This window comes from Hyaena hyaena, unplaced genomic scaffold (assembly GCF_003009895.1).
Source record: "Hyaena hyaena isolate Hyena2069 unplaced genomic scaffold, ASM300989v1 scaffold_357, whole genome shotgun sequence".
NCBI lineage: Eukaryota > Metazoa > Chordata > Mammalia > Carnivora > Hyaenidae > Hyaena > Hyaena hyaena.
Window position 1 is genome coordinate 17,635 of NW_024080990.1, and position 72,089 is coordinate 89,723.

Below are 72,089 nucleotides of genomic sequence, written 5' to 3' on the forward strand. Positions count from 1 at the left end.
GTTTTTCTGGTTAATAGGTTCCTAAGTGAACATCAGAGGAAAATTAGGCAATGGTCACTTACACAACATCTTCTATGTCTGTTATTGTGGTTATAACTGAAAATGGCTCTTCAATTATAATAAATGTCTTTGAGCAAATTAGCTTGGATGGGGAAGAATCATTGCTTTTTCAGCACTGGGACTTCCTCAAAGCATCTTCCTGGCCATTATATTTATAAGGTAGCCTACCCTATCTTCTCAGTGACTCTTTATTCCTTTACTATGCTTTACTGTCTTCATAGTATTTGTCTGAAGTTCTGTATATGTATTGTTTCCTTGCTCATTATCTGTCTCCCTCACCATAATATAAGCTCCATGAAATTAGAGATAGCCTTTGTTTTCTTTATCATAGTGTACCTAGTGCTTAGAATAGTGCTGGGCACAAGGTTGGAACTCTGAAATGCATTCAGTGGTATTTCAGACACAAGTACTTAATTCTAGAACTTAAATGAAGAATAAGTATTTTAGGTCTCTAGGATAAACAGGGAAGATAAGAAGTCAGGAAGAAGAGAAGATGAAAAGAGAGATAATTCGTAATTTGCCTTTCCCTCATGTTTCTTGACTTAAAGATTGAGAAAGTACCAACTCTGGGCCATGGAGTGTAGACAGCCTCTGATCAATCTAGATGCCTTAGAGAAATCTGCATGACGGGTCAGGACAGGCTGGAGTTGCTCTTTATTTCAGGTGAGACTACTGAGTATCAAATATACCCATTAACTCATTTCCATCTCATCTTCTTTCCTCTCCTGCTCACCGCTTCCAAGCAAAAATACTGAGAACTACTGTCTACTCTCAGAAAACTGGACACTCACAGTTCTGCTACCATAATTAACATATCCATTATCTATCCATATTCTTTGATTACATACAAAATAGTGAGGACTTCCAAAGTGAACAAGACACAGTTTTAAATTCCACATGGACTTATCATTAATGGCTTAGCAAATCTCTCCCTGGAATTGTGATTGGTGAGTCTGTGCTTACTGTCCTCAGTGGAGGGTAATGTCCCTATTAGGATCCCCTGGTCTGTAGCTTTGTTCCTTTGCTATGGGGCATCAGTGGGAAAGGGGGAGATCTAGGCATTGAATCCGTTTACTGAAAATAAGACAACTGAAGAATTGTGTTTCAAAAATTATTACTTTCTTGAAATTATTAATAAAATTATTCTGCAAAGCATTTTATTGAGCTCTGTGTCTCCCATTTATTTAGAGCTAGTTTATCTACTGTGAGGGGTCAGTCTGTTCATTAGTCAGATTGAAGACCTACTATGTGCTAGGCACTGGGGAAGCAATGATGAGGTAGTTATCACCTTTGTCCTCAAGAAGCTCACAGCCCAGTGGAAGTGAAAAACCATGACCACAAAATAATGTGAAAAACACAGAAGTATGTATAAGGCCCAGAAGCTCAGAAAATGAGTGGTTAACTCTCCGAAAAATGAATGGAATCAAGAGCATGGGAAGGAGATGCAAACCAGTGATCACTACCTTTGAGAAGAGTAGCTACTTAAATCTCTTCCGAGTCTTGAGTTCACTGAGATGTGAGGGATGTAGGCACCACTCTGGCAGGAGAGGTGGTAGGGCCAGTTGGTACTGGGGAGCTTGTGAGTTGGTTCCAAGTTTAGTCCTGTATCCAAGTGTTGAGGTTGTGGAGGCCACATTACTTTAGCGATAAGAGTTTGTTGGGAGATGAGTCTAGCCTATGTTTTTCACAAAAGTCAATCTATTCCATTTGAAGAAATATCCCTTAGCCTGACACTCTGACTGGTTAGATGTTAAAAGTGTTGTTTCTTTGCAAAATGGTAATGATGAAACGTTGCTGTTTTAATGCCATTATTTGGCAGAGATACACCTGGGATTAGGACCAAAGATCTGAAAAAGAGGTCAACGTAAAAAGCAACAGGAGTCAGGAGCTCCTGGCAAAGTGAAAAGGTAGAGATGCAGAGGACAGAGGGCAGTGGCCAAAGGAACAGTTCTTTCCATCTATGTTCCAGCAGGGAGACAGGTGGTGAGAAGAAAAGAAGGGCTGGAGAACCTGTGATCAGGGGGAGGGAGGGGTACACCTTCTCACCTTTGCCCTTTACAAGCTTTACTAAGGAGCTACTTCTTTGAGTTCTTCCACTTGCTGGTGTTCATAGGAGTGCTATGAGAATTCAATAGTGACTATCCATATGATAATTGCTTAGCAGGGTGTAGAAACACAGGAGATGTTCCAAAAACATTAACTACTGCTGCTGCTGCTACTGCTACTACTACTGTTACTAGTAAGTAGTCCTATTATTACTAAGCCACCACTAACAAGCCCAAAGCAGGACCTGCATCAATCAGCTTTGGAGCAAGAGGGGAAGTAGGCCCTGAGTGTTGGGGGGATGGAAGAGTCCTAGGAAGCTATGGGTTTTGCATCAGAGGAGGAAGATCAACCCCAGTATAAAAGCAAAGAGGGACAGGGAGACCTGTAGCTGCTCAGCTGAGGGTGCAGATACATCATGCTTGAGTTAGTCAAGGGGGAAGAAAAGCAAACAAAAAGCAGATACTATAGGAAAATCAATGGAAAGATTAAAGTAAGTAACTAGAATGATATAAAAAAATTAATGTACAAACTTATATCACAAGATTATGAACAGAATCTGTATGTCAAACAATCTTATGTTTAACTGTGACTCCCCCCCTTGAGATGAAAATGTCATTGATAGTTCTTGAAGGTTCAGCACACCTTGGATTTAAATTAAATGTATAGATCAAGGAGGTTGTTTCCTGCTTTCTCTTCTAGGGTTTTGATGGTTTCCTGTTTCACATTTAGGTCCATTATCCATTTTGAGTTTATTTTGGTGTGAGAAAATGATCTAGTTTCATGCTTCTGCATGTTGCTGTCCAGTTCTCCCAGCACCATCTGTTAAAGAGGCTATCTTTTTTCCATTGGATACTCTTTCTCGCTTTGTCAAAGATTAGTTGGCCATACATTTGTGGATCCAATTCTGAGTTCTCTATTCTATTCCATTGGTCCATGTGTCTGCTTTTGTGCCAATACCATACTGTCTTGATGATGACAGTAGAGGCTAAAGTCTGGGATGGTGATGCCTCCCGTTTTGTTTTTCTTCTTCAATATTGTTTTGGCTATTCGGGGTCTTTTGTGATTCCATACAAATTTTAGGATAGTTTGTTCAAGTTTTGAGAAGAATGCTGGTGCAGTTTTGATTGGGATTGCATTGAATGTGTAAATTGCTTTCGGTAGTAATGATATTTTAACAATATTTATTCTTCCGACCTATGAGCCTCGAATGTTTTTCCATTTCTTTGTGTCTCAATTTCCTTCATAAGTTTTCTATAGTTTTCATCATACAGATCTCCTATATCTTTGGTTAGGTTTATTCCTAGGTATTTTATGTTTTTTTGTACAATTGTGAATGGGATTAGTTTCTTGATTTCTCTTTCTGTTGCTTCATTATTGGTGTATAAAAATGCAATTGATTTCTGTACATTGATTTTGACCCTGCAACTTTGCTGAATTCATGTTATATGGAAACCAACTTGGTAATAAACTATTTAAGAAAAAATAAATTAAATGTATAGATCTCTTTCTTCAATCTGGATTAACCAGATTTTTGGCATTTTAAACTGGCTTCTTCATCTTTTGGTTTAAAAATGATAACACAAAGATACTAGTAATTATCAGTAATGTGTAATATTCTTGCTATCTTAATTTGGTTTAAGAAGAGAGAGTGGAGAAAGTGATGAGTCTTGCATTAAAGAAGAAGGTGGATAAGATAGGCTGGGGCTGATTATGTATCCATGATCCCAGAATTCTAGAATCCAATAAATCATTCACTTACTTATCAAACATGGGGTGAGCACTGGGAAATACAGGTAACAATGAGTCTCAAAGGCCCTGGCTGTAAACAGTTTATGTTCTGGTGAATAACGAAACATGAAAAAACAATTACAATATGATGTGGGAACAGAGGCTCAAGAACCTAGGAAAAAAAAATGCCTGACCTGCATTGGGTGGTCATTGAAGACTTCCAGAGGAATAACAAAGGCTGAATCACCTGAACAGAATTTTCAGAGTAGATTTAGAGGTTGAGGATTATAGGGATGGATGGGGAAGGATTTTTAGGTTAGAAAGTTGTCTTAAGTGAACATGTACCTATTCAGAGACTAGGTAGTTCAGTCAGTGTGGTTGAACACAGGGGCAAATGCAGAAGATGTGGCTAGATCACAAGTGGATTTTGATGCCTCAATAACAAATTTGGATTTATCCTATAGGTGGGGAAGCACTTTGATCAGATGACATTTTAGAAAGATACTCTAGTACTGATGTGAAGACTGGATTGAAGGTTTGAGGCTAAAAATGGGGACTCAAGGCAGGAGGCTACTTTGTGGTATAGGTAGGAGTCATGGGGCTTATGCTGAGGCAGTAAAAGTGGAACAGAGAAGAGGGTGAGGGAGAGGGGAGTGGGTGAGGAGATGTGTTGTGGGTGATGATGGTGGGTGCTGGGGATGGTGAAGAAAATCATTAATTATGTTCTGAATTCTTTTAGGCACTAGGTAGATGGGGATACCAGTCACCAATTTAGAGGATCTAAGACAGGTAAGAGTGATGGACATTCTTTGAATTGTAGTCCATTCTCTGAATAAAGATCAGCAAAAGGATTGGGTAAAAAGTTTGCCCCATGCTTCACAATTTCTCATCTCCCAGACTTTGTGCATTGGAAATGCCATCCCTCATGCTTCTGCAAACCCAAGAGCTGTATGTTCCTCTAGTTGCAACACAAATTCCAATGTTCTCAGAAAGCCTTCTCAGATTCTTCACCAGCCAAAAGTAATCTATTCAAAAAAAAAAAAAGTAATCTATTCAGTGGTTCATTAATATAGCTTTTTTCTTCTGAGAAGCAATGCAGGGTCATTTTAAGAATGTGGGTTCTGAGCCAGACTGTGTGGGTTTAATTTTGCCTCTACCACATCTGAGTTGTGTGATCTAATCACTCTCTGCAACCAATTTTTTTCATCTGTAAAAAGGAATAGTAATACCTACATTGCAAGCTTACTTGAGTATTAGATGAGTTCGCTTAGATAAAACAATTCAAACAGTGCCATGCACATACTAAGTGTTCAATAAATGCTGGCTGTTATTGTCATACTTCTGGTACTAAACTCTTCCTAAACTTATTTATTTACTTATGTAAATGTCTCTGGTAAAACTGTTAACTCTTTAAGGTAGAAGTTATTTTTTTTAAATTTCTTTCAGCAACAATCACAATGCCTAACACAAGAGATATTTATTGATCCATTCACCTATTCTGACTACAGATCTATTTTGACTTGAGTTTTCTTGTTTAGGATAAGCCATACCTTTCAATGTATTTTTTCCTGGGATTAAAGCATCAGACTAGTGTTTTAAACAATTTGAGAGTTTATAGTTGATGGCTAAAACATGTTGTCATTCATAATTATGGTTTCCTTGCTGCTGAATATTTGGTCAGTAATGCAACCACCAATTATTTCATTTTTCTAGTAGGGAACATGATCTTCTTTATGATAGTTCCCAGGAATGGTAAAAACTGAGGACTATTTGTGCCTTTCCAAAGAATATTAACATGCATTATCTCAGATCTCATAATTTCTTAGTTTTTCTACCTATCTCACTGGTGCAAAGAAAGACTTAATATACAATTGCCAACCCACATAATAATTGTGTTGTTTAACAATTCTAGACCACATTTTTCTAATTTATTTATTTATTTATTTATTTTTTAAATTTTTTTTTAATGTTTTATTTATTTCTAGGAGAGAGAGAGACAGCGTGAGCAGGAGAGGGTCAGAGAGAGAGGGAATCACAGACTCTGAAACAGGCTCCAGGCTCTGGGCTGGCAGTCAGCACAGAGCCCGACGCGGGGCTCGAATCCACGAACCGCGAGATCATGACCTAAGTGAAAGTCGGACGCTTAACCGACTAAGCCACCCAGGCGCCCCCACATTTTTCTAATTTAATAGTGTGTGTGTGTGTGTGTATATATATATATATATATATATATATATATATATATGAGTCTACATATCTATACATATATATATACAGATAGATATATATATATCTGAGTCTATATATCTGGCTTGTTATTTTCTTTTTTTGTAGTGTCCTTGCCTGGCTGCAGTTTGAGGGTATTGATAGTTCTATAAATGAGTTTGGAAGTGCTCCTTCTTATTCATTGTTTTGGAAGAGTCTGAGAAGGATTGGTAATAATTCTTCTTTCAGTGTATTGTAGAATTTGCCAGTGAAGTCATGTGGTCCTGGGCTTTTATTTTTGGAGAAAATTTTCAGTATTGATTCAATATCTTTGCTTAATATTGATCTGTTCAAATTTTCTATTACTTCATGCATCAGTTTTGATTAAGTTGTATATTTCTAGGCACTTATCTATTTCTTCTAAGTTCTCTAATTTTTTTGGTATATAATTGTCCATAATAGTCTCTTTTGATTCTTGTATTTCAGGGGTATTAGTTGTAATGTTTCCTCTTGTATCCTCTTTTGCTTATAATTTTATTAATTTGAGTCAACTCTCTCTTTTTTATTAGTGTAGCTAACGATCTGTCAATGTTGTTTCTTTTCAGAAAAGTAACTCTTATTTTCGTTGATTTTTCTATTGCCTTACTAGTTTCTATTTCAATTATTTCTGCTTTAATCTTTATTTCTGTTCTCCTACTAATCCAACATTAGTATTAGCTTTGTATGTTCTTCATTTCCTGGAGGTAAGGTTAGGTTGTTTATTCGAGATAGTTTCTTCTTTCTTAATGTAGGTGTTAATTACTATAAATTTCCCTCTTAGAACTGCCATGGTGCATCCCATAAGTTTAGGAATGGTGTGCTTCCATTTTTGTGTGTCTCAAGATATGTATGTTTTATTTCCCTTTGATTTCTTCTTAGACCCATTAGTTGTTCAGTGAGTGATGTTTAATTTCTACATATATATGAATTTTCTAATTTTCTTCTTGTTATTTACTCCCAGTTTCATGCCATTGTGGTCAGTAAAGGTATTTGGAAAAAAAAAGAAAAGATACTTGATATGATTTCAATATTCTTAAATTGGTTGAGACTTGTTTTATGACCTATCATATGATTTCTCCCAGAGAATGATTCATGTGTGCTTGAACAAAATGTATATTCTTCTTCTCTTGGACAGAATGTTCTGTGTATATTTGTTAGGTCCATTTAGCCTAAAGTATAGTGCAGATCAATTATTTATTTTTTTATTAAAAAAAATTTTTTTACATTTATTTATTTTTGAGAGACAGGGAGAGATAGAGCACAAGTGGGGGAGGGGCAGAGAGAGAAGGAGAATCTGAAGTAGGCTCCAGGCTCTGAGCTGTCAGCACAGAGCCCGATGCAGGGCTTGAACTCAAAAACCATGAGCTCATGACCTGAGCTAAAGTCAGATGCTTAACCGACTGAGCCACCCAGGCACTCCCAGGTCCATTATTTTCTTACTGGTTTTCTGTCTGAGTAATCTATCTATCCATGTTGAGAGTGGAGTATTGAAGTTCCCTACTATTAGTGTATTCCTATTTTTGCCTACAGATCTGTAAATAATTGTTTAATATATTTAGATGTTTCTCTACTAGATGTATTTATTTTTAAATTGTTATATCTTCTTAATGAATTGGACCCTTTATTATTATATAATGACCTTCTTTGTCTCTTGTTACAGCTTTTCACTTGAAGTCTGTTTTGTCTGACGTAAGTAAAGCTTTCTTTTGGTTTCCATTGCACTGAATATTTTTTTCCATCCATTCACTTTCAGTCTATGTGTGTTGTTTGAGTGAGTCTCTTGTAGGCAGCATATAGTTGGGTCTTGGATTTTTTGGTTTGTTTAAATCCATTCAGCTACTCTATGTCTTTTAATTGGAGAATGTGAGCATTTACATTTGTTTATTTAAGAAAATAATGTTTATTTATATTTGAGAGAGAGAGAGAGAGAGAGAGAGAATAGGGTAGGGGCAGAGAGACAGAGACAGAATCTGAAGCAGGCTCCAGGCTCTGAGCAGGGCTCAAACTTGCCATGAAATCATGACCTATGCTGAAGTCAGGTGCCCAATCCACTGAGCCATCCTGGCACCCCTGAGCATTTATCTTTAAAATAATTATTGATAGATAAAGATTTACTACTGTCATTTTGCTAACTGCCTTCTGATTGTTTCGTAGTTCCTTTCTTTCACTCTTGCTGTCTTTCTTTGTCAATAAATGATTTTTTTGTAGTAGTATTCTTTGGTTCTTTTTTCTTTATACTTTCTATTATGCTTACTTACTTTGTGATTACCATGTTGTTTTCATCATACATCTTATAGTTATGACACTATTTTAAGCTGAAAGCTTAGCTTCAATTGCATAAAAAAACTTATACAGATTTACTTGTCACTACCCTACTTTATGTTGTTGATGTTATAATTTACATCTTTTTATACTATATATTTATTAACAAAACTTGTAGTTATAGTTACCACTTTTCTTTTTTAATCCGTATTTTAGCACTCAAAGTGGTTTATCCATTACCATTACAGTATCAGAATATTAGAAAGTCTTTATCTTCATTTCTGGAGGACAACTTTGCCATGTAAAGTATTTCTGATTGGCAGATATTTTTCTTTGAATACTTTAAGTATATTGTCCCAACCTCTCCTGGCCTGTAAGATTTCTGGTGAGAAATCTGCTGATGACATTACTGGGATTCACTCATATGTGATGAGTGTTTTGTTGTTGTTGTTGTTGTTTTTGTTGTTGCTACTTTCAAAATTCTCTCTTTGTCTAGTGCACCTGAGTGACTCATCATCTGACTTTGGCTCATGATCTCATGGTCTGTGAATTCAAGCCCCACATCAGGTTCTCTGCTGTCAGTGTAGAGCCTGCTTCAGATCCTCTGTCCCCCTCTTTCTGCCCCTTCCCTGCTTGTTCTTTCTTTCTCAAAAATAAACATTTTTTAAAAATTCTATCTTTGTCTTTTGAGAGTTTTGTTGTTGTTGTTTAAATAATGTATCTCAGTAAGGATCTTTGGGGATCTTTGAGTTTCAAGTACCTCGATGGGTCTAAATGTCTCTTAACTCCCCTGCCATTTTGGGTTTTCAGATATGCTTTTTTTGTTATTATTATTTTCTAGCTTCTCTTCCTTTATCATGCTGTAACAGCCACCAAGGTATGCCAGCCAAGAACTACAGTCTCAAGTCCCCATCCAGGCCCCTGTAGCTGTGTCTGATTGTATGGCTGCATGAAGTCAGGCAGCTGAATATAGCTGTAGAGGCACCAACTTTCCTCTAAGGGTCTGAGAAAGACTACCCAATAGCAGGGAAAACTGAGGCTTTAGTCTACATGCAGGAGGCCTTGAAGAGCATTCAAAAACATGAAGACCAGCAGAAAAGTATATGATGCTTGTTAAATTGGGAGCAGTTCAAATGATCTGTCTAGTTATGGCTAGCTTCTCTGGATTTTAGAGAGCTTCCTTTCCATGGTCTCATTTTCTGCAGAAGCAGCTTTACTGGAGATAAACCTCTGAAGGTAGGCTGAGGAAATGATTTCCATGCATTCTTCAGAGACTCCTTTCTATACTTTCTACAGCTGCCATATTTACCTATGAGGTAGAAAATATTTTCTACACATTCTTAATAGAAATCTGTGTGAAGAGAGGGTAAACAGTTTCTAATCTTCGATTTATTTACTTGAGTAATTTTAGTCTATTGATCTTAGGGTGTCTCTTTTAATGCCCTTTCTCTTTTGCTTTTTGCTTTGTCCTTGACTATCTGAGGGGATAGCCAAGGTCACTAAATAAATGATTTCCAGGTAAATGAATTGTTATGTCTCTGGAGCTGCTATTGAAGTAATTTTTGCCAGTGTTTTTCTAGGAATATACACCAAGTTTTTAAGTTTTTATTTTAAAAACATCTTTGGTTTCTTTAAAAGTAAATATTACTTAACACTATCGACACCTTCTTTTTTATCTTCACTTTCTTTGGAGTCTTTAACAACAGAGGTTAGTGACACTGATACAATTTTTTAAAATACTCTGAAAGGTAGCTCACCACAGTGAGTAAATTATGTTTATCTTAGTAAAATACACTTTAAATTTCCTCTTCTTTCCCTTTTTCCTTATTCCTTCTATTTTCCCTCTATTAGCACTTAGGTTCATTAGACTCAACTTCTTCTATCCCTTTCCTTCATCTAGTATTTAGTTAGCACTTAATATATTCTATGTTCTCCCTATAAGAACTTACCTTCTAGTAGGAAGGGCAAAATGTACACAAATTCCATAATGAACCATTACATGTGATTAAATGCTACAGGAGTTACAAATTGTGTCACACTTTGATGTAGGAGAGACAATTCTGATTGAGTGATCACAATAGAAATTAATGTCTTATAGATCAAGTTGCTAAAAAGCACAGTTGGGAAATATCAGAATTGAGGATGGTCTAGGTTGGAAAGGTAGGGTGAAGGCAAAACCTGGAGGGCCTTGAAGATCAGACTAAGAACTGGATACTATCATCACATCCATTCTGTGCTTAGGATGAACCTGATATTGTGCCAGGAGATGGCTAGCATTGGGAATCAGCCACTGAGTTAACTAGATTTGAATGGGGAAAGGGCAGAATGTGGACTAAAGCCTGAGCAGAGCAGTAGGTCCTATCTCTTTTTTGATCAGTCAGCCTCTAACTGCATGACCCAGTGGGTAGAATAGCCTGTGAGAATGTAGGTACAGTTAATCAAGGCCACACTGGCAGTGGGGAGGCTAGAGCAGAGATTCCGGTGGGTCCAGAGAACCTCAGAAGTCAGCCATATCTTTCTACCTTTTGACTTTTTTCCTTTTTATTTCCTCTATGTTCACTGTCAATTTTGTTTCTCTCCTGTCCTTCCTTCTCTCATCCTTTCCTCCACTCTTCTTTTTAATTTTCCACATAGCATTTTGTTCAGTCCTCTTTCCTTTTCAGTCACTCTCTGTGCAACATGAAAACCCTTTCTTCTCTATGTCTGCATGTTCCCTTTGACCAGCTCTGTCCCAGGTACTTTTTTCCATTTTCCTCTGGCCCCTGAAATGGGAAGGCATTTCCCACTATTAGGTAGATGTATGCCTGCAGTTCTGGGGATCCTTCTGAAGTGCCTTCCCATCTCCTCAAAATCCTGCTCTAAAATTTCTGTTCACAGCCTCAGCCTCATTCTTGGTTTTAGTGGCCACTATTAGCATTCAGGTTTGGTTAATATCTTCACCGTACAAATTGTGAAATGCTCTTGGAGTGTGCCCACTGGTTTCTACAGATTTTGCTAAATTGTTCTTGCTATTCTCCATTTACAATAAATGCAGCCAGTGATAATATCAGTCTGATTAACTCCAAAAAGCAGTGATTCTCTACTGTGTAACTTTGCTACCACAGGACATTTGGCACTATATGGAGAGAATTTTGATTGTTACAATTGGGCATGTGGGATACTGACATCTAATGGGTAGAAGTCAAAGATTCTGTGAAACATCCTACAAGAGAGTCCTCCCCACTCCTGCCAAAAGAATGATCTAGCTCAATATGTCAAGATTACTGAGAATGAGGGGTGCCTGTGTGGCTCAGTTAAATGTCCAACTCTTGCTATTGGCTCAGGTCACAATCTCACAGTTCAAAAGACTGAGGCTTGCATTGGGCTCTGCACTGACAGCACAAAGCATGCTTTGGATTCTCTCTCTCTCTTTCCCCCTCCCCCCTGTGCCTTCCCTGCTTGTTCTCTCTCTCAAAAATAAATAAACATTAAAAAAATTAAAAAAAGATTACTGAGATTGAGGAAACCCTGATCCGAAGCTATCTACCTGGAAGCTTGCAGCTAGGTTGAATATGGGGAAAATAACAGGATTAATCAAAACCAAACTAAATTGCAATCAGTTAATAAAACAATGGGGGCATCTTGAGACGGCAAATAGTTAATGCTCCTACTTTAATAACAAAAATAATTCTGTGTACTCTCTCTGCCTACTGATTTTTACTTATAAAATTATATTCATTAACTCCCCTGACTCCTCCCAACATCCCTGAGTTCGGTAAGGAAGGCATTTTGAATATAAAGAAACTGAGGCATAGAGAATAATATGATTACCCTTAGGACCCCCAGTCAAACACAGATTTATGTATTTTTATCCAAGGCAAAAGAACACAGGACTGTTCATACAGCTTAACTGGAGCTATAATGGCAGAAAATAAGGGCAGGAACCAAAGCTGCTGTCACAAAGAAAGGACTCTCCCAGTTCTCTATTTGGTATTTAAAAATAGGAGAGAAAATGGCATAGCTTGAATCTGAGATAATGCTTGCCACTTTGTGAATGCTCTTACAGTGCATCGCCTTCGAAACAAATTGGCCCTCGTCTACAAAGGTTTCTTTTTTGTACTCTCACAAACTCATTTTTAATGGCTTGTGTGGCATCAGTTGTGCCCCTGAGCTGTAATGAAGCACTCTGCAAGTCACCACACGCAAGTCAGAAATGAATCTCATGGAGAGGAAAAATGCTGGAACGTTAATAGGTTTTAATCCAAGGTAAGCAAACCTATTGAGCCACTACCATGTGCTTTTGAAATCTAAATGTCATGAAATTTTCAGCACTTTTCTCTTGCCTGCAAATCAGTTCTGGTCCAGAGACAGCCAAGTAGGGATCAGAAGGGAAAAATCTCAAATGTGCATAACTGCCCAGGAGCACACCTTGAGTTTACAAGCACCGTTCAGGCAAAACAAAGAAATAATTGATGGAGCACAAGGGAAACTGGCTTCGTAGGGCAGGCATTTGAAAAGCCCGTAAGTGCAACAACAGACATCTTGCAATATATTTGATTCTATCTTCAATATCTTGGGTGGAGAAGGGGTGTTGAAATCTGAGAGTCTCTATTATATGGGTTTTCCCCTTCGGTTTTTATTTAAGTGAAAAAGCAGTGTTTGTATATTGCACTTTATTGCACTGATACTAGCCAATTTACTAAGATTTAATTGCTAAACATGTTATTTTAAACTTCATTTTGCACAGTATCGTGGCAGCTTTTGATGTTTAACCATTCAAAAAACAACAATCTCTGAATATTAAAGGTAAACAAATTGGTTTTACACTGGTGAGATTTTTCTGTGTATGTGGGAGTCTGGAGGTATATTTTGAATTTTCTTCCTCTAGCTGGTGGGTGACCATGAAATACAGAGACAGATTCAAGGCCTCACCTGCAGGATCTTTGGGGGCCATGGCTGCCGGTCCCACCTTTCATCATGCTTCGCAATGCTTGGTGTGTTAATTGCTGTAGTAACTATGAGGATGTTCCTCTTCTTTCTAATGAAATGGAAAATGTGTACCTAGTCAGAGTGCATCAGAATCAATTAACCTAAATTAGACAAATGTGGAGGCCCCACAAAAGAAATTTTAAAATTTATCCATCTTTTCAAGTTTGTATTTAAACATCTTTGCAAAGCTTACTGTAACAAGACATAGTTCTGATGGCTTTATTACTTTACTTAATCCTATTTTATTTTATTTATTATATATTTTTATTTATTTCTAGGAGAGAGAGAGAGAGCGTGAGCAGGGAAGGGTCAGAGAGAGAGGGAGATACTGACTCTGAAACAGGCTCCAGGCTCTGAGCTGGCAGTCAGCACAGAGCCCGACGCGGGGCTCGAATCCATGAACCGCAAGATCATGACCTAAGCGAAAGTCAGACACTTAAATGACTAAGCCACCCAGGTGCCCCTACTTAATCCTATTTTAAATGACGAAACTGAGGCACAGTGAGGTTAAGTAATTTGCCCAAGGTCACACAGTTCACAGAGGGCATAAGTAGAGTTTGAATTCAGACTATTTCTAGAGTCTTTGCATACTCCTAACCATCTATTCTACTTCTCAGAGCAAGTAGCATGAATGTTTAATAGCAAATTACAGAAATTTTAGAGCTCCTTTGCTGCATTTTCTTATTATATAGCATTATGAATAATTTGTAGCTACTCATAGAAAAAGCCCGGTGGGTCAGAAAAATTTAGGTCCTACTCAAAAGTGTAATCCATTACTCCCTATGGATGCCCCCTTCTCCAGATTTGGAAACAAAACTACAAATGAGTCTTGAACCTCAGCCAAAAGTTCTGCTGTCCTGGGACACGGGATAGGGAGAGTCAGGATAGGGAATAAAATAAAGCTGAATGTGTCCTTCTTAAGACTTACCATATTATAAACTTGGGGGAGTCACCAGTCATCCCAATGACCGATTCCCATTTGTGGCCTTGGAAAGCAGAAGAAATAGGAGGAGGGTATGATGTGGAAGGTTGAGATTCTCACACTTTAATGGGCTTATGAATCTCCCCCAGAGAAATTACTGAAATGCAGATTTTTTTTTTTTTTGTAGGTCATGGATGTGTCCAAATACTCTGAATTTCCATTATACATCTAGGGATGTATATGGTCCATGGACCATATTTTGAGACAAGGATCTAGAATCAACCAGTAGCATCACCATCACCTGGAAACTTGTTAGAAATGCAGGTTCTTTGGCTCTATTCCAGGCCCACTGAATCAGAATTTATATTTTGACAAAATCTCCAGTTGATTTATATGTACTTTAATTGAGAAATCTAGGCCAGGGTACTCTTCAAATGATGTAGATAGACATAAATCATTAAACACACCTGCAAGTGAATTAGTTACGGTGGGAAGGAAGACAGAGATAATATAAAGTTATCACTATGACTTCCATTCAAGTATTTCTTTTTTTTTTGTATATTACCCTCCATAATGTGGGTGGGCCTATTCCAATCAGTTGAAGGTCTTAATAGAACCATTCAAGTATTTCAAATATCTTGTTTCTTTGTGATCACTTCAATAGCTAAAAAAGTCCTTGGAATGCTCCATTCAAAGCTTTTTGCAAAACTTTGTAGAACCTTTCATTTAAGAGGTGTTATTCAACTCAAGTTGTTTCTACTTTAGAATCAGGCTATAATAACCCAAACAACTTGAAAATTTTGAATCCAGAAGAATTATAGGAAACTTACCCATCAAAGTTTCCATTTCTAGATGGTGGAATCCTAAGTTCTGAGTCACCTGCAGAATGTGCTAAGGTACTGTCAGCCTGGATTGGGGATGACCGCCACCTTGCCCCATCCAGAGAAGCCTGCGGGCTTGCACTGAACACTGACCCTTCTCATACCAATGCCCAGGCCCAAGGGCCAAGGAAGGCAACCTCTTCTCTCCCTGGCCTGTTATGGGGCAGGTTTGGGGAGGGACACCTTAAGTTGCCTGGGGCGCTAGTGGTCAGGGAACAGTGGGGACTGAGAACCCATCCCTGGGAGACAGTGGGGTGGCCAGAGGTGGGACCATGCCAAGGCTTCGATATCCCAAGCACTCCAGGGTCCCATTGAATTTCATTTACAAAACACAAAATTCGAAGGCCAAATATAAGAATTTCAAGCCAGTGACTGCAGAGCATTAAACACCAAATGCGAGAACCCTTCTAAGCACAGAGTCCTGTGTACCCGCACTGGCTAAATACCCATGAAACCAGTCCTGACTCTGGAAATTATCTGGTATTTTTGTGTTTGGGGAATATATTCAGACTTGTTTGCACTGGGTCTATCTGAAAGGCTAAATAATGTTTATGTTAATATTGTTAATCAGATAGTTTAATGCAGTGGTCCTCCAAGCATGGGCCTGCTCCAGCAGCATCAGCATCACCTAAGACTGTGTTAGAAATGCAAATTCCCGGGGCGCCTGGGTGGCTTAGTCAGTTAAGCGTCCGACTTTCGCTTAGGTCGTGATCTCCCAGTTCGTGGGTTCGAGCCCCGCGTTGGGCTCTGTGCTGACTGCCAGCTCAGAGCCTGGAGCCTATTTCAGAGCCTGTGTCTCCCTCTCTCTCTGACCCTTCCCTGCTCACGCTGTCTCTCTCTCTCTCCTAGAAATAAATAAAAATATTAAAAAAAAAAAAGAAATGCAAATTCTCAGGCTCAGCTTCAAAGTATGGAAATAGAATCTCTAGGGGTGGGGCCCACCAATGTGTGGTTTTAACAAGCCCTCATGGTGATTCTAATGCAAGCAGAAGTTTGATCTAATGGGAGGAACTTGACGGAGGAACTTGACGGAGGAACAAGGGGGAGAAGAAGGGCGGAAATGGTGGGGGAAAGGGAGAGAGGCAAACCATGAGAGACTCTTGAATGCTGACAAAAACTGAGGACTGATGGATGTGGGGGGGGAAGGGGGGGATGGGCATGGAGGAGGACACTTGTGGGGATGAGCACTGAGTGTTATGTGGAAACTAATTTGACAATAAACTATTTGTAAAAAAAAAATAAAAATAAAAAATAAAAATATAAATATAAATATGCTGTAAAAAAAAAAGTTTGATCTAATGGTTCTGATCTAATAGTTCTGAAGCTTTCTGCGGAAGAAGAATATTTTTTTTTATCATAAATTGTTGTTGCAGAATTCTCAACAATTATTTGGAGGTGGTAGTGGCAATGAATTGGGGGTCATGTGGGTATTTCCTACTCTTGCATGTTTTCTTCTATTAGGAAAGATCTGTTGGAGTGGCTGAGGGTTGCAGGGCTCCTAGTAGCTCTTCGGAGGTGGCAGGAGGGCTTCTGTAACTGAAGTACAGGGGAGCACGGGGAAGAGAGACAAGCACTAGCAAGGCTTTGCATTGTGCTTCAGTCCCAGAGACAGCAATTCAAACTCCAGCGTTCCCTCTAACCGACCAGTAAGACCTTGGAAGGATTATTTACCTTCTCTGAGCTCAGGGATCTTCAGCCATAAAACAGATATGATAATAATAGTGATACCCACTCCCTGGGGTTCTTGTGAGGTGTGCGTGAGCTAATGAGTAAAAGTCCTTATTACAGTGCCGGGCACATAGTTAGCACTCAACAGATAGTAGGTATTATTCAGGGAATAAAATTATTGAATAGTGATCTAATCATGATGCAGTTATGTATTTTCATTTTGATTTGATTGGTAGTGCTGATGATTAGATACAAATCGAAACGTTCTATGTCCATAAAGGTCAATGGAATATATATACATACATGACCTAAAACAATTCTGTTATCAGACTCTTGTTTCCTTATTTGAGGGTTTCCAGGATTCCACCTGTCCCATCAGACGGTTAAATTTTCTTTTTTCCTGAAGGACTAGCAGCTCAGTTTTCCCCTAGCATTATCTTACTTTTGTGCTGCGCATACATTATTAGATCATAGGCTTTCTTCCTCTTAGCACCCGTATATTTTCTAAATCAATGATTTGCAAAGCAAAAGGGATTCCCTTAGGTAAATATTTGCTAGGCAGGTCCATCTTGCCCTGCTTTCTGAGCAGGGGCAAAGACTTCCTTTAAGCCTTATGTTGAAGAGGACGGTGGTATATTGATTTGCTGCCTGATACTTGCTCCATCATCACATAAGTTATAGGGAGAGTAGCATTATCCCTGCTCAGATTTATGTGGGCCTTACTTTGTGTTTAGGTCTGAAAACCAACTCCAGGCTAATTGTATTCTTGAATAATAAATGAAGATCAAGGTCTGCTTGGCTCTGAATACAAGCCTACCTGAGTGTGAGTTAAATATCAAGTTCAACAGACTTTTTTTTTTTTCAAACAAACACTGCTTTTAGATTAAAAGCCAAACCAAAAAAAAAAAAAAAATCAACAAAATAATAAGCCAAATCCCAAATGATTCAACAGTAAAAGAGTACTCTCTTTAGGGACTTTGGGTCCTAGGTGGCATGTATCTGGATGCCTTTAGTGTTGCAAGACGTTTAATGCTAAGGGCTGAAAACATTGTTCCCCAGCTCTCCCTGGTATCGATTTCCCTCACACTGATTTAGTGTGGAGCCTTTTGGCATCTCTCTACCACTTCTAGCAGCTGAGCTTTGGCCCCAGAGGGCTTTATTTAATGAAAACTTGGGGCTTATTCTGTGAGAAAGTTGCCCTAGGAACTGAAGTTGTAGACATCCCAATAGAGAAAACATGAAGACAAGGTCATATGCTGATTCTGTCCACAGGATGGGATGATGATATGAAGCCTCCACTAAAGTATTTGTTTTAAAGAGAAGAGGGAGCTACAGCCTTCAGATGACTGTTGAAAGTTAACAGAAGCTCTTGTTACTGAAACATAAAGTGCTTATATAAAATATGTACAAAAGTTGCACTGGGAGAGGCAATCAGAGGGAGGGGAGCCACATATTAGAGAACACTGACCATGTATTAGAGCCTGGTTACAAACAGTAATGGCCTTTGGGGAGAGTAGTTAAACAGGAACATTTTTTAATGCTCACTTTTTATTTTAGAACAATGTTACATTTAAAGAAACACCTCGATGATAGTACAGAGTTCCTATATGCCCCTTACCCAGTTCCTCTATTTAGTAACATCTTACATTACTATGATACATTTGTTACAATTAACAAACCAAGTATTGAAATATTATTATGCTTTATTCAGATTTCCTTTGTTTTTACCTAATGCCTTTTTTCTGTTCCAGGATCTCATTCCTATTACATTAGTCATCTTGTCTCCTAAGGCTCCTCTGGGCTGTGATAGTTTCCCAAACTTTCCTTGTTTTGAAAGCCTTGACAATTTTCAGGTGTCTTGGTCCAGTATTTTATAATGCCCCTCAGTTGGGGATGTGGGATATTTCTCATGATTTTCTCATGATTAGACTGGATTAGGTATTGTTTTGGGACGAGGATCACAGAAGTGAAGTGCCATTTTCATCACATCATTTCAAGGGCACATACTATGCATATGACTTACCACTGTTCATGTAACAGGAACATTCTTAATGGAAACTATGATTGAACTGGAGCAGATTTTGATTGTTGGGAAATAACAAGATTCTATCTTCCAAATGTGGTATATTTCAGTGGAAATTTAAAAGGAATGTATTAATTAATGAACCATGAGTATTAATGAACTACATCAATACCTATCTGATGATGATTTTTACACGGAAAAAGAATTTAGTCTTTCTTCTCACACAAAAAATGAAGTGGTAAAAAAAAAAAAAAAAACATGAGCAAGGGGAAGAATGAAACATATTTGAAACCAGTCCCTCAAATTGGTTTTCTTTTTTTTTTTTTTTAAATATTTTTATTTATACCTATCTGATGATGATTTTTACACGGAAAAAGAATTTAGTCTTTCTTCTCACACAAAAAATGAAGTGGTAAAAAAAAAAAAAAAAACAAGTGAGCAAGGGGAAGAATGAAACATATTTGAAACCAGTCCCTCAAATTGGTTTTCTTTTTTTTTTTTTTTAAATATTTTTATTTATTTCTAGGAGAGAGAGAGACAGCGTGAGTAGGGGAGAGTCAGAGGGAGAGGGAGACACAGACTTTGAAATAGGCTCCAGGCTCTGAGCTGGCAGTCAGCACAGAGCCCGACACGGGGCTCGAACCCACGAACTGTGGGATCATGACCTAAGCAAAAGTCGGACGCTTAACCAACTAAGCCACCCAGGCGCCCCCCTCAAACTGGTTTTCATTGACATAGTCTGCAAAAAGAACTGAACCTTACATGTGTGTAGATCTTGAAACTGTAAGTCTAGAACTGAGGGACTCCATATATTCATAAATGAATCATTAAATAATATGAGAGATTTTAGAGTTTCTCCCATAAGTTCTGATTGTTCTAGAGTATATATAGATCTTCAGACACCAGCTGGACAGTAGTCTGACTCTATGTGGCTCACTTGTGACTTTTTAAAGTAGAAATTAAAAAAAATATCATGGCAAATTAAGGACAATCATAAATTTTTGTACTTTCAGGATATAAGATCTTCATGTCATCTGTGTCCAAGACTAGATGCAGTTGCATAAAAACATAACACTTTCAGATCCTCATGCCCTAGAACCCATGTCTTTGGTTACTTTAGCAAAACCAAACCATGCTTATGATGACATGGGCTCCAAAGTCACCCACTTGAGTAAATAGAGTGAAAATGAGCATGAAGGACTAAAATGCACTCCTGTTGCTGGCATAGCCATATTCAGGTTGTCTTGGTTGAAGAATCCAGGGAAGTGTCTTCTGGTTTGGAACCAGAAGTGTCTCCGTTTCGAATGGCTGGGGGAAGAATCTGAAAAGAAGTGTATTCGTTTCTTGGGCTTCTATAACCAAGTACCAGAGACTGAGTGGCTTAAACAGTAGAAATTTATTCTCTCATAGTCCTGGAGGCTGCCAGTCTGAGAGCAGAGTGTGGGGAAGGTTGTTTCTTCTAAGGCCTCTCTTCTTGTCTTGCAGGTGGCCATCTCCTCCCTGTCCTCACATGGTCTGTGCATGTCTGTGCTCTAATACCCTCTTCTTATAAGATCAGATATATTGGATTAGGGGTTACACTAATGACTTCACTGAGTTTTAATTACTTCTTTAACAGCCCTATTTCCAAATACAGACACATTTTGAGGTACTAGGAATTAGAACTTCAACATAAAATTTTGAAGGGGACTCAATTCAGCCCATGGGAGGAAGGGTAAAGGATCTGGTACAGTAGGTGCATTTTATTCTCTAGACTCTGGTTTCTAGGACTCTGGAAAGACTGACATTTGATGATTGCTTTTGGCTATTTCAGGGGACTATGATGATGGAGAAAAATGTTAAAGGGACCACTTGACGTAAGAAGAAAACACGCTGTGTAACATGGCTTTGTCGGGAGCCCATTCCCGGAAGTTACCTGTGGTGTTTGCACAGCTGTTCTGTCATTATCCACATCAGCAGCCTGAAGGCTGATTTCCTGGTGAATTTTCACCTAACTTCCTTTACAAAGGCCTTATAAGTAATAGTTTCATTTCTGCACTTTAAAAAAATGCATCAGCCCAAATGCATATTTATTAATTTACAGTGAGAAATATAATCACCCAGTGGACAGAATACTTCAGCCTCTTGACCAGCATGTGCTTTCCCTGCAGGCAAATCTAAGCGGGAAGCCAAATTATCATCAGAAGGCAGCTTGGTGAGCATAGAATCAGGCCAGGAGAGTTAGTTATGAGATTTGGCATTCCTGTGCTTTTTATTCTTTATGCCAAGCAGTACTGAGCAGCACAGACTTGCCACATGGGGCTGGCTGCCTCTGCCCTTGCTGTTTCCTCTGACTTTCCATTGTCTTCTCTTGTGAATACATCAAGCAGGACCCAGCTCAACCAACTCCTCTTCTGAAAAGCCTTAATTTCCCCAGGCAGATGTGTTCCTTCTTCTTCCTTACCCCTGTAGCACTTCATGCTATGTGTATTATGCATCCTATTTTGTGGTTATTTATTTGCTCACCTGTTTTTCTCACTGAGCTGTGAGAAACTTGAGTAAAGGGACTTTTTACTGTGTATAGCACATGGCAAGTGGTCAGTGTTCAATAAATATTCAACTGATTAATGAAAGTAATAATTATAATTTACATGATGCTATAGTTTTTGTTTTTGCTTTATAGCTTTAAAACACTTTCCAGCAAGTTGTTTATAAGGCATGATCTTACACTAATAGCTGTGAAGTGAGATAGGCAGATGAAAACATGCTTATAGGTCAAATGATTTATCTGACTTTCAATTAATAAATGTGTTTTCCATTAATCCTATTTGTCTTTGTGACTAAATCTTATCTCTGTCCTCCCTATCCTTGCCCATGCTAGGGCCTCCCACTTACATCCTCGGTTTGCCTCTTCTCCTTCCCTTGGGATTCCCATGGCCCTCTGAATCCATAGTGTTCTCCTTCTGAAGGGACCGCTCCAGCCACATCTTACTGGGGAGAAGTCAGCAGTCTCCAACCTAGTTCTCTCTTCTTTTTTTTTTTTTTTTAATGTTTTTTGTTTGTTTGTTTGTTTCTTTTGAGAGAGAGAGACAGAGACCTAATATATATCCCAAGCAGGCATTGCATTGTCAGTAGAGAGCCCTGTACGGGGCTTGATCTCATGAACCATGAGATCATGACCTGAGCTAAAATCAAGAGTCAGACGCTTAACTAACTGAGCCACCCAGGTGCACCTCTACCCTCTTCTCAGTACCTATTCCCTCCTCACACATCTCTTTTCCAATGTCCAGGTCAAACTCCCATTCCCTTAGAAATCTAGTCTTAAAAAGAAAGCAATGTGATTAAATTTAATTTATAAATTTAATTTATAAATTAATTTTTACTCTTCCTAGGGGTATTTGCCTCTTAAAATTTTAAGAATGAATTCCTTACAGCACAGTTCTGGAAGCTGGTTACATCATACCATATTGGCATGTTTCTCTCTCTACAAGCACACACACACATGTACACAAACACACATACATATTACACACATTCATATACATATATATATACATATACATATACACACACACACACAAATATATGCGTGTGTGTGTATATTTGATTGTGTTAACTCTATATTTGGTAAAATTTCCTGGGCCTTCAAAAGCTATTCCTTTATTTCTAAAAGAAATTTCTATACCTTGCAGTCTAGATGCTACCATGAATGAGTTCTTCAGAAGATCAGCAACTAGCCATTATAACCTTTGGGGAGACACAGCGCTTCATGGACGAGTCATTAGTTCTGAGCCCAGAGAACAAATCTGAAGGACCTTTTCATATCTTATAATTAAATACATTCTGCAGCTTGAAGATAAACATGCTGATCTGACAGTGAGTTAAGGAGGTTTATCAGCATTTGTGCACCTGCAGCGTTACACTAAAAGACATGACTTCATTAAAACTCACTGTGCTTGTGAGAACAATGAGGAATGGTCGTAGGTGTAAAAAAGAAAGACACTACTAGACGGCGGCTTTAAGCTCATCTTTGAAGGGATGAACTCATTCTATCCGACATGTCCAGCTGTGCAAACAGCAGCACTGAGTGAGCTGCAGTTAGCTGTACTAATACATAGGATTAGAACAGAGGCTGGGCCACATATAAATGATGTGAATGCTTAATATACTTGAACGCTATGAATGCAGCACAGGGGGAGAATGAGAGCCCCAGAAGTGACAGAAGATATTTTGCTAACTGTCATGAAAGGAGATTGTATTTTCAGGGCCTTCTAAGAACATTTCTCTTGCCAGAGACTTTTTGCCTTTTGAGGCCAATGTTTTCTAGGATGAAAAAACAATACAAAACATCAATCTTTCAAAAACTCCACAGGGAGACAACAAGGGTTGCCACGGTTACCATTGTTCTTTCATAAAATCTCAGAATGAGGAAACTCTGAGTGTGTATTTGTGTGAGTATGTGTGTGTGTTTGAAATTCACCTGTAATAACGTCTCAGGCTACCAAACAGGTAGATGGACGATCCAGGAAGGCATTAGCAGTGAGAGACTAAGAGTTCAGTCAACAGGGTTGACTAGAAACCTGGGCTAAAAGACCCAATTGTGAAGAGTCTAAGGAGTGGGTTGAAGGGAACAAGATTCAGGTTCTGGAAGCTTTGGTCATAGGTAGAAGGGTCCAGGGGAAAGACAGATCTTGACACTGTGTTGACCTCATCTGAAGATGTGTTGGTGGGAATCAATTTTTTATGTGTTCCCTACCCTTAGAAGGAGCTATGGGTAGACTGGGCTGAGCTGAGCCCCTTCATAGGGCAGATGGAAGGGAGACTGTGGTGAAAGGAACCCACCAAGTCCCAAATACCTGTAGACTCATCCCTAACCTTTAGGCACTACCATAGAAAATGAAGAATGAAGGATTCCCTAACACCTCCTTTCTCATTTCCCTAAGACTTCAAAATGATAGTTATCTTTGACACTTTTCTGAGTAGTGCAGAATACACATATTTCTCTTAGGAGCTGAATATTGGTTTTTTTCCATGTTCCAGGACCTTAACCAATTGAACCTCTTTAAGAGGTGGTTCAATATCACTCTTCCAAATCTGATTTACTGTCAGAAAAGCCTTTAATACAATATACATAAGTGATTCTAGGAGACTAGGGGTGCTTCTGAAAATTTCCCTGCAGTCTATAACTACACTTTTTTAAAAAAATTGTCATGTTGCACAAAAGTTTATATCATCTCTGTTCTTTTGGTAGAATGTATGGCAACAGTGAAAACAGTCTGTTTCTAAAGAAAGTTTACTTAGATAAACTGTGAGCATAAGATAAAGTCAAAGATGATGTAAAGGATACAATTCCTATTTGCAAATGATCACAGTGGTCTTTCAAGAAATATGGGTAAATTCTCTTGAGTGAACATCATATGTGCATAGTTTGTATCTAGATAAACTATAAACACCTTTAAGAATATTACTTGCTTCTTTTATATCCCGTATCAACCTAACATGATACTCAGCACAGTATATAAATGTGAAACACATATAACTAGCACAATATTTAAGAATGATCATGAATTTCTCTAAGTCACATCACACTTATCAATCCCCCTGGCAAGGTATCCAAGCTTGTCCATTTCCTGCATCACTGATGATACAGCTCAGGATTTATCGGCATGTTAGTCAATAAGTTACTGAAGTTAATCTTCATTTAAAGAATCATCAGCAAGGGAGATGCACAGATGACAAGTGTTCAATTTTCAGAAATCTCTTCCCCAATCTGTCTCTCTTCCTCCTTTCTTCCTAATTATTGATTTAACGTATGAGCCCCTCCTCCCAATTCTTCAGCCCGCACCCCTGGGAGTTCAGCCTTTTAAAGATGTTCTCATTAGAGTCAATAATTCACCGTGGCATATTATATAGTGCCCTGAATATCTATAAAGCTGTTCTTTCATGTTGTACATCCTGGGGTGTTCAAATAATTAATTTGACTAACTATAAAGAACAATACCTTCTATTGTGAGTGGTATTAATGTACTATCCACAGAGGCACATGTGTAGACGTGGCTGGGAGACAAGCTCTGCAGGAGAGTTTCTCAAGAGGATTTTAATGTCGTAGTCAGGAAGTTCTGTTCTTGGATCTATATGGAGACATAAAATACGGTGTAATTGTGATTTGGAATTAGTCAATTACCAATTGACCCAAATATGTTCTTTGGGTATCTCTTCTTCTAATTTTTAAGAGTAAAAGAACTCTTAGAAATAGTTTACTTGATGTCATTAAAAATGCTGGCTTGAAAGAAAGCATTCCAAAGACATAATACTGAGACCCAGGAGAAAATCCCAGTGTTGTGTCAATCACATTGATTCAGAACTGTTTTGGTTGTAAAATAGATATTTGTATGAAAGTTAAAGACTTTTTATTTTTTATTTATTTTTTTAATGTTTCATTTATTTCTAGAAGAGAGAGAGAGAGACAGCGTGAGCAGGGGAGGGTCAGAGAGAGAGGGAGTCACAGACTGAAACAGGCTCCAGGCTCTGAGCTGGCAGTCAGCACAGAGCCCGACGTGGGGTTCGAACCCACGAAATGCGAGATCATGACCTAAGCGAAAGTCGTACGCTTAACCGACTAAGCCACCCAGGCGCCCCTATTTTTTAATTTTTTAAATGTTTATTCATCTTTGAGAGAGAGAGAGAGAGACAGAACATGAGTGGGGGAGGGGCATAGAGAGAGAGAGTGATACAGAATCTGAAGCAGGCTCCAGGCTCTGAGCAGTCAGTATAGTGCCAATGCAGGACTCAAACTCATGAACTGTGAGATCATGACCTCAGCTGAAGTCGGATGCTGAAATGACTGAGTCATGGTATCCCAAGACTTTTTTTCTTTTTTTAAAGTTTATTTATATTGGGGTGCCTGGGTGGTTCAGTCAATTAATCCTCTGACTTCTGCTCAGATCATGATCTCGGGGCTGGTGGGTTTGAGCCTCACATCTGGCTCTGTGCTGACAGCTTGGAGCCTGGAGCCTATTTTGAATTTTGTGTCTCCCATTAATTAAATTAAAAACTTTTTTTTTTAGTTTAAAGTTATTTATTTTGAGAGAGAGTGTGTGCGTGCACAAGTGGGGAAGGGGCAGAGAGAGAGAGGGAGAGAGAGAATCTTATGCAGGCTCCATGCAGTCAGGGGACCTGATCTAGCCAAGTGTGAGATCATGACCTGAGCCAAAATCAAGAGTCAGATGCTTAACTGAGGGAGTCACCTAGGTGACCCAGAAAGTTAAAGACTTTTAATTAAGTCATATTAATGAAGACTATTAATAGCCCAACTTAGCTTCCAAAAAAAAGGTGACAGTAATATGCATATTAACAGTTTAATTATTGATAAGAAAAATGTGCTCTCCATTTTAGTTTGTAGTGAATTAGTAATTAGGTAAGAAATACTTAAAAAAAAATTTTTTTAAATGTTTTATTTATTTCTGAGGAAGAGAGAAAGAGAGAGAGAGAGCGTGCGCGAGCAGGGGAGGGTCAGAGAAAGAGGGAGATACAGAATCTGAAACAGGCTCCAGGCTCTGAGCTAGCTGTCAGCACAGAGCTCGACACAGGGCTTGAACCCACGAACCGTGAGATCATGACCTGAGCTGAAGTCGAACGTTTAACTGACTGAGCCACCCAGATGCCCCAACAAAGTACTTTTAAACTTCTGTTGTATAGTTGAGAGTCAGGGGTCCAGATTCCATCTCTGCCAAAAACTAGGTGACTTTGAGTAAGTCACTTAACCTCAGTTTTCTCAAGCCTATGAAACAGAGATGAGTTTCTTCCAGGGTTAGTATTCTATATTTCTATTTATGATCATCACTTAGACCTCCAATAAATGAATCACTCACTCAACAGGAATAGAAACATTCAACAGCCATCATTTTTTTCATGAATAAATCCTTCATACAGGAGATATTTATGGAGCCAAGAGATAGATGAATTATTGTCAAAATATTTATATTCCCTTGTGCAGAATGGTTCTCAGGCTAAAATTCTTGCTTTATAGGAAACGGACTCAGGAAACCCAAGCTCAAATGTTGATGTATTCATTTCAAGGTCACAGTGTGAAAATTTATATTGGAAAGCTGGAAACAGTTCTTTTACATTTTTCCAGCTTTACTGAGATATAATTTATATATAATATTGTATAAATTTAAGGTGTATAACCTGTAACATATATACAAATAAATATATGTTATATATGTGACAAAATGATTACCATCACAGTGTTAGCTAACACCTTCATAACCTTACATAATTACCTTTGTGTGTGTGTATGGTAAAAACATGTAAGATCTACTCTCTTAGCAACTTTCAGGTTTATAATCTGGTATTATTAACCATGGTATTATCACCATGCTGTACATTGGATCCCCATAACTTACTCATTTTGTTCCTGAAGTATGTATCCTTTGACCACTATCTCCCCACTTCTCTTATTCCTAGCCCTGACAACCACTTTCCTATGAGTTCAACATGTTTAGATTTCACATATAAGTGAGACCATGTAGCATTTGTCTTTCTCTGACTTATTTCATTTAGCATAATGCCCTCAAGATTCATCTATATTGTCGCAAAGATAGGAATTCCTTCTTTTCCATAGCTATATAATACTCCATTGTGTGTATGTTTATTCATTTATCTATTGATGGACATGTGGGTTGTGTGCATACCTTGGCTATTATGATTAATGCTGCACTGAACACAGGAGTGCAGATATCTTTTTACCTTCTTTTCATTTCCTTTGGAAATATATCCAGAATAAGGATTGATGGATTATATGGTGGTTCTATTTCTAATTTTTGGAGTGATCTCCATACTGTTTTCAATAGTGATTGTGCCAATTAACTTCCCTATCAACAGTGTAAAAGTGCTCTTGGGAGCAGTTCTTAAGTATAGACCTGGAATCACAGTAACCACAAACTTTAGCCACACAAACCAGAAGGGCAGGAGGTAGGCTGGTAGACAAAAGATGCTGCCTCAGAGATCAGACATACTGAAGTACACTGTTCCAAACCACCTGGTATCCCCACCAGGTAACTCAAGCCACAACCTTTTGCTCCATCCTTGGATGCCATCTTGAATGAAAGTAAAGGACTGAAAGGACCAAAAAATCTGAGACTGAACTTTCTTTCCTGGAGAAACACTGCACTACTTCAACCAGATTAGACATTTGTTTTTCTTTCCTGCCATCCAGCAAGTAGCAAAGACTTTAGTTACAGACAAAATCAAAGAGGATGCATTTCTAAATTCTTTGCACATCAAATGCATTCAACTTGTGTCCCTAATATTCCTTGCTGTGGCGTAATAGGATGATATAAAGACTGCTTTTTACAGACTAAAACAATCCTCCAAACTTAACATTGGAATCTGAAGCAAAAAAAGAGTATTTCTCACACATTTTATCAAATTTGTCACGAAAAGTCCTTTGTCTCCAGGCATATCAATCTGGGGACTATTCCTAAGAACCCAATTGGTACAACATTTTGGAGTTAATAAAATTGTGTTCCCACTGGCTTCCATTGCTGTTTTGTGCACCATTCCCCACTGAGTATTTGATGAATTTCTATTCCTTGGAGGCCCCAATTTTTTTGTGAGTATGCTGAGGATCCATGTCTTGTCACAGGGAGGAAGATGATTTCCTCTGATAACATTCCTCTGGCACCTGAGGAGCTCATCACAGCCCTTTATTTGGCTGTTTCTATTATGTTGGCATGGGTCCAGAGCACTGGGAAAGAAAAGGTTGTGCTTTTATGGGGAACATTTTATTCCCTCTTGGGAAAAATGAACATGACTCAATGTCAGGAAGAGAAATTTCGAATACAGATAAAGAGAATGAACATCCGCCTACCTCCTTTAATAGTTATAACACATTTAATGGTCCTTTTGTATTTTGTTTTGTTGAGGAGCTCAAATTATTTTAGAAAATATGATTTCTTGAAATCAGACCTGCTACAGCTTTTTTGTAAAGAGGGACTATTGAGGTGGGGAAGGCCTAAACGGTGGGGTCCAGTTGAGGTGAAGGAAGATTTCTGAAATAAAGGTCCTGAGTTGGGTGTGCAAGCTGAAGAAGCTGAAGGGGGGGATCTCATTGACTTCCATTTAGCAGTTCCTATGAAGTCCAAGGACACCCCTACCCATCAGATTAGGAGCAGCAGCACACTTTACCTTATCTTCTGCTCTGTAATGAAGAAACATGTTTGCCAATGATCAAGGTAGAGAAGTATTTCTTGCTTCCTGCTTTCTTCCTCCAGATTTTAGTTTATGCCTACACCCAGAAGGAAGGATGCCTCACGTTATGTACTGTCTATGCTCTATAATAGTTTTCTACATCATTAATCTTCCTTAGTGATTGAACTCCCAGTTTTTTGGTGGGATCATACCATCCCAGAATACATATAATCTCCAAACTCCCTTATGGTTATATATACCACATGACTTAGTTCTGGCCAGTGGAAAAAAAGGGGATGTACAACTTTTGGATATTGTCCTTAATGGGAGAGGGGAAATGTTTCTGCCTTCTCTCCTCCTTCTTAATGGCTGGCTGTGGATGTAATGGCTGGAGTTCCAGCAACTATCATAGATCATAATTTTGGGAATGGAAGCCATGCATGCAGAACAAGAACAACATGGACATCCTGAGAGCATGGAGTTCCCATATCATCTCCGGACCACCCACTTGTGGACTTCTATATAACTGAGAAATAAACAACTATATCATTTAATCCAGTTTTGTTTTTTTATTTTAATCCTAGTTGTAACCTAATTTTAACTGATATGATCCTCCAAGCAAGCTGCCTTTATTCAGCTATCAATCATAATTCTATTGCACAAAACATGTTTTATACAACAGATAAATTCCTAAACCTTTTTGGGGGTAAAATTTGAAGATATTTAAAATACAATAATAGGGGCTAAAGTTTAAAGAAACCGAATAGCAAGTTCTTTTATAAAGTATTTACATTTTTTATTTGTTATAAAAAGGTTTAATGATCTAAATCCTGAAACAGAAAAATAGAATATTAATGGATACAGAGAAGATCTAAATAAAGTCTGCAGTGTGGTTAGTAGTATTATACTAATGTTTTTTCTTTAGTTTTAATCATTGTTCTATGGTTTTGTAGGACATTAACAGAAGGAGAAACTAGTTAAAGGTCATATAGAAACTTGGTACATCCTTTTCTGTGGTAAAATACATATAACATACAATTTACCATTAAAACCATTTTTAAGTGTACAGTTCTGTGGCATTGGTACATTCATATTATCCTACAGCTATCACCCAAATCCATCTCCAGAACTTTTTTTCACTTTCCCAAACTGAAATTCTGCATTTATTAAACACTAATTCCCTGTTCTTTCCCACTCCCTCAGGCCCTGGCAACCTCCACTTTACTTTCTGTATCTATGAATTTGACTACTCTAGATAACTCATATAAGTAGAATTATACAGTATTTTGTGACTGGCTCATTTCGTTTAGTATAATGTCTTTAAAATTCATCCAAATACATGCTGTAGCATGTATCAGAATTTCCTTTCTCATTAAGGCAGGATGCTAATCCACTGTTTTCATGTTTTTGAGAAAGTTGTGATTGTATTGTACGTAGTGACATATAACAGCATTTCATTTTTTCACATAACAGAATCCTTTCCCAGATTATTAATAATTTTTCCTAAATGTGATTTAAATGGCTGTATAATATTCTATTCTGTGTCAGCTATTTCTCACATTTTAATTTTTTTTATTGAGAACATTCCTTTCTTTCACTTTATAACCAACAATCTGGAGAGCAATTTTGCACATAATAATTTTGGGTCCATTCTATATTATTTGTGAATTGTTTATATCCTTTACCTATTTATCTCTTGAGGATCCTATTGTTTTTCTTCCTAATTTATATAATAAAGATGGAAACTATTTATTTATTTTTTTTAAAATATTTTTTATTTATTTCTAGGAGAGAGAGAGACAGCGTGAGCAGGGGAGGGTCAGAGAGAGAGGGAGTCACAGACTGAAACAGGCTCCAGGCTCTGAGCTGGCAGTCAGCACAGAGCCCGACGCGGGGCTCGAACCCACGAACCGTGAGATCATGACCTAAGTGAAAGTCCTACGCTTAACCGACTAAGCCACCCAGGTGCCCCAAAGATGGAAACTCTTTAAAATAACAAACCAGTTTTCATCATCCCTGTTAAATGATTGTAGATATATTTGCATTGTAAAACAAAAAGACAATTGTATTTTAATGAAACTAATCATTTGGTCATCTCATTGGAAAATTAATTTTAGCTTTATGTGCACAGGATATTAATAAATGGATTTTTTTTAACTTAAAAAACAAGTAGTTGATAATATTGAGTATCACAACTTTAGTGTTTCAGAATATCTGTATACAACATGTGACCATATCATGCTTCTTAGCCAAGACTAATTTCTTTTATCAAGGTAAAAATTTAGGAAAAATTAGAAATGGAAGCTCTCCATCTCTGGAGGCAGTTATTTTGAAATCTTAAATATTATTGCATTTCAAAATGTTTCTATTTTCAGTTGAACAGCGAAGTCTAAAGGAAGACAAAAAAGCATAAAATTCTTTACTCTTGAGCCTTTGAAACTGACAATTTCTAGTGAAAAAAAAAATTTTTAAGATGTCGTACCACAGATAAACAAAACAAAGGTTTTTGAGTAGAATTGGATTTTTCACATGCAATGAAATGTTTAAGAGTTTAAGCAACTGTCAGACATTTTCCCAAATGGAGGGCAAGGAGAATAATTGTGGAACCAATAAGCTACATGTGAGGGTAGAAGGAAGAGGGACAAATTGGATTCTTCTTTGGGAAATAGATTGCAACTCCAGTTCCAGATGACTATATCCAGAGGGGACTCTAACCTCAGCTGCTCAAAGACACATAACTCAATGAAGTTGGTCATCACGGTGATTTTGTTTTATTTTGTTTGCACATTCAGCCTTTAATTCTATGTACTGCTTTAAGAATCTTTTCTTGATATAGTATGTATCATTTTTCTCCCTTTTTGAAGTAGCAAGATCTAGGGGAATTCCCTCCTCCCCCCTATCAATTTTAACATTTTAATCCTAGGTCAGCCCCTGGAATGGTATCTGGATTTAAGTACACCATTTTGGAGGGGAGCCTGCTGGCTCAGTTGGTAGAACACGCAACTCTTGATCTTGGGGTTGTGAGTTTGAGCCCCACACTGGAGATAAAGTTTATTTTTTAAAAACGTATACCATTTTGGAGCTTCAAAAATATGTTTGAAATAATAATTAAAAATAAATATATAATAACATTAAAACTGTATGAGAAACAATTTTTTAAATTTATTAGATCAGTAGTAGTTCAGAAGAGGCATATGGAAAAACATTCTTTAATATAATAGACTTTTCAGCAGAAGACTTTTAGGATACAAGAGGTGGGTATCCACCTAAAATAATATTACTAACTCTCTTTAAGATTTTATTTTTAAGTAATCTCTACATCAAATGTGGGGCTTGAACTTATAACCCTGAGATCAAGAGTTACATGCTCTATGGACTGAGTCAGTCAGGTGCCTCAATAAAGTTCTTTTAGAAGCAGATAAATAGGCTAGATGTTTCAACAAGTTCTTTATATAACTAGAAATTTGAAATTTCTAAAATATATTATGATGACTTTCTCAGAAACATATGTCTTCATCTCTCTTAAAAGTATGAATGAAACTATTATTTAAGACTTATTTCAGAAATATGGAATCACAATAACTGAGTTCTTACTCAGTATATCTGTTGGCCATTTATTTCATAAAATTTATTGAACATCACTATGTGTCACTGAACGCTGTCACATTCATTATGACAGGTACTAACAGAGATGACTTTTTAAAATAATATGGTAAATGTAATTAATTAATTAATTAATTCATTCATTCATTTTGTACTGCCTGTGGTAGATGCCAGGTATACAGAGGTTGGAAACAAAACAAAATTAAACCCATGCCTGATTCTGCTCCTCACAGACACATAATTAAGAACTGTGATTCACCTTTATGAATGAACACATCTGGTACTATGAGTGAGATTGAGAGGATCTAAGTGAGATTGGGGACATGAAAAGTGTCTCTGAGAAAACGGTATTTTGGCTGAGGCCTTATGGATGAGTAGGAGTTGAACAAAGAGTCAAGGGGTAAGTGATCTGGGCAAAGGGAGTAGGTTGACCCAAAGGTCCTGAGGCAAGAATGAGCTTGTATGGTTTGAGAATCCTAAGGCTGGAACTTAGTAAGTGAAGGTGAAAATAATGGGAGCTGAGGTTGGAGACAGGTAGGGCTAGAGCATGCAGTCAGTGAAGGAAAGTCAGTGAACACTACAGAGGACCTACATGATCTATAAATATGACTGGAAAGATCCTTCTGGCTGCTATTCAGCAGATGAGGGGCCAGTGAAATTGGAAGGGCTAGCGGGAAAGATACCACAGCAGGTCAGGTGGGAGATGAAAGATGCTCAAATTATTTATGAGCAGTAGGGAGACAAAGACATGGATGGATCAGAAATGTATTTTGGAGATAGAATTGACAGCACTAGATGATGGGTATAAATGAGGGCAAAACATGTCAGGTGTCAGGGATGACACAACGATAGATGTATAGGGAATTACTGGACCACTGAGGAGGTATATCTAACCTAGAATGAGGTAGAGGAGAGAGAGGTTCAGAAAAAGCTTTCCTGAGTTCAGTCTTAGAGAACCAGTTAGAGTTAGCCAAGCAAGGAGAGAAGGTATGAGTGAGATGGTAAAGGCTGCAGGTAGAGGGGTCACCTGGGCAAAGGCAAGGAGGGAAACGTGCGTATGGGGGTGGTGTACCATAACTGGTTGTGTTTTTACTGAATTATAAACTGTGAGCCAGGGAGAGATGTGAAATGAGTTAGGAGCGTGGACCAAAGACAGATCTTGGAGGGCCTTGTAGGACACTTTAGGAACTTGCATGCCATGAGAAGGCATGGTTTTAAGCAGGAGTGTAACCTTACCCATTTGTATTTTATAGAGAGAATTGTAGCCATTTTGGAGGAAGTTTCACTCTCCTTTAAACTATGCTTTAACTGAGGTAATGACACCAAAGGTGGCCTGGAGTGGATATACTCAAGGACTATAAAGATGAGAAGTAATATTGGCAGGCTTTGATGATCCATCAGATATGAGTGGTGGGGAAGAAAAGGAGTCAAGCTTGAAACTGAGGTTTCTAACTTGAGTGAGTGAATGAAGAACACAGATCTGGAAACATGTTTGGGTGGTGTATGTAGGGGTAGAAGAATGATGAGTGCCCAGGAGAGTGCTAGAAACCATACTGGGTACAAAAAGTAAAGAAAGCAACCGACCAGTCTTTAAGTGTCTAACTTGGGTAAGGTACTATATAGATGCTGTGAACACTGTGAGTAGGCATTCCAAATCTCACTTACAGATGAAGCAATGCGGTGCATGGAGAATTAGAGTCTCTATGCTAAAGGTCACCTGACTCAAAAAGGTGTAGAACTATAGGTCCCTGAGCTCATGAAAGGGTTTGTCGTGAGGGAGAATTTGAGAAGCACACACAAACATGTCACCTAACAGGATTAAATGCTAAGTTACAGGGTTATAACAATAAGTAGTGAAGACACTCATAAGTCTAAGAACACAATGAATGCGAGTATCTGGGAATTCCTACGGGAAATATGGTACCACTGTTGAAGACTTCAGGGCCATTGCACGTAGCAAAGGTGGTTTCTGGTTTGCATGTCCGGGTAGTATAGGCTTTTAGCCCCCTTTCAGATGTGCTATATCCATCAAGATGAGAAAACAAAATCAGGGAGTTTATTCTTGGTACTTTTCACTTGTACATGTTATAGGCAAATAGTTAACTGTGCATTGTGCATTTTCATTTCAGAAGAACCCCCATTCCTTCAACAAGTCCAATCTGATTCTTTTAACAGCTTCCATTATTCTCAGGAACCTAACTTTTTTTGGATCAGAGGGCAGCTATGTAGAAGAAATCACAACAGAGCTGAACAACCATTTCCCTGGGCTAGAAAAATTAATATAGTAATATCAAAGTTTAACAGTCATTTATACACTATGACCAAAGCTACTGGCCATGGGAAGAGTTCCTGCATAACTGATGGTGTCTGACCCAAAAATGAGGGACAGAGATAATCTAATTGATAAGCATTTATACCACATTCCACCAGCAGAATCATTGTAACTGGCACTGACTGGTCTGAAATCTTTGACTACTGAAGATCTCATTCAGATAAGATACCTTGGCACCATAAGGACAGCATCCGAAACATGGAGGGGCTTCAAAGGACATTTTATTTTAAACATAGTATATCAGTTCTTGAATTATTGGTTGTACAAGTAGGAATATTGGTAATTCTTTTTGGTATAAATATAATTCTTATTGGTAATAATTGGCTTTTTTATGCCCAGAGTTTATTTTAGGTAAGGATCTTCTATAAGCTTTAAATCCTGACCTTTTCAAAAAAGTTTTTTCCTATCCTACACATACTATAGAAATCAAGTAAAATTAAAGGCTAAAATGAAGACAAAATGTCCTCTAGCGCTAAGTCTACCTTCTTGCTTCCATGATAGGTCGATGAATTTGTTGTTTTTATAAGACATTCAGAATAGCAACAAATTTATCTGGTTCAACCTAGTATTGACATCATTGCAAAAAACCAAGAGTCTGCACTTTCCTTATGAGCTTTACAAAAAGCTCTTCCTCAGCTTCCTTTGGCAGTACTTTCTATTGTCTTGGAATTCGTTCATTCAGGAAGTTCTTACTACTGACCTAAATCCCTCTTGAATTAATTAAAGCCATTTTACTTCTCCTGTCCAGAAAGACCATTGAAAAGGACAGGCTGTCATTGCTTATTTGAATTCCCTTCATCATTTTGAAGACTGTAATGAAGTGGTCAGTCTCCTTTCTCCAACTTAAATAAAGTCCCACTAGCTTTCCCTCAAGGACCTATTCTCTTTCAATTTTTAGATACTGGTAGCAAGGAGAGACCAGGTATGTGAACTCAGACAAGCATTTAATCTTTTTTGGGATTCAGCTTCTTTGTTTGCAAAATGAGAATATGGAATAAAATCAAATGTGTCCTAACTGCTGCAAAGAACTTACTTGGGGAATTCTAAGAGAATTCTTTCTCATGGTTCTCTCTCTCTCTCTCTCTGTGTGTGTGTGTGTGTGCGTGTGTGTGTGTGTGTGTGTGAGAGAGAGAGAGAGAGAGAGAAAGAAAGAGACAGAGAGAGAGAGATAGGATGGGCTCTGTTCTCTATTTTTACTTACAATTTTTTTAAAATGTTTTAGAGAGAGAGAGAGAGAGAGAGAGAGGGAGCACAAGCAGGGGAGGGTCAGAGAGAGAGGGAGACACAGAATCCGAAACAGGCTTCAGGCTCCGAGCTGGCTGTCAGCACAGAGCCCGACACGGGGCTCAAACCCATGAACTGAGAGATCATGACCTGAGCAGAAGTCGGACGCTTAACTGACTGAGCCACCCAGGCACCCCTACAATTTTTTTTAAAGTTTATGTATTTTGAGAGAGAGACAGTGTGAGTGGGGAAGAGGCAGAGAGAGAGGGAGAGAGAATCCCAAGCAGGCTCTGCATTGTCAGCACAGAGCCCAATGTGGGGCTTGAATTTATAAACAGTGAGATCATGACCTGAGCTAAAATCAAGTTAGATGCTTAACTGACTAAGCCACCCAGGGGCCCCACAATTTTTTTTACATTACACATGCTAAGGTCTTTTTTTTACTCCCACCTTCCTCCCTTCCCTCTCACCTTCTCTTGAGCATACACATATGCACACACACATCTCAAAAGAGAAGATGCAGACCAATCTGTTATAAATAGCATTTAAAAAATCCTAAATAAATTATCAAGCAAAATCTAGGAATATATTTAAGAATAAAAAACTATGATCAATTTAAACATATAAAAATTCAACTAATTATAATTCATTAATATAGATAATATCTATTGATGAAAGGGAAAACTCTTAAAATAATCTCCAAAGATGCTGAAAGTTAATTCAATAATTTTAATGTTCATTCTTGATTTTAAAAATTAAACAGGACTATGGGGTGCCTGGGTGGCTCAGGTCATGATCTCATGGTTCTTGGGTTCGGGGCCCATGTTAGGCTCTGTGCTGGCAGCTAGCTCAGAGCCTGGAGCATATTTCAGATTCTGCATCTCTCTCTCAGAAATAAATTTAAAATATTTTAAAAATTAAATAGGACTAGATGGACATTTCCTTAGCCTGATATATATATTTCAACCAAGAAGGCTCCTTGTCATATGACTAATAAGCAGTCCCAATAAAGTAAAGAACAGGGCAAAAACTTCAAATTTTACCAAAATTATGTAACATAGGGCTGGAGGCACTAGTCAATAATTCTGAATAAGAAGAATCAGATAAGGGGACTTGAGCAGTCACAGAAAATCTTATTATAAAGCTATTGTAATTAAGAAATATATGGACACTGGAACAGAATAGAGAATACAGAAGGATCTGCGCATATATGTAAATCTGAAAAAAGGCAGAAATGCTATTGCAGGTCAACAGATAAACAATAGATTATTCAATAAATAGTACCAAAAAGGCTGCCAGCGAGAATACAGGATGCTCAGTTAAATTTAATTTTCAGGTAAACAACAAATAATTTTTTAGTATACATGTCCAAACTATTGCATGGGACATACTTAGACTAAAATATTATTCATCTTTATCTGAAATTCAAGCTAAACTGGTTATCTGACATATTTTTTTTTTTTTATTTTCTAAAATCTTGCAGCTCTAGTGACAGGTCAATGTTATTCATGTGGACAAAAGTTAAAATGGATTTCTATCTCATTCTCTGCACAAAAAAATAATTTTAAATGAATCAACTTCTTAAATGTAAAAGGCAAAAACTTAAAATTTAGGGCAAAAATTTTATGACCTCAGAATAGGGAAGAGTAAGACATAAAATGTAAGTCATTTTTTTGGAGTCAAAGATTTATATTTGACCAGTAGAAAATAAAGCACTTCTTTTTTCTCAAAAACACTAAGAAAATATTGAAAAGACAAGCTACAAATTGAAAGAAGTTTTTTGGTAACATTATAACCAAAAGAATTAATATTCAAAATATGCAAACAATTTCTACAAATCAGAAAATTTCAGTGAAGACAGTAGAAAAGGAAAAAAGGCAAAAGACACAAAGATGTAGTTTTTTTTTTTTTTTTAAACATTTTTATTTATTTCTAGGAGAGAGAGAGACAGCGTGAGCAGGGAGGGTCAGAGAGAGAGGGAGACACAGACTCCGAAATAAGCTCCAGGCTCTGAGCTGGCAGTCAGCACAGAGCCCGACGTGGGGCTCGAACCCACGAACTGCGAGATCATGACCTAAGCGAAAGTCGGACGCTCAACCGACTAAGCCACCCAGGCGCCCCACAAAGAGGTAGTTTTTTAAAAGAGGAAGCACAAAAAGCCAATAATTGTGAAGATGTATTCAACATTACTAGTAATGAAGACAAAGTTAATTAGAGACACCATTTCACATCATCCGATGACAAACATGGAAATACTCAAACAATACAATGTTTTGGAAAGGATGTGGAGTGATGGGAACATAAAAACATTACTGGTGGCCATGGAAATTAGTAATTTCCAATTACTCTGGAAAACATCTAACACTACCTGGACAAATTTAATATGCAAATACTCAGCTTCTAGTAATTCCACTCTCATGTGCATGCATCCCAGAGACACTCTTGAGTATATTTATCAGGATAGGTATGCAGGAATGTTCAAGGCAGTCTTTTTAGTAAAAGGGGAGGAAAAAAGAGAAGAAATTCAAATGCCTATCAACAGTAGAAAGAATAAATAAATTGTGATAAAGGACTATAAAGTCCTTATAAAGGACTATTTCATAGCAGGGAAAAACAACATAAAATTTTTCTATTCCCTACAACATAAATAAATATCAAAAGCATAATGATAAAAGTAAAAAAGCAAATCAAAGAAAAGTATATACACTGTGACTCCATTTGTATAAAAAAAAATACACACACAGACACATACATGCTAAAATGCAGGGGAATTCCTACTGCAGTTAGTAGGAATCAAATGTTAGGTCACTTTTAGTGGGAAACAAATGGTAAGGTCATTTTTCCAGACAAAAACCTTTGGAAGAACTCAAAACTCAACCTTTGTCTACATTTTTGGTTAGAACACAGAGTGGTCCTCATTGTTTTTTTTTTTTTTTTCTCATCAAATATGACCATTTCTCTTTCTTTCAGTGGACTCCCTCTATACCACCTTAGCGGACTTTGCTTTAAATATTACTTTTAATGATGGGACAGATATGTTTTCTCTTTCCGTGTATATCTCTAGATCCTCTTTCTTTAATGCTGATGGGTGTGGTCCTCCATCCCACTCCAGTGCCAAATTTTGGCATATGGAGTTTGTTAGACTGGTAGTGAAGGTGGAGAAGGAAGATGGGATAAAAGGATAAAGGGGACTGGTGACATGTGGCACACACAGAACAGATTCTTTGCTGCCAGGCTATTCACAGTGATCTAGCTGAAGAAAGAAGATCCTTACTTGGTCCAAATTAGTTTACCGGAGGTCTGAATATGGCATAGGGCCAAAGCTTCAGCTAATACTCTGCTTTTTTAGTACCTTAAAGAGAAAAGGGCTGACTGTGCCTAGGTAGGCAGAATTCAAATCTTTTCCACTAATAGCCTCACCACACTTTCTAATACTATTATATTCCTCCAGTCTAACACTCTCCCAACTGAGCTATTTCACCCTCTTTCTAATACTATTATATTCCTAAATAGGAAGATGCAGATTTGTGAAGATGCTTCTCAAATTGAAATATACATTAAATGAAATTTTAATAACTATAGTAGTTAGTTCTTTCTTTTGATCTTGAAAATCTGAGCAAAGTGCATACCTTGAGAAATAAATGTAAAAAAATGTCCAGACACTATAGAGAAAAAAGAATAATAATAAGATGATTACATTACAAATTACTGACATACTCTAAATCTGCAGTTATTAAAACTATGGTACTGACCCAGAAAACAGACAAATTGATCAATGAGTGGAATAAAAGGACCAGAAACTGCTCATGTGTATGAGCATTTAATATATGATAAACTAAATTATAGAGCAGTTAAAATTTATGCACTGTTACAATTGGAAAACAACTTGGGAGAGTACAGGTTAGACAGCTAACACTACAATAAAAAAAAAATTCCAAGTAGTTTAAGCATTTATATGTACAAATCCTATAAGTTGCAGGAGGAAAGGAGAGAATATTTTTACAATTTTGAAGCAAGGATGATCTTCCTTAGCATACTGTTAAGACTTAGGGTATAAAAGGAAGGATGAATAAATTTGACTTTGCACAAATTAAAAGCATATGAATGGGAAAAGAGGCCATAAATAAAGGTGAAAGTTAAGAGATGAACTGGAAAATATATTTGTAAAAGGGTTTAATGCCCATAATATATTAAAGAGATTAAAGTAAAAAAGAATAACAACCCAACAGAAAAATGGGCAGAGTATTACACAGGCAGGTCACCAAAAAAGCAATTCAAATGGTCAATAAATGCATTAAGAAATGCTCAACTTTACTAATAATATGCACAAAATAAACTACTGGCATTCTACCTACCTACCTACCTACCTACCTACCCATCCATCCATCCATCCATCCATCCATCCATCCATCCATCCAACCATTGTTGAGCACAGACAAACCAGTCATTTCATACATGTTAATGGAGTTTTTATCTGACATAATATTTTTGGAAGGTAATATGACAATTTGTATCAAAATTTTATGTGTAGTACCATATACACTTTATTTTACTTTATTATTTTTTTTACAAATAGTTTATTGTCAAGTTGGTTTCCATATACACCCAGTGCTCATCCCCACAAGTGCCCTCCTCCATGCCCATCTTTCCCCTCCCCCTCCCACACCCATCAGTCCTCAGTTTGTTCTCAGTATTCAAGAGTCTTTCATGGTTTGTAATAGCACTGCTAGGAATTTACCCAAGGGATACAGGAGTGCTGATGCATAGGAGCACATGTACCCCAATGTTCATAGCAGCACTCTCAACAATAGACAAAACATGGAAAGAGCCTAAGTGTCCATCAATGGACGAATGGATCAAGAAGATGTGGTTTATCTATATGATGGAATACTACATGGCAATGAGAAAAAATGAAATCTGGCCATGTGTAGCAACATGGATGGACCTTGAGGGTGTTATGCTGAGCGAAATAAGTCAGGCAGAGAAGGACAAATACCATATGTATGCACGTATAGGAGGATTGGGAGGAACTTAAGAGAGGCAAACCATATACATTTTTGATAAGCAATTTTCCTTATATAAGAATTTTCCTTATATAAGAATATATTCTTGTGGAAGATATTGCTCATGGCCTACACAATAGCCACTTTCTCTTCCCCTTTTCTTTCCTAAGGGTTTTTTTTTTAAAGGCTTCTGATTTTCCAAGAGGTTAAATCTACTGATGAGCTCAGAGATGTTGGGCATTAGTCTCCAGACCCCAGAAATGAATTATGGCTGGTTTCAGTCGGTCACGGTGACTCCATTCCCCTTTACTTATGATTGGTATAGGGATGCGCATTGCATGTAACAGAGTTGAGCAGACTCATTAGAGAAAATCTGTTGGGGTACCTCCCCTTCCAGGAGAAAGCCTTTGGTCCCTACTACTTCCTGGAATGCTATTGTGCAGATGTGGTACATGGAGAACCTAAAGTTAATAGCTAAGGATGGTGGAGTGGAAGGGTTCAGTTGCTTACCTTTCAATATCTTATTAGACAAGAAAACTCATTATAAAAATCACTCTTGGTAGGGTTTTGTTGTTGTTGTTGCTGTTACTACCAGCCAAATGCATCCCTAATTTATGTAATCCTACAGAAATACCCAAATGCATAAATATATATGAACAGAGATTTACAGGTAAGAGTTATTTATATCAGTGAAAAATTTGAAACAGCTAAATAGCCTCAATAGAAGACTAGTTAAATAAATGTTAGGATATTAAAAAGACTGAGTTACGGGGCGCCTGGGTGGCTTAGTCGGTTAAGCGTCCGACTTTCGCTTAGGTCATGATCTCGCGGTTCGTGGGTTCGAGCCCCGCGTCGGGCTCTGTGCTGACTGCCAGCTCAGAGCCTGGAGCCTGTTTCAGTCTGTGACTCCCTCTCTCTCTGACCCTCCCCTGCTCACGCTCTCTCTCTAGAAATAAATAAAAAAAACCTTAAAAAAAATAAATAAAAAGACTGAGTTACAACTATTGGTACTAACTTGGAAAAATGTTTAAAATTTATTATTAAAAGTAAAAATCAAGCTGCAGAGAAGAACATTTATAATGGTCCCATTTTATACACACACACGCACATATATAAACACATACATATATATACAAACATGAAGGATATGAATGATGAATATAAAAGGTAATAAGCTGCTTTTGGTCCTTTCTACCAGAAAAGATACTGAGAAGGATTAAAGTATACCAGGACATATTTAGGTTAAGTCAGCTATTTCCAAGTTTTAAATATGTTTTTTAGACCCCTTATATGTTTTTTCCCTATGGTCTCTAGATTTGGAAAAAGATGCATATTTAAGAACTTATAATTTGTTTCAATATTTATCTAAAATATAACCAATGATCTCTGTTCATCAAGATTTGCAATGATATTATGATACTGTATAAATGTTTATCATAGCTGAGTTGCTAAGAAGCAGTAAAGAAAAGTTATAATAATGACTGTTGTTGAACTTCTCTATATGCTAAGCTTTGTGCTATTTGCTAACCATTAGGCTAGCACATTTTCTCATTTCATTTCCCAGCACTAAGCTTTATCCCCATATGAAAGATGAAGAGCTAAGGCTTACAAGTTCCCTAATTGTACAGCTGGTAGAGCACAGGGTTTTCTCAGTTTAATGATCTCAATGTTTCTATTTTATTCACTGCTAGTAACAAAATTCAAGTGTCAAAGGACACTCAAATGATTGACTTTAGTTGGCGGTCACTTTGTATTAGGTCTAAGAACAACCACAAAATCAATACTGGTTCTGATGCAGGTAGTTGTGTTACTGCTTGTCCATCTTTCAACAGATTAGTGTATGCTAATAACAACTATATGCTAATAACTAATTAGCATATTCCAATAATAATATAATTTCTGACCAAAGATTTTGACATTTTACCTAGCCTGTAGCCTTACACTGGATAAATACATAATTTCTATAATTTCTATCGGGCATCAAGAAATAGTTTGCAAATCCTCCATTCTGTTATAATGAAATGTCCAAGTTTCTTATTGCTGCAGTAGAATACCAAGTGAGGTATTGAGAGAACCTTATTGTTGTAAATCACTGAACATTAGCAAAAGAAGATGTAGTATCATATCAGCTTTCGGTGGTTCAGTTCTCTGCTATGACATTGGCTTATTAGTGAGATGGCTGTGCTATAAATGGAAGCTTTCCAGAAAACTTGGTTGTTTTAAACCTTTAACAAACTTCGCCCATATGGAATTCTGTGTGAAACTAATATGTTTTAAAGTTCAACTCTCTTAGAACTTAGAAAAATGTACATTATTAGACCCTGTTCCTGGGGATTCTGATTTGAGTCTATGTTTAAGGAGAGGTAAGGTCATGGATACATTTGTATATTTCCCCAAATATTTCTCCTGAAATATATATATATATCCTACTCTCTGCTAAGTGAGACTCAGAAAAAACTATTCCCCTCATTCATTTGACAAATGCTTATTAACAGTCAATGTCTTCAAAGACAATCGACATATTGTCATGACTTCCTTTATAGACTTGATGCTGAGGATTACCATTCTCCCTTCCCCAGGTCTATTATTATCAAATATTTTAAAGGCATTAAAGTTTGAATATATTATAATGACTTAATATCAGAGATAAGATAGTTAACATGAATTTTCTATAACTAAATCAGGGTTTTAAGTTGTTTTCATTTTTCTATTACTGTTTTATAAATTACTCCAAAACTTAGCAGTTTAAAACCATTTCTGTGGGTTAGAATGCTGCTTAGCGACAAGCCTCAAGGCATCTCACAAGGCTGCAAAGTGTTGACTGGAGCTCAAGTCTCATGTGAAGGTCAGACTAGAGAATGCTCTGCTTCTAAGTTCACTCAGGTAATTGTTGGCAGAATTCTCATCTTCACAGATTGTTGGATTCCCCCAGTTCTTTGCTCCGTGGGCCTCTCTCTAGGGCACGTTGCCACATTGCAGCTTGCTTTCTTCAGAATAAGTGAAACAGCAAGAAAGAGATCCCAGGAAGGAAGCCAAAGGATTTTTGTTACCTAATATCAATAATTATATTCCATCACTTTAGCTGTCTTCTATTGGTTAGAAATGAGTTGCAGGGTACCTGGGTGTCTCAGTCAGTTAAGCATCTGACTTTGGCTCAGGTCATGATCTTATGGTTTGTGTATTTGAGCCCCATGTCAGGCTCTGTGCTGACAGTTCAGAGCCTGGAGTCTGCTTCAGATTCTGTGTCCTCCCCTTCGCTGCCCTTCCCCTGCTTGTGCTCTCTCTCTCTCTCAACAATAAATAAACATTAAAAAAAAAATGAGTCTCTAAGTCTAGCTGACACTTAAAGCAGGGATTACATAGGGTGTTGATACTACGAGGTAGGGATTACTGGGGGCCATTCTTAGAAGTTGCTTACCACTGATGCTGAGTATCCAGGTAAACTGGTGATAAAGCATGATTGGAGTCCAAGTAGATAGACTGGGCTGGACATTACAAGATTTAGGGGCACAAGCTGGAAAAAGGTCAAAGGCAGAAGCTCATGCTCAAAGGTAGCAGGAGGGCATTAGCAAGAGCAAGTGGTCAGAAGTTGAAATTTATGGTTCAGAGTAGCTATGAGAATATAGGTGGATAATAATGGCTCAGGCAAACAGAACCACAGCACTGCACAGCTGGGGCTTGACTGTGATTCCAGAACAGATAAGACAGAATGTTGGCAGCCACTGGACAGTGTGGGTCAAGAGATACAAGCAGTTCTGATGGCAAATTCTGCAGGTGCTAGTGATTATCACTGAGAGTTTTATTACTTATGGAAGGGACCTTTTCAGGAAGGAATCTTCCTCTTGAACCAGGTCTTCCTTCTCACTATCCCCCATTCTGTCAGTGGAACCCTAATTCTCTTTGTGGCTTCCTCCCACACACTTAGTTCCTCTCTTTCCCTCTTCTATATTCAACTGGTTTCAAATAATTGTTCAGTGAAAAAATACGAAACATTTTTTTCCTTTGAAGTATGAAAATTACAGCAGCCAGTAATCTATGGAATACAGGAAGGTTATGTAGTCATTCATTCAATATAAATCAGTTATATACCTGTGCTAAATGTCAGCTTGGACATGCTCTAACAGGGTAGCCACTAGCCACTTGTAGCTACTGAGCATTTGAAATGTGGTAAATGTGGCTAAAAGTGGAATTGAAAGTTTAGCTATGTAAAAATTAAAATATTTTAAATTTAAAAACAGAAGTGGTATAACATATTTTCCTATTAAACACAAGCTTATTATTTTGGTAGGATCACATTTCACTTGAACCACTGAAAATTTAGCATCCATATTGTGATGTACCATTAAGTGTAAAACACACACTGGATTTTGAAGACAGCATAAGAAAAAAATATCAAATAACTCATTAGTAATTTTAATACTATTATAAGATGAAATGATATACATTTGGGTATATTGGATTTAATAAAATGTATTACTGAAATTAATTTCATCTGTTTATTTTTACTTTTAAATGTGGCCATGGGGCTCCCGGGTGGCTCAGTCAGTTGGGCATCCGACTTCTGCTCAGGCCATGATCTCACAGCTTGTGGGTTTGAGCCCCACGTCAGGCTCTGTGTTGACAGCTCAGAGCCTGGAGCCTGCTTTGGATTCTGTGTCTCCTTCTCTCTCTCTGCCCCTTCCTCCACTCACTCTCTCTCTCAAAAATAAATAAAAATATATTAAAAAAATAAATGTGGAGAGTAAAAAATTTAAAATTACATATGTGGCTCACATTATATTTTTATTGGACAGTGCTGAGTTGGACTACATTTCTTCAGTTACCTGCTTTCATTAAAATTCTTGGATGGTAATCAGTCCATGCAGTTTTCCCTCTCAAAATATATTTATAATCCTACCCCTATATATGCTGTTTCCTTGACCATTGACCTAAATGTCTCCAAGATGAAGAAACATATATAACCTTAAAAATAATTTGGAAATAAAAATTTTTGTTTTAGATGTCTGTATACTTCTCTAGAAACTCTCAGTTCACAGGTGAACATCAACAGAAATGTCAAGTAATATTGAGAAACTGTGATCCTCTTTGTCACAGTGTATGAACTGCACTTGATGCTTCCTTCTTAAACTGTCAGTGAATTTTAAGAATCATGGGCTTGAAATTTGAGCAAATTACCAGTAGATGGTGGCCTTGCAACCTTGCAACAGCTAGGACTTTTAGCCTATCTTTACTTTTTTCTAAGACTATAAACTTTATGCTACCAAATACTAAATAATTACATGTTGAGTGGTTACAAGGTTAAACTCACTCTAATCTCATATATAAATATCACTGAGTGTCCTTCAAGTATCCACTATGAAATCTGAACACATACATGTTCCTTTCTTCATACTTCCCAGCTTGGGTAGGACCAAGGACCCATCTATTCTACCTGGGCCCCACCTAAGTTCTTCAAGAGCTTGCTGAGTATCCTCCATGCACTCCATCTAGTTCCTGGGCCTGGGTAGCTGACTCTGAAAGCTCCCTGCAGCTCTTACCATGATGGGCCTCATGGCAGGCTTTCCAGATCTCAACTCATCCATTTGCCATTCTTCCTCTATGGGAGTATGTGGAATCTTTTGGGTTATTCGCCTAAGATAAAGGGAGGTGGTTCCTTCCTCTGGCCAGTCTGTTTCATGATCTATACTGTTAGACATGCCCCACGTTGGCATAAAATGCCCTGCTTGGCGGATTCCTTCCAGGAAACCAAGTGGGGAGCAGAGCAGGTGGAAGTCTGCTTTCAGCCTCCCTTTCCTTCACCCTCCCATCTTATCCGGTATCGCTTCTCCAGCCTCCAGGTCAAATACCAGAGAAGGGACATCAGGACTTACGTGTCCTACCTCTTTTTTGTCGCCCGATTTTCTCCTACTACCTCCCCTAATTCCCAATCCAAATTATTCTCTCTGCCCTCACTCTTAGGATGGAATGGGCTTTGGTTTCATGCTCCTTTCCTTTGGGCTATATGATCCTATGTCACAACCCAAGTGTCATATCTGAACCTGAAGACAAGTAGAGATGGGAGGAAGATCAACTTATACTTAAGAGTATCTAATTCAGTAAAGATTTAAAAAATACTATATTTGAACCGAATGTATTTTCACATAATTTTATCATTTGTAAAATGTCACTTGAAACATTTTTGGAGAGAAGATAGGAATTTATGTCCAAAATAGGATTAAATAGAGTTTAAATATATTTTTAGTATTCTTGGACATGTGATAGCATATATAAAAACTGTCTATCTTGGGCAGTAGTATTTTGTAGTCTCTCCACTGCATGAGGTCACAGCTTGCCCGAAGATTCAAAACCATTCTGTTCAGTTTAGAAAACTAGATATTCAACTTATCTAAATGAGCTGTCTCTATCCCCTACAGATACAATTATAATAAGATCTCATTCTCTGCTTTTCCTGAGTAAAAACTAAAATCACAGGGCAAATATATGCCTACTTCTCCCTTATTCTTTGTTCTCAGAACTTTTCTTTTTCTATGAAAAGAATTCTTGGGTAGGGATAAGATGTATATGGTGGTTGATAATCAGGGCCATGATCTCCCATTAGATCCTATTTTCTTCTTATTCAATTTATTATTATTATTTTTTTATTTACATCCAAGTTAGTTAGCATATAGTTCAACAATGATTTCAGGAGTAAATCCCTTAATGGCCCTTTACCCATTTAGCCCATCCCGCTCCCACAACCCCTCCAGTAACCCTTTGCTTGTTCTCCATATTTAAGAGTCTCTTATGTTTTTGTTCCCCTCCTTGTTTTTATATTATTTTTGATTCCCTTCCCATATACTCATCTGTTTTGTATCTTAAAGTCCTCATATGAGTGAAGTCTTATGATATTTGTCTTTTTCTAACTGACTAATTTCGCTTAGCATAATACCCTCTAGTTCCATACACATAGTTACAAATGGCAAGATTTCATTCTTTTTAATTGCTGAGTAATACTCCATTGTATATATATATACCCCATCTTCTTTATCCATTCATCCATCAGTGGATATTTGGGCTCTTTCCATACTTTGGCTATTGTTGATAGTGCTGCTATAAACATTATATAGTATTTTTTTTTCTGATTCTGCCCTGGTTTATGAACACATACAAACATGTCTGTCTGAGTTCGACTGAAATCTTCTAACCAAAAAATAAGTTAATGCTCTCTCTCAACATTTACTGAAAATATCAGGGAATTTTGTTTTATATCTTTCTTGGGTCTCATCACACTCAAATTTATTTTAAATAGAAATTATTTTCTGTAGTTAAAATCAGCCCAGTACAGTAGCACATATTGAAATGAGGCAATAGCTAATATTAACATAGTATCTAGAACTTGGCATAGTGAAAAGTGCTTCAGATTGGGAATTAGGGGGAAAAAAGAGTTCTAGTTCAGCTCTACCATCATTATATATGTATCTGAGCAGCCTTTTTTATTTTGCCTCAACCCAAATTCCTTCTGCCATAAACGATGAAGTTACATTGACTTTTCTTCTAAGTCTTCACTTTGATAAAAATCTGTAATTCTAATATCTAGAAGAGGAAAGTGACCACAAAGACTGAAAAAACAGACAAGGAAACATTTGCACCAGCTACCCCCACTTCTAACTATGCCCTTATATATTTCCTGCCAAACCAACAAGGGATATGGACTGTCTGGCAGAGAGACCAGGATAAAGGATTAAAGGAAGAAAAAAGGATCCAGATGTTTCCATTTGGGGAAATTGAATTTTCAGACACATCTAATTCACATGAGCTGTATCCATGGACAATTTAGCCAAAAGGATAAAAGTGAATCTTATAATTCAACTGGGTTTTCATGATACCACTTCCTATTCAGCACTCTAATGAATATTATTTCCCACATGTCTGTGATGACATGGTGGGAGTCAAAAGGAAAGATACCCTTAATCTAAAAGCAAATTAAAACCTTCAGGTCCCCAGTGGTTTTGCAGAATTTTTGCAGAATTTATTGTATACTTATTGAGTACAGAGTACTGTTTTAAGTGTTATAATGAGGGGTACAAAAAGTAAGAATAACATTATTCCAAAAAGTTCTCAATTTAGTTGAAGAAAACAAAAACACAATTTAAAAAAACACTTTATGGTCTCTTAAAAGCCTCATATAAATAGCAAGTGTTTTTATGTGCATATTGAATGTGTCCTTTAATCATTCAAGGTTAGGCTCTCATAAAAATTTAATTAAATGAAGAAGAGGGATCCATTCTACTTGGAAAGTTTGATCTCCATCTACCAAGTTTTTTAAAATATGTGGTAGACTTTTAGCTTAAGAAATAAATAAAAACCAAGAGCCAGCAATATATTGGGTAAGCACATAATCTGTCATCCAAAACTTTTGGATTATACAAGTAGAGCAGATATAAGGTAGGACTGCTCTGGGTAAATAAATGCCTTTTTAATGAAGACAATAGATATGTCTCTGGGGTTGACATGATTGGAATGAGCTTTACCTTGAGTCAGAATTCTGAGGCAAGAAGCACAAAGGATCTTTGTAACCAGTCTGGCTGAATGCTTCAGACGAGCTCTTGCTCAAGTCTGGAAAATTCTAGATGACCTCTGTCACCTACTTTATCCCCATTCACTGCTTTAAATAAGCCTGTATTGTTTATTTAGCACCTGCTTTGAGGGCACGATATGAATTCTTACCTCCTGCTAAGGAGTTGGTTGCTGGCTTGGACAAATAATACTTGAATGTGACTCACAATATGCATATGTCACCAGACACTATGAGATAAATTGCCAAATAAATTGTGCACAATAATGAATTGGAAATTAGCAGGAGGAAGAGATCATGTTAGGATGGGGAAGGACGTAAAGCTTTAGGAAGAGATGTGGAATTCAAGCTGGATCTTAAGGGATAAGGGAGAAACTGCAATTTACAGAATGAGTGGCATATTGTATCTCCCATTTTTTCCCACTCAGCAAAGGACACATTATTAAACACAGAAACTGACAACCATCAACAATAACAACAACAAAAAACCTCACATCTTGTGTGGCAAAGTGTTACAAGCTCTAGTATATAAAGGATTTTTATAAATCATTAAAAGAAGGATAAACATTTCTGTAGAAAAATGGAATAAGGCCATGGAAGGGTAATTAATGAAGGAAGAAGTAGGAATAGCAGCATACATTTGAAGATTTATTTACTTATGAGTATGAAAAAAAGTGACACAAACTTGACAAAATGGTGGGAGTAGGTAGAGGGAATGTCATTCTTAAAGCTGTTGTTAGGAAAGGGTACGTTGAAAGTCATTTAGCAATGTGTATCAATATGCATATATTCTTTATAGCTCTCTTAGAATCTTCTAAGCTAAAACTATTTTGATGATGCTATATAAGTTAAACAGTAGGATCTTAACTATTCTGAAGAGGATTTCATCCTCTTCATAGGACATTCCTTCTTCCCTGTCACTACTCTTCCCTGTTCCCTAAATCAGGAACGGTGATTATAGAAATATCATTTTTAGAAATCTAAGGAGATGATCAGGTGAATGCACAGGCATAAGCACATGGAAGGGTTTCAACATGGTGTTACTTAAACTAATCTGAAAAATTAGAATCAACTAGTAATGCTAGTAATAAGATATTTCCTCAAGAAATTTTGGTATATTCATACAATGGACTAATATATAGTTACTGAGAAGGTTGGTATACACTGATACTCATCAAGATATTTTAAATGAAAAAAAAAAGCCAGGTTGAAAATAGCATGTATAAGACCTCATTTATGTGTGTATATCTACTTAGCTATATATCTATATATGTGTTGATATGACACACAATATGACATATATATTTGTGTGTGTGTTTATATGATGCATGATATGACATGTATAGATCTAGATATTCACATCTAAGTGGTAATTATAGTAGTAGTGCTGATATAGTTTTGGGGGATTGGTTGTTTTATTTTTTATAATTTATATTACATTATTTGAATTTAACTCAGTAAGCATATATTGTCTCTACAAGTAAACTACCTATTAAAACAATTAAAAGTACTTCAGAAAAAAATCTCTTGATTAAATAATCGATGTCCATATAATGGCTACAGAAATGCATTTCCAAAGTTGTTCCTTATAGGGATTCTCAAAATAAGCTACTGAGGTTCGTCTAAGGCATGATTTAGTATAAAAAATTCTGAAAAGGTCCATGTCTTGGCATGTCTCTCTTGATTCAAGGATCTATTTCTGAATGTCTAGACATGACATTTAAGCTATTTAATCCAAATATTGTTTCCTGAACTGAACTTTTGAAAAAATATTGCATTGCAGTAAACTTGAGGTTATACTTTATGACAACTCCTTGGAGTGCATCTGGTCTATATAGTTGGTTGCCCATGAAGCCTGTGTCTTAGCTATGAATTTCAATAATGGGATTAACATCCTTTTGTTGAAGCTAAGAAACCTATTAATGTTAGGAGAATATGCCTAGGTAGAAGACCATCCCAACTCCCTTCTTAAGACTCCTTAACTAGACTGAGCTTTTCTACAGAAGAGTTTCAAATCCTCTTCAGGATACACTCAAAATCCTACAGTTTCACTTATATAGTATCATCAAAATAGTTTTGGCTTAGGAGTTTCTAAAGCAGTTATAAACATATGATTTAGCCAAATCACCTCAAATTCTCTGTGAAGTATACATATAAAATGAATGCCTCTCCAGGAGCAATGCTAATTCTGTATTTATTCTTCCAAATACACTGCATGGCAAGGGACTTAAATGAGGAAATGTGTTCTATGGTTTGTTATTTATAAAGCATAACATTAAAATATTCCAAAAATAATAAATATATTTTAGAATAAATTTGTCTGTAGCCCTATTTTCTGGTGACAAATACCTACAGGAAAAAGTAACTGATAAATCCATTCCTAATTTAAGAAAACAAAATGTTTGCATAAAAAAGTCTTGTCTATTATAGCTGAAGTTACAATCTAGTTGGGCTAATGGAAGTACAAATAGAGTAAGTCAAGTCAGACAAAATAGGATTATTAAAAAAACTAAGACCTCAGTCTTGTAGTACATTAGAATTTTAGAAAAATCACAAATGACAATGAATTTTTTAAAAATTGCACACATACCCACACACATATACACCTCTCCCTTCTTCCCCCCTTCCCTCCCCTCAGATATCTAACCTCTACCTACTCTAAACCTACAGAAAAATCTCTGGATGGTGAAGACTGAGGATATGTTATTTTAAAGCACTCCCAGCAACTCTGATGGGAAGCCATGTTGAGAACCATTCCTCCATGGGGCAAGCCATCTGGCCCCACTTAGTGTCCTTGGCAAATAAAAGGTGAACCTTTCATTGTAGGACCAAAAAAAAAAAAAAAAAGCTGTTGAAATAGTATTGGGTTTGGAACAACTAACTCTTGGAGTAAACTGCCCAAAAGACCTCCAAGGTTGAGGGTAGTCATTTTTATTTTTGGTAAAAATATTTTTTCCTAGAATATTTCTTGCTATTTTTTACTATAATATTGTAAAATTTATAACATGTTTTTTTTTAAATTACCAATATAAGCATTTTCACATGTTAATATTCTTCCAGGAAATGATGTTCAATGGCTATAGAAAATTTCATTTCATAATCGCTGCTTTTCCATTTTTGGAAAAGTTATCACTTTCCTATTTTTGGAAATTTCAGCTTTTCAATTTATGACTCAAAAATAGTCTTGAAATAATCCTCCTTGAATATAAACTTTTACACACATTTTGAATAATTCCTTAGGATCCCTAGAGGTGGGAATCCTGGGTTATAAAAGAATACTCATAAGGCATTTCATACAAATTGCTTGACTACCCTTAGGACACACTGATTTTATATTTAGAGGAATTTATTATCCTTGAATCCCTACATATTGGTAATATTAATATTAAATAGCTTATCTTTTCCTGAGCATGTCAGGTTTATTGTTCAGTTAGGGGGTTTGTCTTTTCCTATTGATATAAATTCTTTGTGCTTCACATGTGTAGTGTAAAGCATAGATTTCCTACTTTTTTTACTTAAAAATTTCTTTTTGGTGTTTTTAGATATATAAAAGTTGATAACTACTTTCTGAGAACAATTCGCAATTCAAGCAAGTACCTACAAAACAGAGTCAACCTTTGGAAGATCATCAGTATGGGAAGTATGATGTACTCCCATCCTATACTGGATTTTCAGCCTTGCCTCTAGATAAGCACTATGACATATTAAAGAAATTTTAGGCACTGATGAATAGGGTAGAGGAGGTAAAATCAATTTTGCATATATTAATTGAGTACCTGTAATGTAAGAGTTACTAAATTAAGCAAGCATCAAGTACCTATGTGTAAGGACAGCTGCTGTGAATATGCTACACTGTAAATAATATTTTAAAAAATTTACTGATGAACATATATGCCTATTTATTTAATAATAAGTGTAACACAAGATCTTACTTTTATGTAGAGCTGAGAATTGTGAATAAAATGACTGAGATTCTTCAGTGGGTGTTTTGTGTGACTGAAATTAAAATGTAGAATGACCTACTACAAATTCAATGTTTAGTGAAGGAATTGGTATTTTTTAATGAAAGACATAGGAGCCTAAATAAAATCAAAAGAGGGGGTGGCTTAGTTGGTTAAGCGTCCGACTTTCGCTTAGGTCATGATCTCGCGGTTCGTGGGTTCGAGCCCCGCGTCGGGCTCTGTGCTGACTGCCAGCTCAGAGCCTGGAGCCTGTTTCAGTCTGTGACTCCCTCTCTCTCTGACCCTCCCCTGCTCACACTGTCTCTCTCTCTCTCCTAGAAATAAATAAAAACATTAAAAAATTAAAAAAAAAATAAAATAAAATCAAAAGAAATAAGCCAAAGATTTTTCCAAAAACTCACTGAAGCATGGGCGTGGTTGACTATGAATGCAGCTACATATTTAATGGAATTCTTGGTTTTCTTCTCTCTTCTATGTTTCAGAGCCTTTATATTTGTTTACAATATTTTATCAGTGCACAAGGATTTTATTTCATGTGGGTGAGGGGCTGGTTTTCCTTTAATAATCCTTAAGTTGAAACATCTTTCTATATAATCAAAGGTATACACACACACATATATATGTATATGTAATTTATAAGTTAGGTTTTTTAGTCCACATGGCTTGATTTATACTTGGGTTCTATAGTTAATGTTCTCTGCATGTTAAGGAATTTGCTAAACATAGAAATTTGAAGTTATAGATTTGCTGTTTTCCATCATACATCATTGAATGTATATATTCATGACACTGTCTCTTTCTCCACACTACTGGCTTTTATTTGAAGTCATCTGTATTTGGCAGAGGACTCAAAGATGTGATTAAGAAGTTGGAAAATGAAATTAGTAGAAACTGAAAAGGGAATCTGGGGAGGAGGACAAAGTGGATACTATGTAAGACTCATTTTATCTGGGGAAAATGGAGGAGGAATGTCCCAGTAATGCTGAGGAGAAATCAGGAGGTGAAGGGGTCGAGCACAGTATTTACCTCTCTACCAGGTGTCCACAGAGTATGGCCACCAAAGAGTGTGACTTTGACACGTAAGCACAGTGACTGAGACAGTTTCTTGGAGTCAAAAAGGGTTGGATAGGACTCATATCGCGCATGACAATGAAAGGGTACTGTATTAGAAAGAACCAGATCTAATAGCAGCATTGGGCAAGATACTCTGTGTGATTGGAGGGTATTATATTTATAGAAATCCTACTTAAGAATGGAACAAGGTAAAGAATGAAAGGTGGGAGAGAGAAGGACTATTGTTGGAGATGCCTTCATATACATCCAGCTGGGATTAACAAGTGCTATGGATAATTTTTTTTTTTTCTAACATAGACCAAAAAAAGAAGAGAGGCATGGGACAAGATTACCTGTGGCCTATTTACTGATTATATTTGTTGTTCTATTTTTTGTTTGTTTGTTTTTATTTCAACTATGTTTAATACTCCCTTACCAACACCCTTCACTTCCTGGATGTATTTGGGTAAACACAGCTGCATTGACTGGGCTTACATAAAATCTATGACCACAAGTGCAGAAGGAATATTCAATTTCTGGTTCTATCGACCTTGATGATACACTTCTCTCTTTCCCACATCAGGAAGTGAGAGTTTGTTCTCCAACTTTGTTCTTAATTTTTTTTTTTTTAATCTTACAGAGAGTGTACCAGCAGGGAAGAGGGGGAGAGGGAGAGAGAGAGAGAATCTTAAACAGGTTCCATACTCAGCATGGAGGCTGATTTCAGGGCTCAATCTCATGACCCTGGGATCATGACCTGAGCCAACATCAAGAGTTGGATGCTCAACTGACTGAGCCACCAGGTTCTTAATTTTTAAGATCCTTTGGAATATTCTGGGATCCTTGCATTTCAATATCAGTTTCAGGATGAGATATTAGTTGGAATTTTTATAGGGATTACATTAAATCTGCAATCAGTTTGGGGAGTGTTGCCATTTTAACAATATTAAGTTTTCTGATCCATGAACATAGGCAGTCTTTCTATCTATTTAGGGGTTCTTTCATTTCTTTCAACAATACTTTGGAATTTTCAGACTGTATGCTTTGTATTTCCTTTGTTAAATTTATTCCAAAGTATTTTATTCTTTTTGATACTGTAAATGGAATTGTTTCCTCAATCTTATTTTTGGATTGTTCATTGCAAGTAAATAAAAATATAATTTATTTTTTATATTAATCTTGTATTCTTCAACTTTGCTGAACTTTATTAGTTTCAATATATTTTTTTTACTTTAACGGTTTCCTTAGGAATTTCTATATGCAAGATCATCCGGATTTGCAAACAAAAATAGTCTTACCTTTTGCTTTTTAATCTGGATACCCTTTACTCCATTATCTTGCTTAATTATCCTGGCTAGGCTCTCCAGTACAATGTTGAATAGAAGTATTGGGAACAGATATTCCTGACTTGTTCTGGATCTAAGTTGTTCTTCAAGACTGATGAAGTCCTAGCTCTCTGTCCTTTCAGGTAATCCAACTACACCTTCATAAAATGCTCATTTGAGTCAGATGACTCATAAAATGACTTCATAAAATGCTCATAAAATGACTTCATAAAATGCTCATTTGAGTCATATATGCCAATATTCTAGATAAAGAATTTTTATCTTTATATTGACAATAAGAATCCTCAGAATTTATAATCTCCCAAAACTGAAGCAGGAACAAGTAAAATTTTTAACAAAGAAAAGTCCAGGACCTGACAGCTTCCTAGATGAATTCTACCACATATTGAAAGAAGAGTTAATACCTATTTTTCTCAAACTATTCCAAAAAATAGAAGAGGAAGAAAAGCTTCCAAATTCATTCTATGAGGCCACAATTACTTGCTACCAAGACTAGTTAGCGACATGAAAAAAAAGAGAATGACAGGCCAATGTTTCCAATGAACACAGATGCAAAAATCCTCAATAAAATATTAGCAAACCAAATCTAACAATACATTAAAAAATAATTCACCATAATCAAGTGAGGTTTATTCCCAGGGTGCAATTGTGGTTCAATATTTGTAAATCCATCAACATGATACATCATATCAATGAGAAATATTAAAAACATGATTATTTCAATAGATGCAGAAAAGCACTTGACAAAGCAGGACACCCATTCATGATTAAATAAAAAACCTCAACAAAGTACATTTAGAGGGAACATACCTCAACATAATATAGGCCATATACGAAAAACCCACAACTAACAACACACTCAATGGTGAAGAACTGAGATTTCCCCCTAAGGTTAGGAACAAGATAAAGATGTCTACACTCACTTTTATTCAACATAGTACTGTGAAGTCCTAGCTATCTGTGGCAATCAGACAAGAAGAATAAACAAAAGGTATGCAAAGTGATAAGGAAGAAGTAAAACGTTCACTTTTTGCAGAAGACATGATACAAAATATAGAAAACCATAAAGACTCCACCAAAAACCTATTAGAACCCATACACAAATTCAATAAACTTGCAGGATACAAAATTAATACACAGAAGTATATTTTATTTCTATATAATAATAATAATGAAGTAGCAGAAAGAGAAATAAAGAAAACAGTCTTGTTTACAATTACACCAAAAATAATAAAATACCTAGGAATAAATTTAACCAAGGAGAGGAAGGACGTATACTCTGAAAACTTAAAAACATTGATGAAAGAAACTGAAGACAACATATACAAATGGAAAGATATTTTGTGCTTATAGATTGAGAGAACAGATGTTGCTAAAATGGCCATACTAACCAAAGCAGTATACACATTTAATGCAATCTCTATCAAAACATCAATAGCATTTTTCACAAAACAAGAATAAATAATTCTAAAATTTGTATGGAACTACCAAAGACCCCGAATACTCAAAGCAATATCTAAAAGAAAGAACAAAGCTGGAGGTATCACGATCCTAGATTTCAAGATATAAAATGAAGCTGTAGCAATCAAAACAGTATGGTAGTGGCAAAAAAAAAAAAAAATAGATACATAGATCAATGGAAAAGAACAGAAAGTCCAGAAATAAACCCATAATTATAGCATCAACTGATCTATGACAAAACAGGAAAGAATACACAATGGGGAAAAGACAATCTCTTTAACAAATGGTGCTGGGAAAACTGGCCAGCTAGATGCAAAAGAATGAAACTGAAGCAAATGGACCACTTTCTTACATCATACATAAACTCAAAATGGATTAAAAGCCTACATGTGAGACTTGACGCCATAGAAATCCTAGAAGAGAGCATCAAAAGTAATTTCCATGACACTCACCTCAGCAATATTTTTCTAGATACGTCTTCTGAGGCAAGGGAAACAAAAGCAAAAATAAAGTATTGGGACTGCAACAAAATAAAAAGCTTCTGCATAGCAAAAACAAAACAAAACAAAAGGCAATCAACAAAAAAAGACAACCTACTGAATGGGGGAAGATATCTGTGAGTGATATATCCAGTAAGGGGTTGGTACACAAAATATGTAAAGAACTTCTACAACTCAGCACCAAAAACCCCTCCTAAATAATTCAATTAAAAATCTCCAAAGAAGATATTTAGATGGACAACAGATACATGAAATGATGCTCAACATTACTCATCATCAGGAAAATGCAAATCAAAACCACAATGAGATATTACCTCACACCTGTGAGAGTTGTTAAAATAAAAAATGCAAGAAATAACAACTGTTGGACAGGATGTGGGGAAAGGGGAACACTCATGCCCTCTTGGTGGGAATGCAAACTAGTGCAGTCACTGTGTAAAACCACTGTGTAGAATTACCATATGATTTAGTAATTCCACTACTATTTACCCAAAGAATATAAAAATATTAATTTGAAAATATATATTCACCCTTATATTTATTGCAGTATTATTTACAATAGCTGAAATATAGAAGCAATACACATATCCATGGAAAGTTGAATGGATAAAGAAGATGTAGTATATATACATACAATGCAACATTACTCAGCCATAAAAATGAAGGAAATCTTGCCATTTACCACAACATGGATGGATCTAGAGGATATAATGCTAATTGAAATAAGTCACCCAGAGAAGAAATCCTGGATGATTTCACTCATATGTAAAATCTAAGAAACAAAACAAACAAGGAAGAAAAGAAACAAACCAAAAAACAGACTCTTAACTATAAAGAAATAAACCACAGGGATGGTGGATAGGGGGTTTGGTGAAATAGGTGAAGAGGATTAAGAGCACACTTATCCTGGGGCATCTGGGTGGCTCAGTCGGTTGAGCGTCCAACTTGGGCTCAGCTCATAATCTCAAGGTTCGTGGGTTTGAGCCCTGCATCAGGTTCTGTGCTGGCAATTCAGAGCCTGGATCTGGTTTCAGATTCTGTGTCTCCCTCTCTTTCTGCCCCTTCCCTGCTCATGTTCTGTCTCTCTTTGTCTCAAAAATAAATAAACTATAAAAAAAATTTTTTAAGAGTACTCTTATCCTGATGAACACAGAGTAAGGTATAGAATCACTGAATCACTCACTGTATTGTACACTTGAAACTAAATACCAAACTGTATGTTAATTGTACTGGAATTTAAAAATTAATTAATTGATTAATTAAGAAAAAGAATCCTTAAAACCAGTGGTTGAATGCAACACATTAAGGGATCAAGACTCAGGCTGCTGTCACAAGAATACAGACCACAATAGATACTAGATTACTATATTCTGTTTTTGAAAGTCAAGATAGTGTCTCTCAAATATCTGAACCACAGCATATCTTTATTATCACTGATTTCATTCTATTTCTATTAATTTCACCAATGAAAGCACATTTATAACATCAATTATGACAGTTAGCCAAAGATTTGGTGTTGGTTAGAAATAATAATGGCTTAACTATTTAAAGTAGTGACATCTAGAGCGTAGACTTTCTGATATAGTGTTATACATACCTTAGAAGGTTAAATTCTGAATTAGGACAACTAACTCTCCCTAAAGTGTAGCTTAAGTTAACACAGGTAGTGCGCGTGCATGTGCGCGTGCACACACACACACACACACAAAATCATATCCTTGGTGCTTTGAAAATGGAAGAAGCAGCATTATTAAGTTAGATAATAAGAATAGCACAAACCTTCAGAGACTCCTAACCAGGGCCAGCTTCATGGGCATGTGACCTGTGCAGTCACATTGGGCCTTTGGGCTCAGAAGTGCCCTCAATTTGGTTTTGTGCTCTCCTGTCATCTGAAAATTTTAAATAATTTGAACAAGGGATGCCACATTTTCATTTACCAGTGTTCCTTGCAAATTATAGAGCCAGTCCTGTTTCTGAGGGCCATTCACTCTAGAAGATGGTTTCCTATGAAATTTGTGATCTGTTTTCTCTTTGGGGAAAAAAAAAAAGTCAAGAGAGCCAGCATCTTGCTTTCGATGTTTTCATTTTCATTTCAAGGCCTGGACAAAAACATAAGGGCAGAGGAGTAAATGGTTTTTAAAGGGTGCTATGATACGGAAACCTAGTCAGAAGTTCCATTAGAGGTTTCAGGCTGGTTCTTCCAAGTCTGCAAGTGCCTTACCCACTTACTGCCTAATGCCTGCTTAAATGCCACCATTTCAGGTAGGTTTCTTGTTATTTCTTCTGCCCCAAAACCTATATCTTTCAATTACAGAGATTTGCTTTTCCTTTGTGATTAAAAAAAATCCTGTCTACTTTTTAGATTAAAGTTTAGGGGTAGTATGCATAAAGCATTATGCGAAGCAGGGATAGGAAGCTCTCCAGCAGAAACCAGGGCAAGTCATTTTAGAAAGAAAGAAATAGAAGGAACATTTGTAAAGAGCAAGGGTTGGCATTGGCAGATCCTCTCTGCTTTCCTGCCACTCCCTTACAGTAAGGGAGAGTCCTGGGGGAAATGAGGATTAGCTAGTTCTTGGGAGACCCAGGTCCAGGACTAGCTACATGATCTGCAGGACCCAGTGCAAAATGAAATTGTGGGGCCTGTTGTCTAAAACTTAAGATTTTTAAGGCCTTGACAGCAGAGCATTAAGCCAACTGTGATGCTTTTCTATGAGAGATGGGGGCCTGTGTACCAATCATCTACCCATGAAACTGACCCTGTCCTGGTCATTCGTTTGGTTCTTACTAGAAGTTGCACTTTCTTGTCCTGAAAACTTTGCAGAATAAAAGAAGACAGTTACTTAGCTCCTTAGGGCAAACTGGTTTTCCTCACTCAGCCGGTGAGTCTCCCTGTGTCCTTGTGAAGTGGTTTCAAGCAACGGAAAGCAATTGGAAGTAGGACATTGATTTGGGTTGAAGTTTGGTTCTCTAGGAAGCAGACTCTGAAACAGAGCTTAGTGTGCTGAATGTTTATTAGGGAGTGCCCTTGACATTAACACGTGTGGAAGGCAGGATTAAGCAGAAGGAGAAGCTTGGCTGCAATGCAGGCTGAACAACAGCCTTAGCCTACTTCATGGGGATGCTATAGTGCTATAATGATCATTCAGTTTTGTCTCAAGCTGGGAGATGGCAGACCTTTATACTCCTGCATGGATCAGCTGCTGAATGGGGGCAGCCACAAAAAGGTGCCTGACCTTGGGAGAGATGGCTTCAGAGCTAAGGCAAACCCTACCGGGCAATACAGCTATGCTGTCCACTGATAGCACTCCTACTTGCTAAGGCAATAAGGTCTTTCTTTTTTTTTTTTCCTTTAAAAAAATTTTTTTAATGTTTGTTTATTTTTGAGAGAGAGAGAAAGAGAGAGCCAAGGAGGGGCAGAGAGAGAGGGAGACAGAACCTGAAGCAGGCTCCAGGCTCTGAGCTGTCAGCACAGAGACCAATGCAGGGCTCAGACCTACAAACTGTGAAATCATGACCTGAGCCAAGATAGATGCTTAGCCGAATGAGCCACCTAGGCACCCCAATAAGGCCTTTCTTAAAGATTGTTTTTAATGTTTTATTTATTTCTGAGAGAGAGAGAGAGAGAGAGAGATTGAGAGAGAGAGACAGTGTGAGCAGGGGAAGGTCAGAGAGAAAGGGAGACACAGAATCTGAAACAAGCTCCAGGCTCCGAGCTAGCTGTCAGCACAGAGCCTGACTCAGGGCTCAAACACATGAACTATGAGATCATGACCTGAGCGGAAGTTGGACGTTTAACCAAATGAGCCACTCACGCGCCCCAATAAGGCCTTTCTTAAAGAGGGATCTGTATAGCTGCATCAGTGTCCATTCCAGTGTGTATGTGGGAATTCCTGCACATTGGAAAGTTCAAGATTGGCCTTTTGAAATTAAGTGGGTATGAGTTTTGTGGTCACAAAATTGGGCATGGAAAATGTCACTTTCCTTCTATCTATAACAAGGAGGACAAATCATCCTAGTTTGCCCAAGATTTACCAGGTTTTAGCAGTGAAATCCCACATCCTAGGGCAAACAGAGATAGGTCAACCTATCTCAACTCAATTTAACTTTTTGATTTTAAATTCAGAGCCCTCATTTCCATTTGAAAGCAGAAAATTGAATCTTGGATTTCCTTACTCTACTGAAAAATTTTACTTATATAAGTTTAAAGCACAGTCTATTCAAGAGTTTTCATCCTCTCAAGGTTCTTTCACTCTCCTCCTTCCTGGGGCTGATTCTAAACTCCTAGGGGCATGGGCAACTGCCAAGAAGAGTATCTGGGACAAGAAGTGCCTGATTTTAGCCTCTGCAGTCTCCATCCTCCGCACGCCTCTTGCTCCAGATGGAACTCATCTATGGCACCTGGGTCTCTTTGGCTTTGTTCTTTTGCCCCTGTGTGTGTGTGTGTGTGTGTGTGTGTGTGTGTGTGAGAGAGAGAGAGAGAGAGAGAGAGAGAGAGAGACAGAGACAGAGAGAGAGAGACAGAGACAGAGAGAGGGAGAGAGAGGGGGGAAAGGGAAAGGGAGACAGAGGGAGAGAGATGTTTGCAATCTTGGATACACTTCTAGATCTATACAATTGTGTCATCTTTGGCCTTCTCATCCTCATCCCCAAGATCATCATATTTTCACCCCTATCCAGTTCTTCCCTGTCCCTCTCGTGGGCTCAGGGAAGAACAAGGACAAAAGGAACGGCATCACTTTATGAGGCTTTGGGAAAGACTATGGGCTATCAGTAGGACTCTGCTCTAATATTCTTCATAGCCATTATCTTCTGCCCACATGCCAAGAACAGTGACGAGGCTGCCCACCCCCAGACTTCCAGGTAGGCCTGATAGGACACAGTGCCTCTCACTCTCGGAGAAACCTTTGCTTTGATTAGTTTCCTGTCCCTGGTAGGGGGCACAGCTTTTAACTACTCTAGCATCCTCCACTTTTATCTATCATCTCATTCTACTCTTCTAGACTCACAATAACATACTGCTAAAGAATATCATTTCTCTGGCAGATGTGGGAGTAAGAGGGTAGTTTTTTATTTGATCAAAGTTAAGTTGCTATCATTTTAAAATACTGATAGCAGCTTTAAAAACTCAATTATATCTATAAGATGTTTTATGTAAGCTTCATGGTAACCTCAAAGCAAAAACCAATAGTAGATACACAAAAGATAAAGAAAAGGGAATCAAAGCTTATCACTATGAAAAATCATCAATTAATTCACAATGGAAGACAGCAAAAAAAAAAAAAAAAGGAAAAAAGGAACAGGAAACTACAAAACAATTAATAAGATGGCATTAGTAAGTCCTTACCTGTGAATAATTAACTTGAATATGAATAAATTAAATTCTCCAAATGAAAGGCATAGGGTGACTGAATGGATATAAAAAAAAAAAATCCAACTATATACTACCTACAAGAGACTCACTTGAGCTTTACAGAAACACACAGGTTAAAAGTGAAAGATTGGGAAAAGATATTTAAATAGAAACCAAAAGAGAGCCCAAATAGCTAAACTAATTTCAGACAAAAAGACTTTAAGTCAAAACCTGCAATGAGAAACAAACATCATTATAAAATGAAAAAGAGCTGAATTCATCAAGAGGATAACACTTATAAATATATATGAGCCTAACATTGGAGCACCTAAATATATTAAGTAAATACTAACAGATCTAAAGAGAGAAAGAGACAACACTGCAACAATAGTGGGGAACTTCAACATCCTACTTTCAAACAGCAAGTGATCTTATTTTTCAAAAAATTTTTTTAACATTTTATTTTTTTGAGAGAGAGAGACAGCATGAGAGGGGAGGGTCAGAGAGAGAAGGAGGCACAGAATTTGAAACAGGCTCCAGGCTCTGAGCTAGCTATCAGCAAGGATCCCGACATGGGGCTCGAACCCATGAACTGTGAGATCATGACCTGAGCCGAAGTCAGCCACCCAACCAACTGAGCCACCCAGGCACCCCTGATCTTATCATTTAGACAGAATATTAAGGAAACATGGGATTTGAACTATACTTTAGACCAAATGTACCTCACAGACAAATACAGAACATTCCATTCAAGAGTAGCAAAATACTAATTCTTCTCAAGTGCACATGGTACACTCTCCAGGTGAGATCCTGTTATTAGGCCAAAAAGCCTTTGCAAATTAAAACGACTGAAATCACACCAAGTTTTCTGGCCACAGTGGTATGAGACTAGAAATCGGTAATAGGAGGAAAGTGGGAAAAATCACAATATGTGGAAACAACACATTCCTCAACAATGGGACAAAGAAGAAATCAAAATGGAAAAAAACAATATAACAAAGCAAACACATATGGAAATATACCGAAACTTAGGGGATACAGCAAAAGCAGTTCTTTTATTGGGGTGTTCATTTCATCATTTATTTAAAAATATTTGATAGGGTCTATAATGTACTATGCATGGTGTTAGGCATGGAAGATATGGCAATGAAAAAAAACAGACAAGAGTTCCCACCCACTTGGAGCTTATGTTCTAGAAATATACTGTCCAATACGGTAGCCATGGACCACATGAACTATTAAGTACTTGAAAAGTGGCTAGTTCATCTTTTTTTAAATATATAGTTTATTGTCAAGTTGGTTTCCATATAACACCCAGTGCTCATCCCAACAAGTGCCCTCCTCCATGCCCATCACCCTCCTTCCCCTCCTTCTCACCCCCATCAGCCCTCAGTTTGTTCTTAGTATTCAAGAGTCTCTCACGGTTTGCCTCCCTCCCTCTCCCCAACTATTTTCTCCCCTTCTCCTCCCGCATGGTCCTCTGTTAAGTTTCTCCTGTTCCACTTATAAATGAAAACATACAGTATCTGTCCTCTGTGTGACTTATTTTGCTCAGCATAACACCCTCGAGTTCCATCCACATTGCTACAAATGGCCAGACTTCATTCTTTCTCATTGCCATGTAGTATTCCATTGTATAGATAAAAAGCAGTTCTAAATAGAGTGATTATAGTAATAAAGCTCTACATTAAGAAACAAGAAAGATCTCAAATAAACAACCTAACCTTATATCTCCAGGAACTAGGAAAAAAAATAAAAGAAAAAACCATGTCCAAAGTTAGGAGAAGGAAAAAAATGTAAAAGGTAGGAACTAAATGAAAAAGAGATCAGAAAAATCATTAAAAAATCAATGAAAATAAGATTGGGTTTTGGAAAAGATAAACAAAATGGCAAACCTTTATCAGGCTAAGAACAAAAGAGAAGACTCAAATAATGTTTAAAATGAAAGACTAGACCTCATAATTGATACCACAGAAATACAAAGGATCTTAAGAGGCCCCTATGAACAATCATATCCCCCCAAACTGGATAACCTAAAAGAAATGGATGAATTGCTAGAAACACACAACTTACTAAGACTGTATCATGAAGAAACAGAAAATATGAACAGACCAATAATGAGTAAAGAGAATGAATCAGTAGTGAAAATTTCACAATAAATAAAAGCCCAGGACCAATGGCCCCATTGATTAATTCGACCAAACATTTAAAGAGCTAATACCAATCATTTTTTTCTTTTTTTCCTTTTTTAAAAAGTTTATTTATTTTGAGAGAGAGAGAGAGAACACAAGTCGGGGAGTTACAAAGAGAGAAGGAGAGAGAGAACCCAAAGCAGGCTCCACACTGCCAGTGCAGAGCCTGACATGGGGCTTGAGCCCACAAACTGTGGGATCATGACTTAAGCACAAATCAAGAGTTGGACACTTAACTGACTGAGCCACCTACATACACCAATATCAATCTTTCTTGAATTCTTTCAAAAACTGAAAAGAAAGGAATAGGCCCAAACTCATGTTAAGAAACTCACATTACCCTGATACCAAAGCCAGATAAAGACAATACAAGAAAATAAAAACTAGAGGCCAACATCACTGATGAATATAGATGTAAAAATTCTCAACATGATACTAGCAAAATGAATTCAATAGCACATTAAAAGGATCACAAACATGATCAAATGTTATTTAATTCTGACTTGGAAAATAATGTAAAAATCAATCAATCAAAAAGGGAAAACATGTATTTATTTCTCGGACACAAGAAGAGTTCAACATAGGCAAATCAATAAACGTGATACACCACACTAATCAAATGAAAAATAAAAATCATATGATCTACTAAATAAATGCAGAAAACCATTTAACAAAATACAACATCCTGTCATGATAAACACTCTAAACAAAGTGTATATGTTAAGAACATGCCACAACATAATAAAGGCCTTCTATGACAAGAGCTAACATTATACTCAGGGGTGAAAGGTGAAAGCTTTTCCTCCTAAGATCAGGAAAAAACAGGATTCTCACCACTCCTACTCCACATACTAGTGGAAATCCTAGACAGAGCAATTAGGCAAGAAAAATAAAAGGAATCAGAAAGGAAGAAGTAAATTGTATCTTTGTAGACGATGTGATCTTAAATACAGATAATCCTAAGAATCCACCCAAAAACTGTTAGAACTACTAAATGAATTCAATCAAGCTCCAAGATTCTAAATCAACACACAAAAATCAGTTGTGCTTTTATACACTAACAATGAACTACCAAAGAAAAAATAAAGAAAACAATCCTAATTACAATAGCATCAAAACAATAATATACCTAGGAATAAATTAACCAAGGAGTTGAAAGATGTATACACTGAAAATTATAAGATTTTGGTGAAAGCAACTGAAGACAACACAAAGGGAAAGACATCCCATGTTCATTTACTGGAAGAATTTTGTTAAAACAACCATACAACTCAAAGTCACCTATAGATTCAATGCAATCTGTATCAATATGCCAATGGCATTTTTTCACAGAAACAGAAAAACCTATCATGAAATTCAATTAGAACCACAAAAGATCCCAAATAGTCACAGCAATCCTGAGAAAGTAGAACCAAGCTGGAGGCATCACACTTCCTCATTTCAAACTATATTACAAACCCACAGCAATCAAAACAGTACAGTACTAGCATAAAAACACACGTAGACCAATGGAGCAGAATTGAGAACCTAAAAAAAAATTTTCACATATATGGTCAACAAATATTTGACAAGGAAGTCAAGAATACTCAACAGAGAAGAGATAGTCTCTTCAATAAATAATGTTGGAAAAACTGGATATCCACAGGCAAAAGAATGAAATCAGAGCACTGTCTTACACTACTCATAAAAATTAACTCAAAATGGATTAAAGAATTAAATGTAAGACCTGAAACCATAAAACTCCTAGAAGAAAACATAGGGAAAATCTTGACATTGGTCTTGACAATGATTTTTTGAATGTGACGCCAAAAGCACAAGCAACAAAAGTAAAAATTAAAAAGGGGAGCTATATCAATCTAAAAAGCTTCAGTCAAAAAAAGAAACAAACAACAAAAGAAACAATCAACAAAATGAAAAGACAGCTTATGGAATGGAAGAAAATATTTGCAAAACACACAACTGATAAGGGCTTAATATCTGAAATGTGTAAAGAGTTTATACAACTCAATAGCAAAAAACAAACAAACAAACAAACAAAAAAAACAAAGAAAACAACCAGACAATCCAAATTAAAAATGGGCAAAGGACCTGAGTACATATTTTTCTAAAGAAGATATACAAATGGCCAACAAGTATGTGAGAAGATGCTCATCAACAGGAAATTCAAGTCAAAACCACAATGAATACCTTAGACTTAAACAATCATATTGTACACATTAAATTTAAACAATGCCATATGTCAATTATACCTCATTAAAGTTGTGGAAAATAAAGAGAAAATCACTTGCTTCTCTTTTTTTTAAAGATTTTGTCTTTAAGTAATCTCCACACCAAACGTGGGGCTTGAACTCACAATTCCAAGATCAAGAGTTGCATGCTTACTGAATGAGGCAGCCAGACACCCCAAATACCTCTTCGTTCTAAACTTCCTGCTCCTCTCTCTTTTAAAATTGTTTCTTTTTTATACTTGACACATACGCAAAGGCAAGGGAATCAAGAGCAAAAATGAACTACTGGGACTTCATCAAGACAAAAAGCTTCTGCAGGGCAAAGGAAACAATCAATAAAACTAACAGGCAAATGATGGAATGGGAAAAGATAGTTGCAAATGACATATCAGATAAAGGGCTAGTATCCAATATCTATAAGGAACTCACCAAACTCCACATGTGAAAAACAAATAATCCAGTGAAGAAATGGGCAGAAGACATGAACTGACACTTCTCCAAAGAGGACATCCAGATGGCCAACAGACACATGAAACGCTGCTCAGCATCCCTCCTCATCAGGGAAATGCAGATCAGAACCACACTGAGATACCACCTCACACTGGTCAGAGTGGCTAAAATGAACAAATCAGGAGACTCTAGATGCTGACGAGGATGTGGAGAAATGTGCACCCTCCTACACTGTTGGTGGGAATGTAAGCTGGTGCAACCGCTCTGGAAAACAGTATGGAGGCTCCTCAAAAAATTAACAATAGAATTCCATATGACCCAGCAGTAGCACTGTAAATTGGGAATTTACCCAAGGGATACAGGAGTGCTGATGCATAGGGGCACATGGACCCCAATGTTTATAGCAGCACTCTCAACAATAGCCAAAACACGGAAAGAGCCTAAATGTTCATCAACTGATGAATGGATCGAGAAGATGTAGTATATGTATACAATGGAATACTACATGGCAATGAGAAAGAATGAAATCTGGCCATGTGTAAAACATGGATGGAACTAGAGGGTGTTATGCTGAGCAAAACAGGTCAGGCAGAGAAGGACAGATGCCATATATTTGCATATATAAGTGGATTGGGAGGAAGTTAATGGAGGACGATGTGGGAGAAGAAGGAGAAAAATAGTTGGGGAGAGGGAGGGAGACAAACCATGAGAGACTCTTGAATGCTGAGAACAAACTGAGGGCTGATGGGAGTGACGGAAAGGGGAAGGGGGTGATGGGCATGGAGGAGGGCACTTGTTGGGATGAGCACTAAGTGTTATATGTAAACCAACTTGACAATAAACTATTTAAGAAAAAAACTGTTTCTTTTTTAATGTCTTGGGATAGAATGTGAAACTGATCCACTTCATTTTATCTATTATTTTTTTCTGTCTTGTATGTGCATCAAAATTTATGAATTTGAAATGGAATTTGTAGTTTTGATTCAGTGGTCATACTAGCTCATGAAAACTAATTATTAGCATCTCCTCCTAAACACATTAAGTGGTCTCATTGGTAGCTTGAAATCAGCTATCCTGGGGTTACTTACAGTACAGAAATGAACAAACACTATAAATCAGGACTCTTTCTCTGGAGTCATTTCCTGAACATTTACCAACACACCATTGCTTCAATTTGAGCTCTGAACTAATACATTCTTCCTGGGGTTAATGAAGACTTATATCTCATGGAACTAAAGAATACCATCATAGGAAAAGTGAAAAAGAAAGGAACTTAGAACCAGTTAATACTTCAAGATGTTAGTCAATGGGCACTTCACACATGTGCACTCATCTTCTGTTCCCTATCTCTATCACTCCAGTCCCCATTGCCCTCTAATTGCAAACTGAAGCACATTCTTCTTTTTAGGAGAGAGATAAATACAAAAGATTAAGCATTAAATAGTCTACCATCCAAGATTTCTTGTCTAAGGCAATAATTTTTTGGCTTTTCTCTTTTTCTTCTCAGAATACTGATAAATTTCTTTACTGGAGTATCACAAGGGATTCTGATTCTGTTAAAATTCTGGCCAAAAGCTTCACATGCAGAGGGTAGTTAATTGGTGGACCAGACTTTCATAAAGTTAAACAGCTGAGTTCTAGGACTACCCATTAAAATTAGGGTATAAATCATTTAGTGATGCACAAATGAAACAAATAATACACCCAATATTTTTAAAGTAGATCTTGATTATATCCTACTACAAATATCATACAATTAATTCCTATCCCTAAAACAAGTGCTAAGCTCTCAGATTATAACCCATTTATTTAGATGGTATTTGATTCCAAAATTACCAGTCAGGTAGAATTATTTTGATAGTCCTTTTATCAAATTATCAGGTTCTGTTCTGAAACTTCTATTTCTCCATTCATTGGACAAGCTTCTATTGGACTACCAGGCACTATTCTCCATTGTAGAGATACAAAGATGCACAACATAAGCAAGACTTCTGCTGTCAATGGGGTTTATATCTTAGCTAGGAGGAGATGACACGTACATCTAAACATGTGTAATGCAGACAATTAAAATAGGCAGATGTAGTAAAGCATGACAGGGTGGATCCAAGTTAGAATGCATCATCAGGGAGGCTCCTCTGAGAAGCTGACATGTAGGCTGAGGTCTGAATGACAAGAAACAGGCAGCCATGCTAAGACAAGGGGAAGACCTGTTTGGACAGAGACAGCCAGACAGCTGGTGTAGAGGCCCCAAGACAAGAATGAGTTTGTCATTTTTAGGGACCAAAAAGTTAACTAGTGTGGCTGGACCATAGTGGCAGGGTGTCAAAGAATTAACCAGGAGTCAGCCCATTGACATTTCCTGTTCAGAGGCTAGCTCAGACATCCAGAAAAGAAGTAAAAACAGTGACCACTAGGAACCAGAACTAGACTCCTTGCCACATCAGTTCATTTTCCATAATAGATGCAAATCTGGTAGCTTAGACTAAGGTGTTGGCAGTAAAGAGAAGATGGCTTTAGGATATGAGGTAGAAGTTGAATCAAAATGACTCGCTAATGGATAGATGGTAGGAAGTGAGAAATCAAGAAATCAGATTTTTTGCTTAGGCACATATGTTGAAGGTGATGTTGATGGCATAGTTTAATGAGATGGGAAATTCCATGGAGAAACGTCTTTAATAAGGAATCATGAGTTCTATTTCAGTCACACTAAGTAATGCCTATTTGACCTTGTATGTTGCCTGTAACCTGTTTTAAAAATATTTCAGCATCAATATGCTAAAAAGTGTATTTCAATTCTTTTTTCGAGCACTTAAGTTGATTTTCCAAATGATTCTTTAAAACCTCATTTTTTACTTTGTCTGCACCTGCTGTGAGCCAGCGATTCTCCACTCACTGCATCCAGTTGAAATGTGCCATGCACTGATGCCTATGGAAAGGATGTGGCCAGAGCGTTGGTGGCCAGGCTCAGTCTGATGCTACTTCTACCACTACTCCTACCCATGCAGTTTTATTCAAATCAAACAAGTGTTGTACACTTTCAAGTAAGTCCTCCCAGAACACCTGGACTGCTCCAAATCCAGTTAATGCTACCACTATGGCTATTGGCTACTGGTGGTGCTCTGCAGTCAACAGCTAGTCTCTTCATGATCTCATTCTCCCTTCTACATCTCTAATGTTAAGAAACTCAGGCCAAGAAACATCTATATTTTTCCATATTCTAAATCCAATCCAAATGACATGTGGACATCCAGTGTGACAAGGAAAAAACAAGTCTTCATTTAAAAAAATTTTTTAATGTTTTTATTTATTTCTGAGAGAGGCGGTGTGAGCAGGGGAGGGCCAGAGAGAGAGAGAGAGAGAGAGAGAGAGAGAGACAGAATCTGAATCAGACTCCAGGCTCTGAGCTAGCTGTCAGCACAGAGCCCAACATGGGGCTTGAACCCACGAACTATGAGATCATGACCTGAGCCGAAGTCGGACACTTAACCGACTGAGCCACCCAGGTGCCCCAAAACAAGTCTTCATTGAATCTAATTCCACACCTTATTTTATTGACACAGAAAATGTTGAGGATGCCAAATATCATTGGTTTGAAAAACATGTGAAGGGTTTGACTAGATGATGAATCTCACAAAGAGTGAGATCATGACCCCAGCCAAAACCAAGAGTCAGAAGCCTAACCAAATGAGCCACCGAAGTGCCCCTTGACAAATCTTGAAATTAAAAAGGCAAACATGTGTGGGGAGCCTGAGTGACTCAGTCAGTTGAACGTCCAAATTTGGCTCAGGTCATGATCTCACGTTTGTGGGTTTGAGCCCCACTTTGGGCTCTGTGTTGACAGCTCAGAGCCTGGAGC